Raw genomic sequence first — 72,089 nt, 5'->3', positions numbered from 1 at the left:
ATATATATATATATATATATACATATATATATATTTTTTATTTCTTTTTCAAATACCAAGTAATGGAACTGCTGACCAACAAAAATTGCAAAATATATTAGGGTAGATATAAGAAATTTCAAAACAACAGGAGTTAGTAGTGACCAAAGAATTTGTAATTATGGACTCTTTTTAAAGCATGTGTTATAGAGATTTTCCAGTGTCATTTTGCTTTCCTAATGTTACATAGAATAGTAACTGTTATGATCAATTTCATTTTAGAAAGTACAATATAGATTCTAGAAAATAATTATGACGTACTGTAAGTCTATGCAATATAGATTCTAGAAAATACTTGACATACTATAGATTTATAAATGATATGCATGTATTATTTTCCTGTTTATATTAATGTAATTCTCATAATTTCTCTCTGCATGTCCAGTATCATTCTTACCCTGAAGGGCATACACCATATCTTAGGAAACATTAATGTAATCAACTCCCCTCCAACAGGAAAGCTTTTTATTTACTTAGCTCCAACTCATTTTGTACTTTCCATTAAATTGACAAATTTAGATTCTTTAAAAGAATTATGCAATAAATTATTATCCACATGTATTGGGTACTTTGGGGTCTTCCCCATCAGATTCTGTCTTCAATGCCTATCCCCTAGCTCTCAGCTGCATCCCTCACTGGGCATTGCCATGGACCATACGTGACTGTTGCTTCCAGGATGTGAGTCTTCCCTAGGGATACTCATGGCCAGTGGCTGATGTGCAAAGACAAACGCCTGTCTCTTTTGCTTCATTTTGGGACAATGCCAAAGGGCCATCCGGAGCTCCCTGTAGGATCCAGGCTAAAGCTTTAGTTGCTGCTATATTGGAGGTCACCTTCTCCTTTTTCCTGATACTGCTTTCTAACTTCTTTACAGCAGTATTTTCCAGGGATACTCCCCATTACATATTGGCAGAACTCTTCATCTCACAGTCTGTTTCTAAGAAAGCCAATCCAAAATACCGCGTCATATTCTGGTTTCCAATGTGGAAAGAACACTCTTCATGGAGTTGTGAATGGTAGTTTTTCTCTAAAAACTTGTTAATAAACTTTATTTGTAATAAAAACCACGATGCCTTGAGTTAAAGAGGTTATAGTGAATTAGAATGTGGTATTAGTTAAAGGAGGCTGGTCTATGATAAAGAAAATAAAATGAAGCAGAACGACTCAAACACTACAGGAGATTATTTTTCTCATGAAAAAATAGATAGCGTGTCTTCTTGTGGTGCTTCAGTATTCCTTTCATGGTGTAGCACCCCCAGTGCCCATCACCTATGTCCCAGGGGCCGCAGAATGGAAAAGAGTGGGAAGAAGGCAAGAACCATCTGAAAAGCCCCCACTGAAAATTGCATAAATCACTTCAGTTCACATTCCATTGGTCTAAACTCAGTCTCCTACTCAAAAGGCACGCTGGGAAAGGAAGTCTAGATAGAAATATCCAGGAAGAAGAAAGAATGGATTTTGGGTAAGCAGCCAAAAGCCTCTGCCATGCATACCTAATTTTCTCACAAGGCAAATAAACAGACTCCCAGAAAAGATTGTCAAGTCCTCAGTCATGTTGAAACAACCACAAACAAATAAACTGTGGAGAATGAGACACATTTTAAACTGAAACTCAGGGATGGTTAAACCTTATAATAGTGTCCTGCAGCTTGACACAAAAAAAGACTTCAAGATTTAACATGCATCTCCCTAATGTAAGCAGAAAGTGAGAATATTCAAAAGCACTCACTGACAACCTTTACCTTGAGGGGATGAGATATTGGAATTCCTTTGAGTCTTGAAGGAAATTAAGAACTCTCTGAAGTCCAAATTATATTACAAGTGGGATTTTGGAAATTGACAAAATGACTCTGCATTTGGAATAATATATAGACAACTGTAGCCAATAAAATGCCAAAAACTAAACATAACTAAGGAGAATTTGTTCTTCCAGATAAATGCACTATAAAATGGTGAAAACATTTTGGTCCTGCTATAATAATTGACAGAAAGATGAACATGTACTACACCAAGAGATACATAGTAGGTGCTTGAGAAATATTTGTTCAATGAATGAATGGGTTAACAATAAAAATAAAAGAGCCAGAAGCTCATAAAATTGCTAATAAATATTAAAGAGATCATGAATATAGCATTTCAAATAAATGTAGAAAATATGAGTTCTTTATTAATCACTAAAAATGCATTAGTTATCTGGAAAAAGTAAATTCTGTGTTGAAGAAGAAGCAACCAACTCCAATGCATATGTTTTTTAAAATAATTGTTTTTCCAAATGAAAAAATTCATAAAATAATGAAAGAATGGGAAAGATTATATTGCTCATCTTCAGCATCTTATATTAGAAGAAAATAGGGAGGTTAGGTTTCTGTCAAAATACCAAATAATTAATTTAGTAGTAAGCCATAATGTGGAGATTTGCATTTAGTACTTGGTATGCTTTTGTTAGGAGGGAGTTAAATACACATGGGGGGAAGTGGATGTGGCTCAAGTGATAAGGCCTCTGCCTACCTTATGGGAGGGCCTGGTTTCTATCCCTGGGGCCTCCTGGCAAAGAAGAGAAAGCATGCCTGTGTGGTGAGCCAGTGCCCATGTGGGTGACCACGCAGTGAGCCGAGTGCCCACTCAAGTGCCCGTGTGGTGAGCCCAGTGCCTGCGTGGTGAGCCGAGTGCCTGCATGGCAAGCCAAATGCCCATGTGAGTGCCCACGTGGTGAACCAGTGCCCACATGGTGAGCCAAGTGCCCATGCAGTAAGCCCAGTGCCCTTGTGGTGATCCAGTGCTTGTGCGGCGGGTGGGTCACGCAGCAAGACGATGATGCAACAAAGGAGGGATGAGGGAGAGAGTCAAGGTGAGGCACAAAAGAGACCAGGAACTGGGAGCCTATCTCCGCATCAGAGATCCCCAGGATCTAGTCCCAGTGCATCCGAGAGGAAAAGACAAAAAGAGAAGTGGATGTAGAGGATCGCGCAACGAGTGGACATGGACAGCACAAATGGGAGGGGAAGGGGGAAGGGGGAAAAAGAAAAAAAGAAAAAAATACACATGGGGCCTGCTATATGTCTCAAGTTTAAACCCTTTACATTCCCATCCACAGAGATATAAATGGAGAGTGGAATTAAAGATCATCATGCTTGTGATCTTGGAAGTATAGCTAATAACTTTTTCGAAATCTGCAATAAAAGTTATTCCCTAACACTTCTTATCAGAGTGAGTAAGCCCTGGGATTTAATATTGCCCTTTGTTTTCCAAATATCTAAACTAAATCACATTTCCTGTAGCTTCAACCCTTTCCCTCAGATTCTTCTCGGAGTAGTTCAAGACAAATTATATAGTGATGACTTTCATAGAACTTGATTTTAATGGGAATGTAGAGATGGCACATATTTCAAGTAACAAATTAGTTTGACTCTCCATTTTATTTTCAAAAATTTCAATTGTGAGAAATGGTACTTTCAAAGGAATAACCACCATTCAGGTATTAGACTGACATAAGAAGGTTTAAATTGTTTTTTCTGATCGTTGGTATAGCCCTGAAACTTTTCTGTTTGTGGTGTTGAGGAGGGTGGTAGATGCTTTAGGTGCTCTGTTCAGTTCCCCTTCCAGGGCTGGTGCACTCATATTCCAGCTGCTCTGAGTGCTGGCTGCTAACAGCCCACAGCTTCACTCATCTGAGATTTGCTACCTGGCATGAAAATGCCAGAGAAATGATCTCTCCCCTCATATGTTAGTCTGAAATTAATGACTGACTGATACCAGAGTACAAAAGGTCAACTTCTTGCCTCCAGTTGAGACACTGTATTCCTAGTCACACTCCAGAGCTCCCCCTGAAATCAGAATGAGTCCTGGATTCAGTAAAGTCTCGTCCTTGCCAAGGAACTTCCTATCCTGCTTCCCTCATTCCCTTACACGTTTCACCTGAGAGCACTCTTGCCATAAACCAATTGCACAAGAATCCTCAGATCAAGTACTGATACTAGAGAACTCAACTTAGGAGAAGGAATAAATGTGATTCACATAGTCTACATGGAGAACCTATTTTGCTTTGAACTCAAAGAGATAAAAAGAACCCCATTATTTAAAGTTATGATGGTCCTCTGTGTATATCATGTGATAATCTGTTTAGTCCATTTAGCCCAGCCTCCTAAATAATTCCTTCTCTCTCTTCTCCTGGCTTATATGAAAATATTCTTTCTCCTTATCCCCACCTGTTTTGTTCATGCTACTTACTTTATGACATTGTCTGTTGGTTTAGCTACAGTCCTTTTACCAGTCTCTCACTGAGTCTCTATCTCATTAAGATAGAGCCATGGCATGGATTTATGACTCTCCCAAATAGCAGTAAGTAAAGAAGCAATCATAGCACCTTCCCAAGTCAATCAATGAGTGGGTTTCTGTGGTCTCCTGAAACAAGGAAACATCCATAATATAAACACCCCATAATATAAAGACCCTCATAAATGGAAATGTTGAGGCAGTCAGTCATTCATGTCCCCATTCAGTCATACATTTGTCAAGTTTGTATCAAACATTTGCTGTGTGCCAAGCACTATGTTAGGGCTAGAAATACAATGGTATCCCTATCCTAAAAGGTATAAAACTTGCCTTTATAGAACTTAAATTCTATCAGTGGAGAAAAGAGAAAATTAATTCAATGATCATAATAAATATTATAGGTTCTGTGGTGATATAAGCAGGAGATGCTCTAGTAGCACATAGAAGAATCATTTGATTCAGCATCCAGTGTGTAACTTTCTGGGGAAACCATGTCTAAACTGAAATGTGACGTTTGATTTCATATCACGTAAAATGAGAAAGTGGAGTGTGAACTCCAGACAGACAGAAGGCCATGTCCCAGAAGCAGGAGAAGCCTGGGATACTTGGGAAACTGACTGGTTTGAGGGAAGAGGAATGAGGGATGAGACATGGACTGGAAAATAAAAGATGGGGGAGATTACAAAGGGCATTGCATGCCATGCTCTAGAGTTTGGACTTAATTTGAAAGTAATAGTTAGCCACTATAGACATTTAGGTCAGGAAGGGATATGAACTGATTTATTATTTAAAAACATCCATCTGACAGAGTGTGGTGAAGAGATTTGAATCATCAGGTTAAGGAGATCAGTCTAAGTTCCATCTGTTTAATAAAGAGCATCACAACATCTCAGCTGTATTTCCAGGTGCAGATATACTTGCATGGAGAATGGCTATAAAGAGTACTGGTCCAGGGAAGGTGCTGTCACAGAGTACCAGAACATTCCATCAACTCTGAAGACTTGGCCTCGAGATCCACAATGTACTCATTAGATAAATGTGTTGTCTTTTTTGCTTAATACATAAAACTTGTTTTCCCTTGAACAGGAAAACCACAAAGTGGTTTGTTCATTTGTTTATTATTTATTTTAATATATAGGGTTATATTATTTTATATTCTTCTGTGGTAAATAATTGAACAATGGGACTATGCTTTAGTGACTTAGCAGCTTGAATTCAAGAGGATCCCAATCTGTCCTTCAATGAGTTTGTTCCTTAGACAATAAGCCCTCACAATATCTAGAATTTAACCTTTCAGTACACATATCTGAACTCAAGAGCCTCTGATCACCTTTAGAAAGCAAGGACCAGAAAGTGACTACTAGACATCCACAGACTGTGACTTCTTTGTCTGGGTCCTCTGTATGTCTCAATCTGAAACAATGTTTCGTGGAACCTCTAACTAACCTTCCCTGACTTATATAGGGTAAAGGACCTATGGAAAACAGTTATGCCTTTGGCTATAGGTTCTCTCTAAAATTTTAAGCCAAAATATAATAAATGCCTCAGAATAAACTGGTCACATGAAAGTCAGATGGGCTTGTCTTTGATCCTTCAAATGGCTGAAGACCCACATTATATGCCCTTCTTTAAAGGGTACTGCCTATTTGATCTCACTAAATGGGTCCCAATATGTTGATTATGCCTCTTTGTTCATCCACCTCTTCCAGATGTCTAAATACTCTGATGTGGTTCTTTAAGTTATGAAATTTTCAATAATTAAAACAAATTAATTTAGAATTAAAATATCATTGTAACTATGCAATTGCATAATTTGTAACAGTGTTTCACAACAATGCAAGGTGTGATGGTAGGGTGATGTATAGGACCCCAGTATGATGTTATGTGTGTTTATTTTGTAAGTTCAAAACTTTTACTATACACTTATTGTTTATGTATGTTCACGTATGAATGCCATACTTCAATAAAATTAAAAAATTAAAAAAGACATTATATTAATAAAAAATAACTAAAATTTGCCAGTTAATTTAAGCATATTTATATCTTCTTTCTGTGCTGGGTTAACTATTAACTCTTCTCAATTATGAATGAATCCCTTATTTAGTAGAGAACTGGTTGGTGTTTCTTTCCTGGTTCTAGATTGGTATTACTTCTTCTATGGTTGTTTAACCCTGAGTCATTCTCAGAGTCAACTTTTTGTTTGCTTTATTTTTAACCAGACTTGACACTTGTTCTATCAACAGTTTTTTTGAACTAGCATGCCTTCATTTCTACTTTGCTTTAGGTATTTCAACAAAGAAATACCTATGTATATAAAGTGGCTGGAGCTACTATAAGCAAGTTTCAGCTTGAATATAATTGAGTTCTGCAAATTCCTGTTGAAAAGGGAAAAAATGCCACAAAAATGTCTTTGAGTCCTCCAGTTTAAAGCATAAGACTTCATAACTTTCATAATTTTAGGTTTGGGAAGAAAACCTGCCATGCTCAGTGTCACTTGGAGGAGGGACTCATAACCATTTCTTCTATGATTGTTTCCTGTCTTCTACACTAACAAGTATGGCATCTCACTATAGTAATAAGGATTTTTTTTTAATTAAAATTATTTATTTTTACGAATTACATTCAAAAAATACGAGGTCCCAATCAACCCCACCACCCCCACCCCCCACTCCCCCCACAGCAACACTCTCTCCCATCATAGTAATAAGGATTTTAAAAGAGGTCTTTTTTATCCTTCTTTAGCCTTGAGTGTGGCTTTTCCCCCCAATATGACTGTATACATTTGCAATTGTAATACATCTTATTATTTGTAAATGAGAGAACAAGATACTACTCTCCCAACTCATGTCTGAGTCAGGCTAATGATAAACCTCTCTTCCTTCATGGTTAGGCATCTCTGAGAAGCGAATATTATGATTCATCAGAAGGTACATATTCATATTTTGGCCAATAGCAAAGCAGATTTAAAAGGCAGTAGTATTTTGAGGGTCTGGATATCTATTCCCCCAGCCCTCTGGTAGCTCAACTCAACCATCGTTAGCAAATGTGTTACCACAGTTGTGCTGCATCCTCATAAAATCTCAAATTAATATACCATACCCTTTTTAAAAAGTATATTTTTATTACAGAAGTTGTGAACTTACAAAACAATCATACATATGCAGAATTCCCATATAATATCAGCTATTAACACACCATACCATGGTGAAATATTTGTTACAGGTTATGAGATAACATCATCACACTATTACCACTAATTATTGTCCATAGTATACATCTGACACACATTTTCCATACTCCCCCACTATCAATACAGTACATCTTTGGCATAGATGCATGAATATTACAGTATTGTTGTTAACCACAGTCCATAGGTCACTCCTGCTGTATTTTTCCCATGTTTCTCCACATTCCCACCACCCTGCAACATGACATACATCTGCTCTAGCTCACAAAGGGCACTCTTATATCTGTACCATCAACCATAATTTTCATCCACCTTTGGGTTTACTGTGTTATTCAATCCTTAGATTATTCTCTAGCTTTCTTTCAATTGACATTTACATTCCTAGACTACCCCTATCCAATTATATTCCCATTTATAAACCAGCTGTTACTCACTATAATGTGTTACTATCAACTCTATACATTTCCACACTTTTACAGTAAAGTTAATTAACACTTCTACATACATTAAGAATCAGTAGTACATTTCAGTTCTCCTCTTATCTCCTTTAAGAATCCCCCAAATACCACCAGGTCTTGAAGATGTTTTCCTATATTTTCTTCTAAAGGCTTCATGGTTCTTGCTTTCATATTTAAGTTTTTTATCTATTTTGAGTTACTTTTTGTATAAGATGTGAGATTTGGGTCCTCTTTCTTTCTTTTGGCTATGGATATCCAGTTCTCATAGCACCATTTGTGGAATGGACTGTTCTGCCTGAGCTGGGTGGGTTTCATAAGCTTGTCAAAAATCACTGGATCATAGATGTGAGGGTTTGTTTTGAACCATCAATTCGGTTTCATTGGTCTATTTGTCTGTCTTTATGCCAGTACCATGCTCTTTTTACCACTGTAGCTAGGTAATATGGTTTAAAGTCCAGAAGTGAGAGTCCTCCAACTTTGCTTTTCCTTTTTAAGATGTTCTGCTTATTTGGAACCACTTACCCTTCCAAACAAATTTAATAATTGTGTTTTCCATTTATTTAAAAAATGACGATGAGGAATTTTATCAGGATTGCATTGAATCTATTTATCAATTTGGGTAAAATTGGCACCTTAATGATATTTACTCTTCCAGTCTGTGAGCATGGAATGTTCTTTCAATTATTTAGGTCTTTTTTGGATTCTTTTAACATTGCATTGTAGTTTTTCTGAATACAAGTGCTTTACATCATTGGTTAAATTTATTCCTAAATATTTGGATTCTTTTAATTGCTATTGTAAATTAAACTTTTTCCCTGAATTCCTCCTCAGAGTGCACATATTCACCACTCTTTTTAGACTTTTAGTTACTTTTATGATATAATCTTCATATCTAGACTCTTTACAAGCCTCTCTCCCCTGTTTTTTATTTTCACACTGTATCATGTCATTTAGTATTTCCTGCAAAGCTGGTCTCTTGGTTACAAACTCTCTCAGTTTCCGTTTATCTGTGAATATTTTAAACATGGCCTCAGTTTTGAACGGCAATCTTGCTGATATAAGATTCTTGGCTGGAAGTTTTTCTCTTGTAGTATCTTAAATATATCATACCACTGTCTCCTTGCCTCCATGGTTTCTGATAAGAAATCAACACTTAATCTTATTGGATATCCCTTTTATGCTATGCATTGCTTTCGCTTGCTGCTCTCAGAATTCTCTCTTTGTCTTTGGCATTTGACGTTCTGATTAGTATGTGTCTTGGAGTTGGTCTATTTGGATTTATTCAGATGTGAGTACGTTGTGTTTCTTGGAAGTGGAAATTTATGTCCTTCGATAGGGTTGGGAAATGTTCTACCATTATTTCTTCAAATATTCCTTCAGCCCCTTTTCCTTTATCTTCTTCTTGGACACCCATTACAGGTATGTTTGCATGTTTCTTGCTATCATTTAGTTCCCTGAGATCTTGTTAAATTTTTTCCATTCTTTTCTTCATCTGTTCTTTTGTATGTTTGCTTTCAGAGGCCACTTATTCAAGCTCACCAATCCTTCCTTCTGCCTCCTCAAATCTACTCTGATATGATTCCAGTATATTTTTAATTTCATTTATTACACCTTTCATTCCCAGAAGATCTATTTTTCTAAATATGCTTTCAAATTCTTCTCTGTGCTCCTCCAGTGTCTTCTTAATATTCTTAATGTCTTTAGTCATTTCATTGAATTTATTAAGGAGATTTATTTGGACATCTATGATTAGTTGTCTCAACTCCTTTACATCATCTGGAGACATATCTTTTTCTTTTAACTGGGCCATATCTTCCTTTTTCATAGTATGGATTGAAATTTTTTGTTGGTGTCTTGACATCTGCATTACTAGATGTATTTATTCTGTATGCATTTTCTCTCTTTAGTTTAGAGCTTTCTTGCCCTTTATCCCTTGCTGGTTGTGTAGTAGGAGCTGAGGATGTAGTTGGTGCTGTAAGCTGTGGAGGCTCAAGCTGCCTTCATTGCATCAGGTACTGATGAAGCATCTCCTACCATTCTCCTTTGCAGGTGGTAGGGACAGAGCCACAGCCATGTGTAATAATCCAAATCATGCAGACCCAGACTGTAGTTTTTCAGAGAGACTGATGATGCTTCATGCCCCTTCCTCTCCTGACTGGGGCATGGGTAGAGCTGCAGGTGTAGGCAGCAGTCTATGTTGTGCAGGTCCAAGATGACCACAGTTGTCCTGGTAGGCTTCAGACTATTCAGTCTGTGCCAGCTGATTGTACCTGCAGTTACCCAGAGAGGGAGGTGCAGGTTCTGCCAGCTTCTTCTTTGCCAGAGGTGGGGCTAAAGCCTGGGCTAGGGCTGCAGTCTGATCTGAATGAAAGAAGCCGGTCCCTACTGTCACTGTGATTTTCCAACAGCCCCCCTCATACTAGGGAAGGAGTCAAAATGGCATCTACCAGTCTCTGACAGATTCAAACCTTAGCTGTTCTTAGGGTTATTATTTAGCCTGCTGAATTTACTAATCAGTAGCTGAAGTTGGTGCCCAACCATCACTTCCTCCCCCATTTTTGGGAAGTGGAGCCTCCAGTTCCAGCTAAGGAATAGCTCCCAAGGAGACTTGTGCTGTCAGTGAAGGATAGGCACCAGCCTCCATGGTGTGGAGTGCTCTACTCAGGAACCTTCTCTGCAGATGGGCAGTCTTCTCCTTCTATTCTTTCAAGGATGTTGCAGTATGCTCTTCTGGTGTTCTGGAGCCCCCAGCTAAGTGCTTTATATAGTTCTGGGTGATTACTAACTGCCTTGTAGCACAAACTGACTCTAGGAGCTGCTGCCATCTTGTTCGTTGTCCATCAATATATATTTTTTAATATCCTGTGATTGCATTATCAATACCTCAGTTTCTATCTTCCTCTGGATTTTACCACAACCAGACAAGGAGAAGGTGAGGAAAGTTGGCAGGAGGAGGAGCAGCAGCAGCAGCAGCAGGCCTCCAGGTCCCACACCACTGCTGCAGGACACTTCGGACTCATTGCATTCTTGAAGAGCATCTTAACAATGCATGTATAGTTTCAGGTTTAAGGTACTGGATCTGATATTTTTCTCTTTCTTCAGGTCAGTCTTTGTGGAGTGCTTCTCCAGTCTCCACCCTCCTTCAGAAACTGGTACATTACCCTTTTGACTTTCACATAGCTTTTCACCTACATTCCTTCTCCTAGGTCTGAGCCACATTTTTGCTCTTAACTGCCTAGCAACTAGTCCTTGTTATTTCATGGGACTTGATTTTCTGTTTGGTAGGTCAGGTGGGCAATTTTACCATGTTCATTTAGGACGAAGGGCAACTGAGGCTTAAAACCTTTAAATGATATTGGCAAGTTAACAAAGAGCAGGTTGGGTCTTGAAAACCACCAAAGTCTCTCTAGATTCTATGTCAATAGCTCATTCTAAAGCACCACACCCTTCACATGTCTCTCTCAGTGGCTGCCACAGCTTCAGAACTTTACAATGTAGAGTCTGTATTAAATACTTAAAAACTAAAAACCATTAGCTTTTTGTAAACTAATGGCATGAGGCATGATATGTATGACTTGTCCTGTTAGAGAAGAATCCTTCATGGGAATATAGTCTTTTTTTGCCAAAGAAACAGAAAATAAAGGAGAGACTATCAAGATTTGAAGGTTAAATTTTGAATATTTCAATACTTCAGTCACTAGTCATATGCAAATTGCACTAAGATAAAACTCAATAAGTAGGATAATTTAAAATATAAGGATTACTTCAAATGGAAAATTGATCGTGTCTGCCATATGTGTTCAATGGAAATGATGACAAAGAGTCAGTATTCCCAAAATTGAATTATCAATAATGCATTAAAAAGACAAGAAGAAGAGTTACAATTCGATTAAATTCTTCATGTTATAGTACCTTGAAGATACCCCATTTACTAGTAGATAAAATAGTTTCTGTCTTCATTATCTTTCCTAATAGCAATAAAACCTTTTATTGTATTGCTTTGTTTTCAAAAAATATTTAAAGGCCTCAGGTCTTTCACAAATTACAGAGGATACAACGGAAAGAAAGAAAATGTTGAGTCATCTATAATATAATATATACCGCTAAGTAGCAATTTGGCAAATCGTTTTCTAATGGTGGGAGTCTACCATTTCTTCTCAGTACTCAGCTGCTTCTCTTGCTTCTTTGTTCATGCCACTCCTGCCATGTTGGCTTCCTTGCTGTCTTTTATACATAATAGCCTACACCCAGCTTAGAGCCTGTCCACTACCTCTTCCATTTTCTGGAACACTCTCCCCCCAAGATATCCATCATCTGCACCATTACCTGCATCAGCACATTATTCACATGTTACCTTTTCAATGAGACCTATCTTGGGCACCCTTCCTAAAGATGAATTCTCTACCCTTTTTTATTTTTCTCTGTAACATTATTTATTTCATTTATTTTCTGTCTTGCCTCATCAGAACTTAAACTCATGAGGCAGAGATGTTTGGTGGTTTGTTCAGTGCTGTACCTCCAGCACCTAGAACATTCTCAGGAACTTCATAAATATTTGTTAAAGGAATGGAATTCAATGACACTCTAATTCTAATAGATTTCTTTAGGATATTACTCAGAGCACCCCTTAAGAGTAGGATCCTTCAATTCTTCCCTTTTACTGTATAGCTCCACAGTGTCTAGCAAAAGTAGTCACTTAGATGTGTGTTAAATTTAGTGTCAGTCAATTTCATAAAGCCCCTTGAAGGAGGGGAAACCTTGCAGCTCACTTTAAAGAAATTTATTGTAATAGAGCAGCTTCTGGGCCCCAATTTTCTTTGATTTTATGTAATAATTCACGAAATGATATGCATTAACAACAGTGAGTGGTTTTGTAGGAAGGAAGGAATTGAGAAGAGTGTTAACTTCTTTCCTGATAAGGGAGAAATAACTAGACATACTTTCATTTCAAATAGGTACACAGTGTTTGTGCTGGGGAGCTTCAAGCCAGAGAGAAACCACAAAGGTGTCACAGAAACCACAAATATTATTCCCTTCTGAGAGGAGGCATGGTGTGTGGGAGGAAATTCTGGCAAAATGGTTACTATCTAAATTCAGCCAAAATGTTGATTGACTTAAGCAGAAAATAATAGGTATTTTAAAAAATTATGCCCCAGAATAGAACATTTGAGGGTTACTTTTGTTTAATTATAGGCAGTTAACTGATCTCCTGATTTCCTAAGCCAAGCTGGTGACCCTTGGTAGCCCTTCACTCAGAAACAGCACCGATATACCAATACTCACTAATAGAGTAATGCATTTGCTCTTAGGTAGTACTTCTACTTAAAGATTTCTCCATTCTGATGGATTATATTTTCTCATTTTTTTTTCACATTTTCCACATGCCAACCCAAACCTATAATGTAGAAAAAAAGGGCAAAATAAATTAAGAAATTTTCTTTAGACTCACAACTGCAGAGATAAAATATTAGTCCATGATCAATGGATTTTTTTCATATTTTCACACTAGTCCATCTCTCTCATCCCCTTCTCTCCAAGCATATCATAAACTATAATTCTTTTTTAAAATAGATTTTTATTACAGAAGTTGTGAATTTACAAAACAATCATGTACATGTGTAGAATTCCCATGTAACACCCCTTCAACATAACACACAATTGTGGGACATTTATTACAGATTCTGAGATAAAATCATCAGACAATTACCACATAAACCATATTTTCTTTAATTGTCATCCATTAACAAAGAGAACAATGATTCTTAAGCTTTTAAAATCGAGATTTCAAAATGAGACAGAAATGTCTTTGGGATTTTCATTAGACATCAAAATAAATTCTGGTATTCCTTTCAGATCCTCCTGAGCACATGAATAATTGTACTTTACTTTTTAATGCATCCTCCCACTGCTCAATCCAAATAACATCCCCTTTGCCCTAAATATCAAGCACAGCACTTTATTAGCAAATTTTTGAATATAAGACAGAAGAATTTGTGAAAACCCACATGGTATGACTATTGTTAAGTTCCCTTTACCCCTAGAAGACATAAGCACAAAATCATGATTAAGCATTCTCTAATGAGAATGCTTTGACAGAAAGTCTCTTTCCTGTTTCCTCTGAATACTTAAAAATAATTCTTTCTAACATTTTTCATGAATTATATTTACTGAAAACACTTTTTTAGGCTGAGGGAAATTTCTTGCCAGGAGGCTTTTTTGAAAAACTCTCAAATTGCTGCCTTATACATTTCACTGATAATGTTTATGCCACTATAAAATGTGAAAGTGCTGGCAGTGAGAAGTTCAAGGTTAAATCATAAGGCTATTTTAAAGCACAGCTATAATTTTCAGACTCAGTGAACAAGTTCATTGCCCACACATTCCTTGAGAATTTGTATCACATGAAAATCAGTTAAAATGGATTCAACAGAAAAATAGACCATACCAATCTAGATGAGAATACCTCACTTCTAATTGACAAAACAATTTGTTCATGGAGATAGACTGGGTATGAAGTTATTTGTGTATTACAAATATATCTTCATAATTTTACACTGGAGACAAATGCTTCCCCAACCAGATGATCAAGGTTAATAGCCACAGTGATAATTCATGTTAGTAAAATATATTTTTGATAGGATGTGGTTAGAATTGCACTTTAGCTCTGTAGTCATCCGCCCTAAAACTCACAACCCATGCATAATTATGAGAAAAAGGTCAGGCAATTCCATATTTAAGTACATTCTATAAAATACGTTGCCAATAATCCTAAAAACTGACAAGGCTGACAAAAGCCAAGGAAATCTGAGAAACTGCAAGAGCCATGAGGAGCCAAAGGAGAGGCGACAACTAAATATCATGTGCAGACTGAATGGGATCCTGGAAAAGAAAAAGGTCATTAGGTAAAAACTAAGCAAATTTCAATAAAATAATTAATAATAATGTATCAATATTAGTAGTTATAGCAAATGTAAGATGTAAATAATATGGGAAACTGGATATAAAGTATATAGGCATGCTCTGTGCTCTGTAAACATTTCTGTAAATCTAAGTCTATTCTAAAATTAAAAGTTCACTCAAAAATTTTAAAAAGTATTTCTAGTAGCTTTCTTGTGAATTCTTTGGGATTTGGTAGATAAAGAATCATGTCATCTGCTGTTAATATAGGTAATTTTAATTCTTCCTTTCCAATTTGAATGCATTCTAATTCTTTCTCTTGCCTGATGGTTCTTGCTAGAACATCTAGTACAATATTGAGTAACAGTGGTGATAGTGGGCATTCTTGTCTTATTTCTTATCTTAGTAGGAAAGCTTTGTATGATATTTGCTGTGGGTTTTTCATAAATGCTCTTAATCAGGTTTAGGAAGTTCTTTCTATTCCTAGTTTTCTGCATGTTTTTACCAAGCAAGTATGTTGGATTATCGAATGGCTTTTCTGCATCAGTTCATATGATCATGTGAATTTTCCTTTGTCTTGTTAATGTGGTGTATTACATTAACTGATGTTCTTATGTTGAACTATCCTTGCATTCCTGTTTGGTCATGGTGTATAATCCATGTAACAGATTGTTGGACTTTGTTTTCCAATATTTTGTTAAGGATTTTTGTACCTATATTAATAAGGCATATTTGTCTGTAATTTTATTTCTTCTGAAATCTCTGTCTGGCTTTGGAATTAGGGTTATGCTGGCAGTATAGAATGAGTTAGGGAGTGTTCCTCCTCCTCATTTTTCTGGGAGAGTTTGAACAATATTGGTGTTAACTCTTTAAATGTCTGGTAGATTTCAGCAATGACACCATCCAGTTCTAGACATTTTTTGAAACATTATTATGTTACACAAATAAAGAAGACCCGAATAAATGAAAATACATCATTTATTCATGGGCTAGAACAGTTAATATAGTTACGATGTCCATACTGCCTACAGCAATCTACAAATTCAATGCAACCCTGTCAAAATTCCTCCAGTCATTTTTTTTTTTTTGCAGAAATGGAAAACTGATCCTCAAATTCATATGGAATTGCAAAGGACCCTTCATTGCCAAAACAATCTTGAAAAAAAAAGTTTGAAGACTCACACTCCCTGACTTCAAAACTTACTATAAAGCTATAGTAATTAAAACAATGTGGTACTGGCATTTGGATAGATAATATAGACCAGTGGAATGAAATTGAGAGTCCAGAGATAAATCCACACATCTATTCCAGTTGATTTTCTACAAGGTTTCTGAACTATATTTATTGAGGTAAGAATAGGCTCCTCAACAAGTGGTTCTGGGAAACTGGAAATCCACGTGCAAAAGAATGAATGTGGATGCCTATTTCTCACCAAATACAAAAATTAATTCAAAGTGGATCAACCTAGAGTATAGAACTAACACTATAAAACTCTTACAAGAAATATATCTTCAAGAACTTGTAGTAGGAAATGGATTTTAGATTTTTCACTAAAAGCACAAGAAACAAAGTAAATAAATAAATAAAAATGGACTTTGTCAAAATTAAAAACATTTGTGCATAAAGGGACATCATCAAGAAAGTGAAAAAACTACTAACAGAATGGGAGAAAATATTTGGAAACCATATATCTGACAAAGGTTTAATATCCAAAATATACTAAAAAGCACAGAAACAAAAACAAAAAACAAAAAACAAAATGACCTCCTACAACTCAACAACAAACAACCTAATTTAAAAAATGGGAAAAATACTTCAAAAGACATTTTTCCAAAGAACATATACAAATGGCCAATAAGTATATGAAAACATACTCAACATGATTAGCTATTAAGGTAATGTAAATTAAAGCTACTATGAGATACTCCTTCATACCCACTGATGTGGTTATTATTTAAGAGAAAAACCATCTGTAAAAAGCAACTATTGGCGAGGTTTCAGAGAAATAGGCATCCCTATACTTTGTTATTGGGAGTGTAAATTGGTGAAGCTGCTGTTGAAAACAGTTTGGTGGTTCCTCAAAAAGTTAAACTTAGATTTACCATATGTGTTGGCAATCCTATTCCTAGGGATATACCCCCCAAAATTGAAAGCAGGAACTCAAACAGATATTTGTATGCTAATGTTCATTGCAGAATTCTTTCCAGTAGTCAAAAGGTGGAAACAACCCAAGTGTCCATCAACAAATGAATTAATAAACAAAATGTGGTATATCCATACAATGGAATATTATTCAGTCACACACAAAAAAGTAAATTGCTGGTATATGCTACAACATGGGATGAACCTTGAAGACAACATATTGAGTGAAATAAGCTTGGATGAATATTGTCTGATTTCTCTGGTGTGAGATACTAATAATAAACAAATCCATAGAGACAGAAAGCAGAATAGAGGTTACCAGGGATTGGAAGGGGAAAGAATGAGGAATTATTGCTAAAAGAGTATGTGTTTTCCTTTAGAATAATGTAAACTGTCTGGAAATAGATAGTTGTAAAAGTTACACAGTATCATCAATGTACTTAATGTCAAAGAATTGTCCACTTAAAATGACTAAAATTATTTTATGTCATTGTAGCAGTTTGATATGGTTATGAATTCCAAAAATAGATATTGGATTATGTTTGTAAAATGGTGTGTACCTGGGTGTAATTAAGTTATGATTAGGGCTTTGATTGGGCCACGTCATTAGAGCATTGTGTCCCCACTCCTTGGTGGTGGGGACTCACAGATAAAAGACTTGGCAAAGTACAGAATTGCGGAGTTCTTAATGTTGGAGTGTTGATGTTGGAGTTTGATGCTGAAGTCTTAAGTAAGCACACAGAGGAAAGAGAAGCAAGACCCAGGAAGAGAGGAAAATTGAGCCCAGAAAGAAGAAAGCCCTGGAAAGAGAGGAATCCAGGAAGCCTGAACCCTGACAGACATCGGCAGTCATCTTGCTCCAAAATGTGAAAATAAACTTTGGTGAGGGAAGTAACTTAAGCTTTATGGCCTGGTGTCTGTAAGCTCCTACCCCAAATAAATACCCTTTATAAAAACCACCCAATTTCTGGCATTTTGCATCAGCACCTCTTTGGCTTACTAATACAGTCATGTGTATTCCATCGCAATTTTAAATATATAAATGAATAATTTAATTAAAATACATTAAAAAAGAATGTATCTCTAAAATGTGAACATTTCTACCACATATACTGAGAATAATACTTATAATTTGGCTTTCTTTGTGTTTTTAAAGAAGCTTGATGCCGTTTTCCTTTAGAATGGCTGCTCTCTTCTGCAACCATCAATATTTAAGAACATACCACTGGCTATTTCTAAAGGATACTTATTTTTACTCTCTGATAAATGTTTTTGTTTGAATTTTCCAGATAAATATTTTTAAGGCTCAAAATGTAAATTGACCTAAAATAAAATGTATGTGAATCGTGTCTTTCTTTGCCAATTATGTTAGTGTAGAACAGGAGGTGCATGCCCATGTATTTTGTATTACTATTTCTTTTTTTTTTAAAGACAATAGTTTTAATCACCATTTCTAGATAACACAGTTAAATGAAGCCCATAGAATAAAGTCTTAAACATGCATATTAAATATCCTATAACAAGTGAGGAAGCTATTAGAAACATAAACAGAAACAAATTAAGAAATAAGAAACTCAGTGGGGACAGGCTGATCAGCACAATACAGTGAAGGAGGAGATGATATCAGAAAGCATAAGCAAAAAAAATATTAAAGCTAAGAATTAAGGATTCCAGTAGGAATGTTAACAGTAGTTAAGAGTCCTAGAAAGAGAAAAATTGTATTGAAATGAATATTTGTTTATAGAACATAATAAGTGGCAATGAAGATCACAGTTGGAATGGTATTAATTTCCTATCCAATTCTCCAGCAGAAGGAAACAGGGTCCTTGAAGAAATGGCTGATTCTGACTGGGGCAGGAAATAGACAAGATGAGCCTGGAGCATCTTGTGGTTTCATAAAATGAGGAAATACTTTTAAAAGCAAAACAAAAAAACAACTCACAATGATAAGGTATGTCAGAGGGGCACAGGAGCCAACAGAGTCCCCAATGGCCAAAAGGGGAACAATTCTTGGGCAACAAAATACAGTAGTAATAGGTGATAATCCCAAATACAAACTAAATATCCATGCCCATAATAACAGAAATAAGTAAATAAGTAAAATGGGGAAGACAAATTTGTGCAGAATAACACCATATTTAAATAGATAGTCTTCAAGAAAATGGAGCATAACTCCCCACAGGTTTAGTGACTTCCTTCACGTTAAATGTGGAAAGGTAGGCTGGAGGTAGTAACTTTACAGTAAAGAAACCTGGCAAGCATGACCTCAGCTGGTTGATCAACGTTAGCATCAGCAATGCTAAGTCATTTACCCTTGAAAGGATGTGAGGAGAATGGCACTTTACATGTCGGTTTTCCAAGCCATAACCCCAGCCTAACAAGAAAAAAAGACAAGATCTCAATTTAGACATTGTGCAAAATACCTGACCATTACTCTTCAAAACTGTCAAGATCATAAAAAACAAGGAAGTCTGAGAAATTGTCACAGCCGAGAGGAACCCAAAGAGACAGTACAAGTAAATGTAACATGGTATTTCGTATCTTGTTGTACAGGTCAGGTCTGTCCGACATCTGAGATTCTGATGGAAGCAGATTTCCTACTCAGGTCAAGGCACCTGAAAACTCCATGAGAAGACTGCCTGCCTGCCACAATTTCCTTTCTTTTGGAGGCCAAGGATACTCTACTATCGAATCATCCAGGGGTTGCATCTGCCTGAAGTCCATGGCTGATCCCTCGTACGTGTCCGGAGCTCGGCTAGGGACACCCGCACGGGCAGAGGCCGCGGTGGAAAGGGCTGTATTACTATTTCTGAATCACATTTTATTTACATATGGATGTTTTAAAGGATGATAAAGAATAAACAATCTTTGTGAGTTTTGGTAATTTTCTGAGAAACTGATGAACTAGAGTAAAGATGTCAAATTGTACATCCTGGATTGCTAAAATGTCACGTCATGGATGACTTTAACAGCTGAAAAACCATATAAAAAGATGTAGTGTTCTTGACAATTAGATTGATTATCTTCCTAAGGCAAGATAATTAAAACCAAGTTGATTCAAGATCTTTGCTTTCTTTAGGAGTCCCACTGGAATACTCAGCAAATGGCTGCATTGATATGTCAGAAAACAATGAAGAGAGACATATCAAGAAACATATGCTTATTTGCACTCTAGTTATAATATTTATGAGCACAAATGCCACTGACATGTAAATTTAAATAGGTTAAGCAGTTATTTACATTATAACAACTCAAAAGTTGCTATTGTGTCAAAGAGCAGCTCTACAGTAATTTGCAATAAAATAACACTCGGTTTTATAGTGGAGTAGAAACAATTCAGGTTAAGTAATCCTGAATTTGAACTATGTTGTGATTATGGACTTATTGTTTCTCTTTTTGAGATTCATAGTTCTTATTAAGTGGAGGAACACCCAAATTTTAGGCTCAACTAATTTTTTTAAGTGTAATTCACTTTCTTTCCCTGCTCTATTGATAATTTATAAATTCTCCTATATGGGTCAGTCAAAAGGATGTCTAAAACAATGTTTTGCAGTCGATCCAGGAAATAATAAAGGCCTCGATTAGCATTTTATATTTTAGCTAATCTCTATGCATTTGCTGTTCAGCTGAAATTACAATCTATCAAATATGAGGCATCACAAATTTGAAAACCTGAAAATATCATGTTACTAAGTGTGTTCATCGGCTGTTTTTCTGTCACCAATACTACATTATTTTGTTTTAGCTACTGTAGCTTATAATACATAGAAACATCAGCTATAGGCATCCAGAGACTCCATTATCCTAAACATTTCAACTCAATTGTATCTTCATTTTCAACAGAATTATTTTAGAGTAATGAGCACTAAGTAAAAAGAAAATGACTTCTGCTTGTCTTTCATGTCCTACTCACCCACACTCCAGGCCAGCAATATTGAAGGATGGGATTTTGTGGATTCCAGCTGTAGCACCAAGAGACAAAGTGGCCTTGAAATGATAATTTGGGCAATAATCTTCAGGGTTGATAGTTAACACACATGGATTGTAACTCAGCCATGATTGTTTTCTTGTACTATTTTACAACCCTATCAGAAGAAAGAAAATTAAGCAGAAGATAAAAGCCAATAGGTCACATAGTCAAGGAATTTATAGGAAAGTTTTTCTCCCTTGAAAAAGAACAAGTGTCAGAACACTTGCTTTTTCTCTCTGAATAAGATTGACTGGAATTTTGTTTAAGTACAGAAAAAACACTGCTTTTTCCCTCAGGTCCTAAATGTAATAGCTAATGAAACTACTTTCATCTGAGCTGTACATAGATAAGCAGTTATCATAAAATGATATAAAACTTTAATTTACTTACATGGGATTCCTGAGATGGCCTGGAAGCTCATTGTTAACAGTATTTAGCATAAATTTAGTTGGCATATATATAAGTAGTATAAACATGTTTATGAATATTTTCCATTTAAAATGACAATTTTTTTAAAAAAGATTTATTTATTTATTTCTCTCCCCTGTCCCCCCACCCCGGTTGTCTGTTCTCTGTGTCTATTTGCTGCATCTTCTTTGTCCGCTTCTGTTGTCAGTGGCACAGGAATCTGTGTTTCTTTTTGTTGCGTCATCTCGTTGTGTCAGCTCTCCGTGTGTGTGCAACACCATTCTTAGGCAGGCTGCACTTTCTTTCACGCTGGGCGGCTCTCCTTATGGGGCGCACTCTTTGTGCGTGGGGCTCCCCTACACAGGGGACACCCGTGCATGGCAGGGCACTCCTTGCATGCATCAGCACTGTGCATGGGCCAGCTCCCCATGGGTCAAGGAGGCCCTGGGTTTGAACCACGGACCTCCCATGTGGTAGGTAGACGCCCTAACCACTGGGTCAAGTCCACCACCCTGAAATGACAATATTTAATTGAACAAAGTTTTAAGTGGAAAAAGTACTGGCATATTTGAAGTGACCCAAATTTTGCAGGGATGCTGAAGGAATTTTCTCTGGTATTTCCCTCCGATATCTAGGACTGAACCTATGAATGAAAATCATTTTCTGGCTAAGATAATTGACATGGAACTTTTAGCCACTAATAATTGCGTTCAGAGTGAACACAGTGGCTTGCCCACAAAGGAAAGAAAAAGCATTCTGATTATAATAGTAAAAGAGCCTGAAGGATGACTTGAGTTGCATTTAATGAAAGGATTTTTACAATTGTATGAAAATAGCTAAAATTTGACTTTTATTTCTGTGGAATTTATTACAAGGAAAATTGAACTTATAAATTCTTTCTCTCAAATCAATTTTCTGGCACTTAGTTCCTGAGATTTTTATTACCAATGGTTTTGAATATTATTAACACTAGGAAACATATTTTCTTTAGCATTTTTTCATAAATAATACATGTATATACAGGGCAAATAGAAGCATTAAGTGTTGTGGTTAAGAACACAGGGTCTGTAGTCAGACTGAAGGAGTGAGAGGTACAGTTAATGCCTCTCTCTGCTTCAGTTTTTTATCAATAAAATGATACCAGGAGTAATATCCCATAGGGTTGTTCCAAAGACTAAACGAATTAATAGTTGTAGAGAACTCACCACAGTGCACATTATGGGTCATTGTAATTGTTTACTATGATTATTATAAATATTGATGTGTATACACACTCATATTCATATTTTTTTCTTCTGTACATACATATGTGCATATATACAAGTATGTATATACCTAATTCACCTATGCACCTATTCACAGGACTAATTATACAAATGCATTTTAAAATCAACATATTTTAGACTTACTATGTTTTACTCCTTAAGCACTTAAAGTGAAGCAATTATCACCATTCCTATATTATTCATTCTAAATTGCATTTAGATAAATTTACTGATTCTTTGATTAATATTTCTACACAGAGAGGAAATTAGCTGCATACTACTGAATCTACCATTGTTTATATGACTCTAATAGTGTCCACTTTGGGAGGTCTGAAATGGAACAATTAGAACTCAATAGATAAAATATGTTATCAAAAGCTAATAGATGTGGAAACCATCTGGGTTCTCAGTTGAATTGAAACTTCAAAGTACAGCTTTCATAAGCAATATGGCTCCATTCTGATTGAGGTGATGGATATTTCTTTCCTTAGAGCTGTCTAAATGCTGTTAACATTCCTAATGCCATCTCCGCCATGTATACATTACTTATTAGTGACAAACTTTCTATAGTCCTTCCATAGAGAATTCCTTTAGCTATTCCTTTTGTTCATAATTTGAGCAGGCACAAGAATTACTTGGGACAAAAAATGATTAGAATTTTTCCTCCTCCCAACACTGGTTCCTAAGGGAAAATACACCTTGTAAACATAAAGAAATTAACAAGAGCAGAAGAGGTCCCAAGTCTTCAGGATTATCCTTATTTCTAGAAAATTAATCTTTAGTGTCCACTTTTTACCACGATTATTACCCTCGTTGTGCTGTATCAGTGATCTCCATCACCACCCTCAGGCTTGACGATTCTTTAGAAGGATTTGTTTTTTTTACTGTTTTCATTAAAGCAGTTTTATTGAGATTTAACCACATACCATACAATCTATCCAAAGTGTACAGTCAATGGCCACCAGCAAAACCTTCACAGGACTCTTAAAAACTGTTACATTCATAGTTATGATTCATTACAGCAAAAGGATACTGATCAAGGTGCATAGGTGAAGTCCAGGAGAGATTAAGTACATCTTTCCAGGAATCCCCTCCTTGTAGATTCACACAGGGACGCAGCAATGGAAAGTGACAGTATGTGAAAAGTATTGCCTACCAGGGAAACTGACACAAGACTTAGTATCTAAGGTTTCTACTGGGGCTCAATTGTGTAGGCATCTGGTACCTGCTTGACTGATTTTGGCTATTCAGTCTCCAGTTGCTCAAAGTTCAAACTAACACAGCCTGACCCAGGGATTCAGAAACACTCTCATCAGGCAGGAGATTTAAAGAACTCAGAGGTCTTCATTTAGGAACCATCAAGGGCCAGTCCTTTTGGAAATAGCCTTTCTGCCCTGCTAAGTTAACCCTTTACTCCAAGTGCCCATTTGTCCTAGAGCTAATCCCCTGGTTATTCTTGCACTAACACTGGGCTATAACAGTGGTTCTCAAAGCACATCAGCTACACCTGAGAATTTGTTAAAAATACAAGTTCTTGGGCTCTATCCCATAACTATCAGATTATAACCTCTAAGAGTGCTACCCATCACCTGTGTTTTCATAAGCTCTCCAGGTAATTCTGATCCACATTAAAATTTTAGAACTATAGTTCCAAAAGAATTTGGAGTCAGTATTGTGTTAGGTTACACAATGACACTTTGTACCTATATAAATAGAATAATGATTAAGATCATAATAATGTTTAAATATAATTCAGTGTGTATGTATAATTTCTAATAGTAATAACAATTACCATCTGTTAAACTCTTGTTATGTTGTGTGTAGTTTATATTTTACCTCTTCACAATAACTAGACATAACTGTTATCATTAGTTCAAATTTACATATGAGAAAAATCTAAACTCAGGAATGTAAGTATCTAGATAAATCCACCTATCTAATAAGTATCTAGGGCAGGATTTGAACCAAGGTCTCTGTGGATCCACATTTTAATCTATGTTAGACTGCATCTCTTGACTTCTTAAGTTGAAAATGACCCTAAAGATTATTTGAGAGTAAACATGAGGAAACCTGAGTATCAGAAACAAATCTGAAACATAAAATCACCTTGTTAGTTTTCCTGGGTGAATCTTATGAACTGGAGAGTTGCAACTTTGCTGAGATTCAGGGCCCAATTGGCACATGGATGGACCAAAAATTCAGGGCGCAACTGGCACATGGATGGACCAAAGATTTAAATCTCTTGGACATACACCAATCATGTACAGTACTAACTATAGATGCAAATAATTTTGAATAGTTTTAACTCTTCCATTCCTGAAATTTTTCGTTTTCATATGGAGGAAGGTAACTTCTAAACAGATATTGTTATATCTATATTGGATATTATCATGTGACCAATGGAACAGCAAACTTCAAAAGTTAAAGGTGCTATAATTCAGCAAGTTAATGTTTATAGCAAAGTAAGAAACATTAATCTCTTACCATCTTTTATGCTTGTGGTTTAAAAGAGGAGAAAATACCAAAGAGGATTTCTGTGTTTGGTAATAGCACAAATTTCTAAGCTAGGAGCCTAAGGGTGTTCTTATTTTCTAACTTGAGTATAACCGTAAATAGGTAGGCCTGAAGTGGACACAATTACAGATTGTATGAAATGCAGATAGCCAAACCCTAGGCATTGTGTAAAAATCTTCAGGTTTGCTCTTAGGTCCTCTGGTGAAGGAAAAAACCAATTGATGAACACACATGACATGCTCCCTGTTATATTTTTTCATATTTGGACATGAAACTTTATCAACTCCTCCATTTTCCCCTCTTATGTCAAAATGTCAGTGACTAACAAAATAAATTTGTTTCTTTCTCATTGTATAAAATTTATCTAAAACAGCTATTCATTCTTAAACCAGTTTTAAACTATTTTAATTATTGTAGTTCTTTTTAAACATTTTATTAAGTTCTTTATCTGATTATTTTTCTTAAAAAGTGTCTTAATTCTCTAGCAATTGAAGAAATTGTATCATTGATGTGGAGACAGTCGCCATGGGAGTTGCTGAGGGCAGGGGGGGAAGAAGAAATGTGATGTGGGGTTATTTTTGGAACTTGGAGTTGTTCTAAATGATATGGCAGGGACAGATGCTGGACACTATATATCCTGCCATAACCCACTGGAAGTACTGGGGAAGAGTGTAAACTATAATGTGAACTATAATTCAAGTGGTACAGCAGTGCTCCAAAATGTATTCAGCAAATGCAAGGAGTGGGGTATATGGGAACCTCTTATATTTTTTAACATAACATTTTTTTGTGATCTATGTATCTTTAAAAAAAAAAGGCAAATAAAAAAATTTCCAAAAGAAAGAGTCTTATTCTGCTTGCACATTTAGCTAAGTGAAACTTTAAATTTTTAATTATTTATTTGAAAAGAAAAAAAACATTTGATATTTTTATAAGTAATATATGAACTCACATGAAATTTGGAGAGAACTTACATCTTACAAGTTTGACTAATTCCATGAAGAAACATGGTATATTTCTCCCATTTGTATTCGAGTATTATATTGCTTGAATAAAACTTGTACAATTCTTGTTAATCCCTGAATTATAAAATGTTGATTAATTCTGCTAAAATGAATGGGAAATTGTTTTACATTATTCATATTACTAGAATACAGAAAAATCAATTTACTTAGTATGCTTTTTAAACAAAATTCACATTTTTTGGATTGAAATATACTGTACAAAATTGACTTTCTTCACCAAATATAACAGCAATATGTATTATATTATTCCTGGATAAACCACAAAACACTTATTTTTATAGGTTTTTCAGGTTTTGCTTATAAATCAAGATGAGGCAGAAGTCATGGAATTAGAAGAAAACAGATAAATCAGTTTTCAGTATACATGGCCTCTTGATTCTGTCTTGACCATGAAACAGAAGTGTTTAACACATACTTGCTAAAAAGCTTGTGAAGATTTAGGTTCAACAAAGGAATGCAACAACCAAAAGTGGAAAAAAGCATTCAAACTTTAACTGTAACTTGTTCCTTTAGGTTCATTTATCTGATAAAGGAAAAATGTACACTGAAATCCTTGCTTGATTAGCTCAGTTTTTCTTACTGTCTGGTAATCTCCTTAACTGGCAAATACAAATTTTTAACAATTACTTAAAACTCTTATTAGTTAAAAGTTAGTCAACATATACCCAAAGCACAGGCAACAAAATAAGAAATAAATAAATGGAACCTTGTCAGAATTGGACATGTTTGAAACTCAAAGAACTATGTCAAAAGGGTGAAAAGGCAGCCAACTCACTGGGAGAAAATATTTGGAAATCACATATTCGATAAGAGTTAATATCCATGATATATAAAGAGATACTACAATGCAACAATAAAAAAATGACCCAAATGAAAAATGGGCAAAAGACTTGAATAGATATTGCCCAAAGAAGAAATATAAATGGCAATAACAACAACAACAACAAAAAAACATATGAAAAATATTCATCACTTGCAATTAGGGAAATGCAAATCAAAGCTACAATGAGATATCATTTCACACCTATTATAATGGCCACTACTAAAAAGACAGAAAACTATAAGTACTGGAGAAGATGTGGAGAGATAGGAACAATTATTCACTGTTGGTGGGAATGTAGAATGGTATAGCCACTGTGGAGGACTGTTTGGCAAGTCCTAAGGAAGATCTGCCACATGACCTGGCAATATTACTACTGGGTATATACCCAAAAGAACTGAGAGCAGTGATATGAACAGACATTTGCATACCCTTGTTCATAGTGGCATTATTCACAATTTCCAAAAGATGGAAACAACCCAGGTGTCCATCAACTGATGAATAGATAAACAAATTGTGGTATATACACACAATGGAATATTATGCAGTTGTAAAAAGAAATGAAGTGGTGACTCATATGACAACATGGATGAACCTGGAGGGCATTATATTGAGTGAAGCAATCTAGGCACAAAAGGGAAAATATAAATCCACTATTATGAATTAAATATATTGTATAAACTCAAGGAGTTAATAACTAGAATAAAGGTCACCAGAAAATAGAATGAGGATAGAGAATGGAAAGCTGAGGGTTAATCTGTGCAGAATTGGTAAAAAGGTTGTTTGTTACTATTTGGAAATCAATAGAAAAGTTAGAAATACATCATAATGTTTGTAACTGACAGTGTTATTTTATTGATATGATAGTGGTTGAAGGGGAATGTCTAAGGTCATGCATATTACTAGAAGGAAAGCTAAAAACTATAATATGGGGGACTTTTCAGGAGGGGGAGGCAAGATGGCGGCTGAGTGAACTTCCTGGTTACTAGCTCCTGGGGGGAATCGGCTGGGAGGCGTCGGAGACTCTTTGGGACCGGCTGTTTCGGGATTTTTCCTGGTCCGGAGGTGTCTGGACATCGATTTGGAGGGAAGGTAACAGAGAGGATCCATCTATGAAATATACACGGAGATCCCAGCTACGTGTGGAGGACTCCCTCCTTGGGTAGGCGGAGCCGAGGCAGCTAGCACCGCGGCGGGTGGCGGGCGGGAGAGCCGAGCCGCGCTATGCCGCGGCGGGCGGCGGGCGAAGGAGACAAGCCCAGCCGAGCCTAGCCGTGCCGCCCGGACGGCGGGCGGGAGAGCCGAGCCGTGCTGCGCCGCGGCGGCGGGCGGTGGGCGGGGAAGCCGAGTCCGGCCGAGCCCGGCTGAGCCGCAGCGGGAGGGGGGGCCGAGCCCAGCCACGCCGCGCCGGGCGGCGGGCGGGAAAGCCGAGCTCAGCCGAGCCCAGCCGAGCCGCGGGCGGCGGGCGGGGGACCGGAGCCCAGCTGAGCCCAGCCAAGCCTGGCGGCGGGGTTTCTGTTCTTTGTTTTTTTTTTTTTTTATTTTTATTTTTTTATTTTTTATTTTTTGTTGTTGTTGTTGTTCTTGTTGTTCTTTTTTTTTTTTTTCAATCCTCTCTTTCTTGTCCCCAATATTCTTCTTATACTATTTTACCTTAACAATACAATAGGTCCTATAGGAAATACCTCACATTTGCTGGGTTTCCTCACCCTCCACTGCCTCATTTCTCTGTGAATAGATTTAGCCAATCTACACTATCCCCTTTCCCCTACAACTTGATATCCTCCACCATCTGCTATCTCTCCTATATTCCATCTCCCTTTCTTTGATCCACAAAGTGTCTAACTCTTAATTTCTAATACCTTTGTTTAGTTTTCCATCTGGTATTCGTCCCTGAAACTATTACCTTTCTTTTCTCTTTCCCTCTCTCACGAAAACAATAGCCTCTTAGTACGTACCACATTCCTCCCATATTCAGTCGTCTACCTCATTATAGGTACTTTCCTACTACTATAACTCTACACAATTTACATGATCTAACCTCCATCCTCCCAGAACTCATATTGTTGCTTTGTAAACATATATCACCAATACTACTTCACACTTTTTCCTTCCTTACACAATTGACTTTCCCCAGCACTAATACTTTCCTTTAAAGTGAGCTTAACTAGCAATAAGAAATTGGAATAAGAAGAACAAAGTGACAAAGAGAAGATATAACACTTACGCAAAAACAACAGCTAATTAATCTCCAAGACTAGACAAAGAAGCTAAGGAACTGATTAAACCCGTCAAGAAAAAATGTTGACAAGACAGCAAGAAAAATCTACAAACCAAACCAGTAATCAGGAAAACATGGCTGAATCCAATCAACAAACTGAAAATCAGGAAGGGGGGCAGGACTTCGCACAAGCAATGAAAGATCTCAGAACATTTATCACCGACAAATTTGATGAAGTAATGAAAGAGGTTAACAGCGTGAAGACAACACTTGGAGGGGAAATTGCAGACATGCGCAAAAAAATAACAGATATGATGGAAATGAACACCACAATTCAAGAAATCAAAAATACACTTGCAGCAAATATCAGCAGACTAGAAGAGGCAGAGCAGAGATTTAGTGATGTGGAAGACAGTGCATTGGAAATCAAACAGATAGTAGAAGTGGTCAATAAAAAGGTAGAAAAAATCCAGATAGGACTTAGGGACCTGAATGATAATGCAAAACGCTCAAACATACGTATTATAGGCATTCCAGAAGGAGAAGAGAAGGGAAAGGGGTCAGAAGGAGTGTTGCAGGAAATAATGAATGAAAACTTCCCAAATCTACTGAAAGAGACAGATGTACATATCCAAGAAGCACAGCGCACTCCACTGGTCATAAACCCCAACAGGCCCACCCCAAGACATATACTTGTCAAATTATCCAATGCTCAAGACAAAGAAAAAATTCTAAAAGCAGCAAGAGAAAAGAAAACCATCACATACAAGGGAAACTCCATGAGATTAAGTGCTGATTTCTCATCTGAAACGATGGAGGCAAGAAGGCAGTGGTATGATATAGTCAAGGTACTAAAGGAAAAAAATCTCCAAACAAGAATACTCTATCCAGCTAAACTAGCATTCAAAAATGATGGAGAGTTCAAAATATTCACAGATAAACAGAAACTGAAAGAGTATATCAACAAGAAACCTCCCCTTCAAGAAATTCTTAAGGGAATTCTGCAGGAAGAAAGGAAAAAACAGGACAGTCAGAGATGGAGGAGAGTGTAAAAGCAACAAGAAAGACAAAAATAGAAGGGGAAAATAAAATAATACAAACAAAATATAACAAACACAAATCCAACCAAAATATGGCTACCATAAATAACTCTCTAAACGTAATAACACTGAATGTCAACGGATTAAACTCACCTATCAAAAGATTCAGACTGGGACACTGGATAAGGAAATACGACCCATCTATATGCTGCCTACAAGAGACACATCTTAGACCCAGAGACTCATGGAGGTTGAAAGTGAATGGCTGGAAAACAATCATACAAGCAAACAACAACCAAAAAAAGGCAGGAGTAGCTATATTAATATCAGACAAAATAGACTTTAAATGCGAAACAATTGTGAGAGACAAAGAAGGATACTATATTTTAGTGAAAGGGACAATTTGTCAAGAAGATCGAACAATCATAAATATTTATGCTCCTAACAAGGGCGCCTCTAAATATGTGAGGCAAACGCTGGAAAAACTAAGTGAAAGAATAGATGCATCTACAATTATAGTGGGGGATTTTAATACACCACTATCAACTCTGGACAGAACATCTCAAAAGAGAATCACTAAAGAAACAAAACATTTGAACAGTATATTAGAAGAGCTGGATCTAATAGACATATATAGATCATTACACCCAAACACAGCAGGATATACATTTTTCTCAAGCGCACATGGAACATTCTCCAAGATTGACCATATGCTAGGCCACAAAGAAAGGCTTAATGAATTCAGAAAGATCGAAATCATACAAAACAATATCTCTGACCACAGTGGAGTCAAGCTGGAAATTTGCAAGGGACAGAGACCCAGACTTCAGACGACAATTTGGAAATTAAACAGCACACTCTTAGAAAAACAGTGGGTCAAAGAGGAAATCTCAAAAGAAATCAATGACTACCTTGAAACAAATGATAATGATAACACAACATACCAAAATTTATGGGATGCAGCAAAAGCAGTACTGAGAGGGAAATTTATAGCCATAAATTCATATATCAAAAAAGAAGAAAGAGCAGAAATTGAAGAATTAACTGCACATTTGAAGGAATTAGAAAAACAACAACAAAGTAACCCAACAGGAAGAAGAAGGAAGGAAATAACAAAGATAAGAGCAGAACTAAATGAAATAGAAAATAAGAAAGCACTTGAAAAAATAAACAAGACCAAGAGCTGGTTTTTTGAGAAGATCAACAAAATTGACAAACCTTTAGCGACACTAACAAAGAAAAAAAGAGAAAATATGCAAATACACAAAATAAGAAATGAGAAAGGTGATATCATGACTGACCCCACAGAAATAAAGACTATCATAAGAGGATACTTTGAAAAACTATATTCCAACAAAAATGACAATTTAGAGGAAATGGACAAATTCCTAGAAATACATAAGCAGCCCATACTGACGAAAGAAGAAATTGATGATCTTAACAAACCAATCACAAGCAAAGAGTTAGAATCAGTCATTAAAAATCTCCCAACTAAGAGGACCCCAGGGCCAGACGGCTTCACAGGTGAATTCTACAAAACATTCCGGAAAGAACTAACACCAATCCTGTTGAAACTATTCCAAAAAATCGAAACAGAAGGAACACTGCCTAATTCCTTCTATGATGCCAACATTACCCTAATACCAAAGCCAAACAAAGACACCACAAGAAAGGAAAATTACAGACCAATTTCTCTAATGAACCTAGACGCAAAAATACTTAACAAAATACTTGCTAATCGTATTCAACAACACATTAAACGAATTATACACCATGACCAAGTGGGATTTATCCCAGGTATGCAAGGATGGTTCAACGTAAGAAAATCAATCAATGTAATACACCATATAAACAGATTGAGAGAAAAAAACCACATGATTATATCTATAGATGCAGAAAAGGCATTTGACAAAATACAGCACCTCTTCCTGATAAAAACACTCCAAAAGATCGGAATACAAGGAAACTTTTTGAACATGATAAAGAGTATATATGAAAAACCTAAAGCCAACATTGTTTACAATGGCGAAGTCCTGAAATCCTTCCCTCTAAAATCAGGAACAAGACAAGGATGCCCATTGTCTCCGCTCCTATTTAACATTGTCTTGGAAGTACTGGCTCGAGCACTGAGACAAGAACCAGATATAAAAGGCATTCAAATTGGAAGGGAAGAAGTCAAAATTTCATTATTTGCAGATGACATGATCCTATATATAGAAAACCCTGAGAGATCTTCAACAAATCTCCTAGAACTCATAAATGAGTTTAGCAAAGTCGCAGGTTATAAGATCAATGCGCAAAAATCAGTAGCATTTCTATACACCAATAATGAGCAAGATCAGGAGGAAATCAAGAAACAAATACCATTCACAATAGTAAATAAAAAAATCAAATACTTAGGAATAAATTTAACTAAAGAGGTAAAAAACTTATACATCGAGAACTATACAAGATTGTTCAAGGAAATCAAAGAAGACTTAAATAAATGGAAGAATATTCCCTGTTCATGGATAGGAAGACTGAATATTATTAAGATGTCTATCCTACCAAAACTGATCTACACATTCAATGCAATCCCAATAAAAATCAACACAGCCTTCTTTAAGGAACTAGAAAAACTAACTATGAAATTTATTTGGAATAAAAAGAGGCCCCGAATAGCCAAAGACATATTGAAAAAGAAAAACGAAATAGGAGGAATCACACTTCCTGACTTCAAAACATACTACAAAGCTACAGTAGTGAAAACAGCATGGTACTGGCATAAGGAGAGACACACAGACCAATGGAATCGAATTGAAAGTTCAGATATAGAACCTCATGTATATAGCCATATAATATTCGATAAAGCCACCAAACCCTCTCAACTGGGAGAGAATGGCCTATTCAACAAATGGTGCCTGGAGAACTGGATAGCCATATGTAGAAGAATGAAAGAGGATTACCATCTCACACCTTATACAAAGATCAACTCTAGATGGATCAAAGACCTAAATATAAGAGCCAAGACCATAAAGACCTTAGAAAGCAGTGTAGGGAAACATCTACAGGACCTTGTAATAGGAAATGGCTTCATGAATATCACACCAAAAGCACGAGCAGCAAAAGAACAAATAGATAAATGGGACTACCTCAAAATTAAAGCCTTCTGCACCTCAAAGGAGTTTGTCAAGAAAGTAAAAAGGGAACCCACACAATGGGAGAAAATATTTGGCAACCATATATCTGATAAGAGACTTATAACTTGCATATATAAAGAACTCATATATCTCGAAAACAAAAAGATAAACAACCCATTTAAAAAATGGGAAAAAGATTTAAACAGACACTTCTCCAAAGAAGAAATACAAATGGCTAAAAAGCACATGAAAAAATGCTCCAAATCCCTAGCTATCAGGGAAATGCAAATCAAAACTACAATGAGATACCATCTTACTCCCATAAGATTGGCAGCCATGAAAAAAACAGTAGAATACAAATGCTGGAGAGGATGTGAAGAAAGGGGAACACTCATCCATTGCTGGTGGGAATGCAGAAGGATCCAACCATTCTGGAGGACAGTTTGGCAGTTTCTCAAAAAATTATCCATAGATTTGCCATATGACCCAGCAATACCACTGCTGGGTATATACCCATCAGATCTGAAAACAAGGACCCAAACCGATATATGTACACCAATGTTCATAGCAGCATTGTTCACCATCGCCAAAAGTTGGAATCAATCCAAAAGTCCATCAACAGATGAGTGGATCAATAAAATGTGGTATATACACACAATGGAATACTACTCAGCTGTAAGAACCAATACACTACAATCGCACGTGATAACATGGATGAACCTTGAGAATCTTATGTTAAGTGAAGCAACCCAGGCATTGAAGGACAAATACTATATGACCTCAATGATATGAAATAAGTTAACTGCCTCAGAGAGCTAGAGTCTGGAAAAGTGGCTTACTGGAAATCGGGGGGTGGAGGAAGGATGTGAGTTAATGTCTGTAGGGGTGGAATCTGTGATGAGCTGGGGGTAAGTATGAGCACAAAGAAGGGACAAAATGGGGGCAAGGGGTTACCTTCGGGTGGGGTTTTCTGGGTTTGAGGGGGGCTGGGGATGGGAAGAGGGGTAATATGGTCCAAGAAATAGGTGGGAGGGAGGGGCAACATACAAACATGGGAGAGTGCCAGAAGTTCGTTGAGAACTAAATGTTGAGTAAAACGTATCAAAGTATAAATAGGAGGGTCACCTGGTTAGGACGCTCAGGGGGTATGGTCTGATGCGGGACGGACTCCGGAGGGAATAGCTGAAGGCTCATTTTGCCAAGGTGGGTTCTACCATTGGGTGGGGTGGACCCATATCCTGGGGAAGACTAATGCCGTCGAATAGAGAGAACTGTATCTCTCGTGAGAAAGGACGGCTCCCAGGGCATTAGATTGGCAGGCGTTGTGGGCCCTAAGGGGAGGGGAAAATGGACATGCAATGGATAGAACAAAGGTAAATAAGGGGGCAAAAGAGGAGTTATGTGAGAGTACACGAGGATGAATATAAAACAGCTAATATTACACCAAAAACATATAGGGGACGACAGACTAATAATGAAAACCATAAGACAAAACATAGGATAACTAAAAAATTTAGAAAACTGTACAACCTAAAGTATGGACCACATAGTAAGCACAAATGTTACCTTGTTTGAAAACTATAGTTTCGGAATCTGTACATCAGTTTCAGGAAATATGATATGAATAAGTTAAAAGATTATTGCTGTGGAAGGGAAAAGGTTTTATGGTGGATCTGGGGAAATACCGTATATTGTATATATGAATTTTGGTGATCTAAGACTCTTCTGAAGCTGACATTATGTTGGGATTCACTTTACGGGAAGTTTTGGATCACAGAGTGGTTCAACAATGGCAGCGGAGGAATACTGATATGGGATGTTATTAACAGGATATATATGGTTGACAGGGAGTTATACAGGGCATATGCCCAGGGTATATGGTAATGTCTATATATACTCATAGTGGAAACAATTAAAAACAACAGCTGGGGGGGTGCTGGGCTCCTGTCCGGGGGGTCACTGTTGTGGGCCCTGGGAGAGCAGCGGCAATCCTCCAGGAGCAACGGCAAGAACCAGGAAGGAAGGAGGGCCCAACAGTGGGCTCTTGATACTAATGGCTACACTTTTGAGCCTATGCACCTGCAATAAGAACAAGGCCTAGAGTAGCATTGTGCCTGGGGGTTTCCTCCTGACAGCCTTCATGTTACTCAAATGTGGCCACTCTCACAGCCAAACTCAGTGTGTAGATGTGATGCATTCCCCCCAGCGTGGGACATGACACCCGGGGATGAGCCTCCCTGGCACCGAGGGATCACTACCACATACCAGCTGAAGAAGCAACTAGAAAATGACCTTGAATTAAAGATTCAATGCGGAACAGCAGAATATACCTGTCTACATATAATAACATGACTTCGGGAAGTGGTTTGACCTAATGTAAGGGGGAAATGGAAAGGAGAAATGAGATTATAAGGCTGTGAGTCTCTAAAAAAGAGTCTGGAGGTTGTCAGAAGGAATACCCCTATGTACAACTGAACAGAGTCTAAGAGACAGATAAGGTAGATACAACCCCAGGTATTGGTTCTTTTGAGGGATAAAGAGACCCACGGGTTCTATGGTCATGGCAGAAGGGGTTCACTGCCATGACAGATGGCCCTTCTTTGGAGCTGGTGTTTCTGCATGATGGAAATGGACTCAGAGGGGATCTCTTTTCACAAGACTTGCATGCTACTTTATTGAAATTGTAGTTGGTGCTGAGTTTAAGATATATGTAGGGGATTTGAATCTCTGGACTGATAATATGACACCCAGGCCCAGAGCCTCAACAGACTTCAGCTCCTACACTTTGACTTATTGGACTTACTCCACTCAACTAACATGGAGTTGAAGAAGGTCAACCACCACAACATGGAGCCTAGAGTGTCTACAACTAGAAGGGGGAAGAGTGCATCCAGTACCCATGTGGAATCTAAGCCCTCACTTGACATAAGTGTGCAATGGACACAACCAATCCAATGTCCACAGAGGAAATGTGAAATGGGTGTGGGAACGGTAGCCATGGGGGCTGCTGCGTGTGGGGAACGGGAGGAAGAGATGAGATGTGGAGGCATTTTCGGGACGTGGAGTTGTCCTGGATAGTGCTTCACGGACAATTACGGGACACTGTAGATCCCCCCAGGGCCCACTGGATGGAACGTGAGAGAGTCTGGGCTATGATGTGGACCATTGACTATGGGGTGCAGTGATGCTCAGAGATGAACTTACCAGGTACAATGGATGTATCACGATGATGGGAGAGAGTGTTGCTGTGGGGGGAGTGGGGGGCGGGGGCGGTGGGGTTGAATGGGACCTCATATATTTTTTTAAATGTAATTAAAAAATAATAATAATAAATAAATATTTTAAAAAAATAAAATAAAATAAAATAAGCAGAGCAGGTGTAGGTCAGTGGTTGAGCACCTGTTTCACACGTATGAGGTCCTGGATCCAATTCCTGGTACCTCCAAAAAAATAAAAAAACAAACAAACAAAAACAAACAAACAAACAAAAAAAAACTATAATATGGGACTATATAACATAGTAAAACCTCATTTGAATATGAATATGGGTAATATTGCACATATAAGACTGTTTTTCTTTGAAACTGAACAAATATATGTAATATTATAAGATGTTAATATCAGGCAAAAATACAACCAAAGCAAACTATGGACGGTGGTATATAGTAATATATTAATAATCTTCCAGTACAGTTAAGAAAAGGAAATATATTAAGGGAAAGAAACTAGACACAAGGTATTTCATATTACTTGACTCCATCTATACAAATTATAAATACAAATAAATAGAGACACAGAAACAGAATAGCAGCTATGTATGGCAGGGTAAGAATAGAGAGATTGAGAGGTGATGAGTTTTGTTTGTTTTCTGTTTTTTATTATTATTATTAGAATAATAAAAATTATTTAATAATGATTAAATTGATGAATGCACAATGATGTGATTACACCAAATACCACTTGACTGTACACTTTGGATGAATAGTATGCTATATTAATATGCATCCATAAAATTGATGTTTTTAAAAAAGAGAGAGAAAGTAGAACCTGTAATCTCATAGGACTAGATGCATTAGCCCTTGGTCACAAAGTTTGAAACAGAAAGAAAACAATTGTAACTCACAAATAAATTGGGTATGACTAAAGGAAAACACTTCTCTGTTTTTGCAAGTGAGTTTAAACTTACACTTAAAATCTCACAATTTAGAGAGACCTCTCAGTATCAGAAAAAATATTTGTCTTCCATAGACTGGATATATTTTCTAAAAACCAGTTAAAAGTTATTTAGGTAATCATCAATTTGCTTTTCTGTGTATTTTATAATAAATACACCCCTGGGCATACAAAAAAGGTCAGCCATGAGCCCCATTGTAACATTTTATAAAATGTATTCTTTTTTTTCCACACCTCCTAAAAATTTATTTCTTCAAGTACTGATAACTAGTCTGATAACTTGCAATTGGATCCACAGTTACGATAAATGTTACATTTAAAATGACAACTAAAATAATTCCAGAGTGCCCCTAACAGAGATCACAAGGAAATAAAATGTGGTGCTTTCAATATTATCCTCTGGAAGAATAGATGGGTTTTCAATGTGGGAGAGTTCAAACAGGGACCCTTTGAAGAGGTAGATTATTAATGACTAATGTCTTCAATGGGAGACCTACAGGCAAAGAATTCAGGGATTAAGTGACCTACATGCATGTGGCAGTTTGATATTATTTATGAAGTCCAAAAAAGATAGAGATTATGTTTGTAAAATGTTCTTCTGGGTGGCTACCCACTGATTGTAATAAACTCAAAAGTTTTAAGTTTACTTGATTAAATCAACTTAGGGCTTTTGAAACTGTCAGTAGGGTGTGACTCTTGACTGAATCCCCATCCCTTAGTAGGCTAATCTAAGTGGACATTCACTCAAGAAGACACAGAGAAGAAGATACATGAGAAATGAGAAAGAGCTCCATAGATGCCAGAGGAGAGAACTTTTATCCTACAGCCCCAGGAAGAGAGATGAGCCCTATGCCCGCCTAGCTGAGATTGGAAGAAGCTAGGCCTATGGAGCCTTAAGAGGAAAGAGGAAGGAGAGGCCATCTGCCACCTTTTTTTTTTTTCAGGTACCAGGGCTGGGGATTGAACCCTGGACCTTGTACGTGGGAAGCCAGCACTTAACCACTGAGCCACATCAGTGCCACAAGAAAGTACCTCTTATAGTACCTTGAGGTGGACTCTTTAATGCCTTGTAACTCTAAGCTTTTACTCTAAATAAATACCTTTTATAAAAGCCAACAGAGTTCTGGTGCTTTGCATCATCACCCCTTTAGCTGACTAACACAATATACCTTACAGTTTTTTCCTCCAAATATAAGAGAATACCTATTTTAAAAATCTCTTAGGTATTTTCAGTGGTTTTTGAATTACCTATAGGAAGCTCTGACTTGGTTATATTGTACTTCACATAAGTGTCCACCATTAAATGCAGATCATGTTTTCTATCAAAATTAATATTAAAGCCAAGTTACTTGACCTTTGGTTGGTCAAGTATCCTCAGACATTCTTTGAGACACTTTCATCCATTTTCAGAGTGTTCATTCTCAACCTTCATCATAGGAAGAATATATAAAAACTTCAACAATGCATAAACAATAGTAAAAAACTTGATGTCATGCAGATGGTGTCCTTCATAAATGATAGGTGGAAGCTCTATAGCTTTCCCTCTGAGTTTCCATTTCATACCCCAACAATGAAGCTTGTCTGAGAGTGTGTCAGGATTGAATAAGTCACTTCTGTTCATGCCGGCATGGAGTTCCTCCTATGTACTGAATCTGAGAGTCCTGTGACAGAGGGCACCAGAGAAAAGCATGTAAGAACTCTGAGGTGCTGTTCTGACAATGTATCTTTAAGTTCCTGAATAACGTGCTCCACTGTTGGAACACTTAGAGTTAAAGTAACTTTCAGAAGTTGATGTATTAGTCAACCAAAGGGGTGCTGATGGAAAGTACCCGAAATCTGTTGGCTTTTATAAAGGGTAAAGGATATTTATTTGGGGTAAAAGCTTACAGTTACAAGGTCCAAAAGAGTCCAACTCAAGGTGCCATAAGAGGTATTTTCTCACTAAAGTCTGTTGCCATGTGTTAAAGCAAGATGGTTGCCAATCTCTGTGAGGGTTCAGCCTTCCTCTGTTAAAGTAATATGGCAGGCCTGGTCTCTCCCTTCTTTCTCTTAAGCCTTTGTGGGCCCAGCTTCTTTGATCTCAGCTGTAGGCTGGAGGACTCATTTCTTTCCGGCCTTCTCAGCTGCTCAGGGCTCTGGTCTCTTCAGCTGCAAACTATCAGACAAATGGCTCAGCTCACCAGACTCTAGCTGTTTGAGCCTTCTCATTTCTGTTATATGGCAGGACTGAAATGAACAAGCTCTTTCCTCTTCTGTGTCTATGGAGCTCTCTTTCTTCCTGTGCCTTCTTCTGTGTCTACTTGAGTGAATGTCCATTTATATCAGCCCACCAAGGGGTTGGAGGGTTAACCTGAGTTACATCCTACTTATGTGGTAGAATCAAAACCCTAATCTTAACATAATTTAATCAAAGACATATCAGCTGAATCTAATACAATCATACCCAGAGTAAAAGATTAGTTTACAAACAATCTCTCTTTCTGGAATTCATAAATAATCTCAAACTGCCACAGTTGGCATTCCAGTTTACCTACCACCTTGCAGAGTCCTGCAGAATTTGCCAGGGAGTTTCATTTGAATAACAAGTTTGGTTCCCAAATTTGTGGCTTCCTCAAACCAAAATGTATGATAAACTTCAATAATTTCCATCACTTCCTTGAGTGAATGCAGTACCACAGTCAAACTACTGACTGCAAAGAAGACATCAAAGGTTTGCCCCTAGAGAATTTTCCTAAAGGCTCTTATAAAAGATAGGACCGACAATGATAAAAAAATAAAATAAAATAAAAATCTGTTATTGCGCTACAGAGTACAAAAGTGAGACCAGCTATATAGTTATTCCAGTTAACATTTGTGTCAATATTTATGCTAACTAAACATAAAGCAAGGGCTTGCAGGAGTTCCACTAAAATATCAAGAGCATCATGCCTACCTGTTCACGGAGAATGGCAAATTTCCTTCAGTTCATTCCCCCTTCTTCATTATTTTGAAAAAGGACAAATTATACTGTTCAAGTTCTAAAAGCAGTTGTGGTGATCAATGGCAAAAGAAGAAACTTCCTTAATTGTTCCCAGAGCAACAGATACTCCCATCACAGGCAGTGATTTTGCTAAACACATATTTAAGGCACAGGAAGAGCAGAGTGTGTAGACAACTAGAGGATATTTCTCTAGAAGTCTAAAAGCAACAACTTTCATTTTAGAAGAAAATCCTCTAGACAGAATGTAAGCCTGTGCAGGACAGCACTGCATGTTTAGTTGCCGCTTCCCAGTTACTGTACTGTGAAATTTCACAGCCAAAATTTCTGCATCAGCTTTGCAAGGTAGGAAACCTACAGTTTACTGTGTCAGATGATGAGATTCATGGACAAACCTCACCAATATGGGCAGGTGCTCTTCCCCGCTATGTCCAGCACATCATCAGTGATAATGGAAAAGAAATGCGAGGCTCTCACTGCCCTGAGGGTTTCTTCCCGAATGCAGCTCTCGCACATCTCTAGCTACTGTTTCTCCTGTGTTTTTGAACAGAACAACATGTTAACTGCTGTTGTCTCAAAGCTCTTTCCCAGAACCCCTTTACCAGAATTTATTCAGCACTTTGAGCTGTGCATGAAAGTTATCAGGAATAAAGAGACATTCAGGGAGTGCATCAGCCTCATATCCATTTGGAGATATGTTTTGTTTTCCCATAAAAATCAAGATTTTAGGTATTTTTGTTTCCCTTCTCTTCAAGGATTAGAGGTAAAAGGTCTTCCTCCTATTCTTCACCCACGTTTTCTGCATTGGGATTCTGAGCATTGCTGTTGTTTGTTTCTTTATATTTTTATTCCTCTTCAGAAGTTTCATCAAATTTTCCGTTTCAGTGTCCTGATTTCATCTTCACTCAATTCTTTCATTAGTTTTCTGTTTCTACCTTGTGGATTGTTCAAATGACTAGCAAGATCAAGTATTGTTGGCATAGCATTATCTTGAAGAACTGTCCTTTTAGAACTAATTTTACAGACCACAGAGGGCTCAGAGTATTTGCACATAACCAATAATGTTTATTTAGCTGATGAGAAGATGTTTTATCTTCTAAGTCTGCTCTCCCTCAATTCTCCACCCACTTCTGGCATCTGGCTGGGTCCTCCGCTAATGTGGTGAAGGCCAGATCGGACTGTGCGCTCTTGGGCATGAATCTGGGAGCAGCGCAGAAGTTTGGCAGAGTGGTCCGCCCTGCCGGCAGGACCAGTCGTGCCCTCCCTGCCTCCTCAGGGCAGCCAGCCAGCTCGGCCAGGTGGTGCTGCAGGGCCGGCTTCGTCATACGTAGTATGTTTTGTAAGTATCTAATGTAATCAACTTGCTTATTATTTCTAATGGCTTTGCAGTTGATTATCTTCAGTTTCCACTTAAATCCTCATATGCTAGTCACAATTATTTTGTGCTCTTTTCACCAGTGTCTATAAATCTTTTTCACTTTACTTACTTTATTGCTTGTGATATAAATTCCACAACATTTATTAAGCAACAGTTTACACTATTATCTGATTCCTGACTTTAATCGAGGTGCCTCTACTTTTCACTCTGTAGGTATTAGTTACACACAGATATTTTTATCAGGATAAAAATAATTCTTCCAACTGCTAATATTCTAAGAATTTTCAACACTAGATTTTTATCACATGACCCCAAAACATCTATAAAGATAATTAATTTTTCCTTTGACCTGTTAATATGAAAAATATGGATTTACAAATTTCCTCTTATTGAACTATCTTTGATTTTCTTTAATTCAAAAAATCTGTATTGATTCTTTAATTTGAGCAACTAGAATTTAGAGGGTATATACTATTTCCACATCTTCCTACTTTTAATTTTCTAATATTTGATCACTGTTATTTTATTCTTATTTTAGTCACTGAATTAATATACTTAAACCTCTGTTTGTTTTTCATATCAACAGGCAACAGAATCTCTTGTTTCCATAATAAGTAAAATGAAAATTTAGCATCCCCTTACGTGTCTTCCAAATATCATACCTTTCTTTATATTCCTAAGCCTTTTATGTTTTTCAGGCTGATTTTTTTTCTAATGCTGTTCAATATGCTATTGGAAATAAAATTTGAGCAAAAACAAATATGTTCTCTCCATTTATAGAACTTATCATCTACAGCAGGGTTAGGAAACCATAAGCCATAGGCAGGCCATCTATTATCATAAATATAGTTTTTTTGGAGCACAGCCTTGCTCATATGCTTACATATATTCTACGGTTGCTTTCACATTGAAAGGGAAGAACTAAGGCATTGCAAGAGAGACTGTGCTTTAGTTTCCTGGGCTGTTGAAGAAAATATCATGAAATGGGTTGGCTTAAACAATGAGAATTTATTAGCTTACACTTTTCAGGCTAAAAGAAAGTCCAAATCAAGGCCTCAACAAGGCAATGCTTTCTCCCTGAAGACTGTAGCGCTCTGGGCTGGCTGCTGGCAATCCTTGGCTCCTCTCCCACATGGCAAGGTACATGGCAGCATCTCCTGGTCTCTTCTGGTTTCTGTCAAAGACTAGCCTCTTACATCCTTTGGCTTTCTCCCTCTCTGTCTCAATTTCACTCTGCTTATAAAGGACTCCAGTAATAAGGTTACTGAGCTGAAGTAACCTCAATACAAGGTCCTATTTACAATGGGTTCACTCCAACAAGAACGGATTAAATTTAAGAACATGATTTTCTGTGGTACATACAGCTTCATCTCCCCCAAAGACTGCATAGCCCATAAGCCCTTAATGTTCATTATCTAGCCCTTGAAGAAAAAGGTTGCCAATCACTAATTAGAAGAAAAATCTTCTAATATTTTTTCAATTTTTATAAGACATAAGTGTATACTTTCCCATTATAAACATTAAACCTGATCATCAGAGAAACTGCTAATTCCCTCCAATCGTAACCACTGTTAGTAACACAACTACCAATTCTATTCTTTGTAGCTATGAGTCCAAAGAAAATTTTTCATTTGTCAGCCTCCCTTCTCTCTTACAGCTAAATGTAACTAAATAATGAATTATGAACAGTAATGGTGGAAGTGAAATGTATTGTGTGACTCTTAGGAAATCTACTTAAAGATAGCAATATCCTTTATTTTGTTTTTGTTTTCATTTTCCTAGCATAAATAGCCCTGTTCCCCTGGGAAATAACACTAAACTGCTTTTTGCATCAAGATGCTTAATAGGACCTGAGTTAAAAGGATATAATCCATAACATTTCCTGTGACCTCTGACCTAAAGCACTATAGTAAAATTGAAGGGGACTGTGAAAATCATGCTATACTTCTCAGAAATTTAAATTATTAGACTGTGGGGGGCATTGTTAGTTGATTAACATAACAATCCACCTCAACTTCCTTCTCCTCACCTAATTTACTAGAAATATGGAGAGAACATGTTAATTTCCAAGTCTCATTTACCAGCAAGAAAGCCATTTGATACTCTGTAACGTAAGGCCTGAATTTAAGATGTAATATTAAAATGCTGCCGTGGTATTTTTAGAACCCCAAAGGCCTATCTGTGAATTCCCTGCTCTTGTCAGATATGCCCTCACTCGCTGTGAGCGGCTGCCGACCCGGCCAGGTCCCTGTTACAGGGATCAGCTGCACCCAGCTAGGTCTTCAACTTAAAGGGTTTCACCTTCCTGCCTGGCTGGGAAATCATTCAAATAGGTCAATCACATCTTCAGACAGGAATAAACAGTTTCCCCTCCCTCTGGCCACTACAAGGCCTGCCTCCCACAGCCCCTGAGGCTTCACTCTGCTTCCCAATGCAGCCCCCATGTGGCCCTGTGTATGGCTCCCTCTCAGGGTGGTGAGTGTTTGTGACAATAAACTCCTACCAATCTCTGTCCAGTGGAGCACACTCTACCTAGGTTGAGGATCGCTCCTTCATCATTGGGTAAGTAGGAAATGGTCAGAACATATACATGAGAAGCAAGTGGATGTTTGCTGGCAGGTTTTGGAAAGTTTTTTGCTTCTCTGGACAAAAGAACAAAAGTGGTTGGCATCGCCCTTGAATGTGGAGTGAATCCCATGGCTAGAGCAGATACTTGTGACCATGATGGAAAGGCCCAGACAAGAGCAAAGTTAAAGTTAACAGAAACTTGGGTTCCCAATTGTTTTCTCCTACACTTGTATTAAGTTCTGCCAGGTTCTTAACTCCTGGGTAGAGTTGTGTTCCTCTGGCTGTTGCAGCCTGTGCTGTTTCTTCCTGAAAATGGACATTGTAATTGCCTGTTCTTCAAGAGCCCAGCAGTTTAGTTACTTTTGTAAGAGTTAGAGTATATAAAAAAGTCACACTGCTGTGTCCACACTCACTGTATTTAGAGAACAAGCCAATATTAAGTCCTTGGGGCAGCTATTTTAGCCTACAGTATGATCTCAGAACCTAGTAAACAGTGTTTAATAGTCTGTGACAGAAACGTGCAGCAATACAAGGGAAGCAGTAGATGAGGGAAATATTCTTGCCTTCCTTCTCTCAAAGCAGCTAGTGCAAGAGTAAGATTGTTAAGCTTTCTTTGTCTAATAAAGAGGAAGAAGACTACTACATCCCTACCACCACCCCCTTAGGAAACCACCCCCTTAGGAAGCCATAATAGGCCTCAAAGAAGGCATGCCTTTTGATTTTACAATGTTAAGTGTTGGGCCTTTTGACTGTAAGAAATGTAAATACTTATCTCTAGAAAAGTCTCCTGGATACACAAGAGACAATTCACAAGGGAGATAAGAGATGTTTTCATTGTTCTTTCTTCTACTGTTCTGTATACATTTGCATGGGGGTCTGTCCAAAATTTGTAGAAATTTTGTACTACATTTACATGCATATAAATCTGTAGTGCTTACAGCAGTTCTCTTTCTCTTCTATATTGATACAAAGAGGTGTTTTGTTGGCAAGATTATTTTATTTTCCAACACTCTGCCAGATATTTGGAAATCATGGTCTGTGAACTTAAACTTCATTGGGAGAAATTTCCCAGGAAGAAATTGACGTTTTGTACTATGCACTTAAAAATATTTGAGAAAAAAAATCCACTCAGAAAGGCATTTGAATTGCTTCTTATTATCCTGCAAAAGATTGAATAATGTAAGGATAACAGCACTAGTCCCTAGGTCTTATTTAAACTGCTTTCTTCCCAACTGTTATATTTAAAACCTCTGAATTTCCATTTCCCTGTTGAACCTCCTGCGCTGAATTTAAAGGTAGCTTTATCTAGTGACAAAACCTGCATTTTACCCCTGTGCCAGGGATTCTACTGCTTGATGCTAGGAAATGTCTCAGATCTGGGGAAACTGACTCCTTTAGCATTCCTCCCTCATTCACCAGACCAAAGTCAACTTGAGACCAGTTGATGGGGTGCAAGAATCTGAGGTCATCCCCATCAGGTTCCCTGTTTGCTCCTGACATAGAATGGAGCTTGGGAGGCAATCTAATATTGCCTTTCCAGGCCTCAGTCAATTTAAAGGTGGAGCCTTACTACTGCCTTAGTGTGCATATGGAACACAATGGCCTTGATGTTTAACATCAGTAAATGTACTTCTACAAACTAAGGCCTGTGTTCAGAAAGACTTTTGTCAGGAGGAGCTGTGCTTTTGCCTTAGCCCTGCCTGAGCCTTGTGACCATCCTGCCTGCTGAAGGTCCTGGTAATCGTGAAGTCCGTGCAGCTTTGCTGCATCTTTCATGAAGGCTCGATGCCTCCCTTGCTGCCTCACTCCAACAATAACCTGCCTTGGCCAGTCACCACAAGCTTTAATCATCCTTCCTAAGAGGCAAAATTTCAATGAGCAGATGACTTAAAGTCTGCATGTTGGGGACATTTGTAACCATAAACAAAGGGAAGAAGAAAGGACAAATATATGTCCTGTTTCCTAGCCTAAACTCACCACCCACTTAAGTCATCAGTGGGTGGTGCAGAGGCAAAGAGGCCAAGAGTTCTATACTAATGCAGATCCATCCATGTGAAAAGACATATCAAGAGGACAAAAGCAGAGTTCTACCTTCCTTTAGTAAGTATTTCTTTACTTATTTTTCTTTCAAGGCACTTTTAAAATTAATTAAAACTCAAGAAATTGTGCTGTAAAAATATAAAATACCTCTCACTCAGCATTTAAATAATGTGGCTTTTCTTCCATGCATAGACCACTACTTCTACCTTCCTTTGGTAAAATCATGAGTCCTGAAACACATAAAAGCCTTTAGACTTTAAAAAGACTTTCATGGAAGGATCTTCCTGACTTACTGAAGTCTGTAGCATTCCGATGGTGGCTTGCTCAATCTCTGTCTCCATAGTATGACCATCTCTCTCCCCATCTGCCTCTTAACTTTTTGTTTCCAAATTTCCTCTGATAATAAGGATTTTCGTTACATCAGATTCATTTTGGCCTCACCTTAATAAGATCTTCAGAGTTTCTATTTACATGGGTTCACAGCCACATGAGTGGGTTTTAGAACTTGAACGTGTTTTATGGGTGACATAATTCAATACATAGCAAGCCTTTAAGGGGAGGTTGTATGCTGGCTCAGGTGAGGATGATCAAAGGTTAGAAGTGTAGCAGAAAGAGAAAAGCATAGCTAAAATTTGGTCAAATCAGATATTTTGTCAAGACTGATCCATGGGTATAAACAATTCAGCTAATCATTCGTGAGGCAAAGAATGGAAATTTAGACTGCTGTCTACTCTTGTCATAGGGTAAACAAAGGGGGCATCCTTTTGAACAAATGGATCTGGAACCTGGTAAGAAGTCCATGTGGACATCAATAACCCCAAGATGGCTGCTGGAAGACCCTCCCCAAGATTCTGCCATTCAGAACAAAGACTTCCTCTGGAAGCCAGGAGAAACCCTGTGTATTCCTCAAGGACTTTATCATTGGGCCCTCATGGGGGATTGATGGGTGGGGTAATCAATCAAAACAGCAAAGAGCTGGAACTCCTCCCCTGTCAACAGCAAAGGGGTGGAATAATTAACAGTTCGAAAAGCAGGCACAAGGTCTGAATTCCTTCTCTCATGGCCTGAGCACTCTCTTCTGCCTTCTGCACCCTGCTCTTGTCATTTATCCTCTGCCATGTGGCAACACAGTAAAAGCTGAGCAATTATAATCTATAATGGGAAATTGTAGTCTGTAAACCAGCCCTTTTATCATGTTTCAGCCCCTTCCTCTTCACCTGGGACCCATGGTGTCTTATATTCTCCCATTTCTCTTCCCTTCCTACCTGAACATATTACTGGCCTAACTCACCCGGCATGCTCTTGAATTCATTTCTGCAGCATAGTCAAGAACCTAGACAAAATCCAGAAATACTTTAATCTTATCTATTATGAGTAATATGAGGAAGAGTGGTTCTTTGCAGTAAGCATTTCCTCCAAACATAAAAAGTAAGGGGATTTTGTTAACCATTGCAATTTTCCAGAAACAGAAACTTAAATAAAATTTAGCATTGTCACACCATTAGAAATTCTCATATGAATTCTTAACTAAACTTACTCTGGAGTTAATGGGTATCTTTACCTTTCATCTGAAAATTACAAGATAAAATTACAAATATTTTATCTCTTCTTACCTAATTATTATTCTAGTATAAAATCTACTACATTTTGTACTCATATAAAAATCATGTGATTGGATCAGACTCCAAAACCAGTCAATATCCTCAAATTTTTGAGGGATTTCCTTTCAATATGTATGATTTTACTAGACATTTTAGTTCTTTTTTTAAAAAGGAAAACTGAAAAAATGCACTTTTCTTTGTTCCTTAAATGTATTTTCACTGCACATAAAATTCTTTGTTGATGGAATGTTTATGAGTACACTGCAATATCGAATATATTACTCCATTTTCTGGTTTCCATTTGTTTCATTTTGAAGTAGGCTATGAATTATCCTTCTTCTGAAAGTAATCTGTCTCCCACCCCCAACCCCATGGCTGCTTTTAAGATATTTTCTCTAATGTCATAAGTAAGTTCTAGGAAATGTTAACTATAGAGTTCCTAACTCAGAGAAAAAGAACTAAAAGCTGGTAAATCCTCTGTTGTATACCTCCTACTCTTCATTTAACTTAGAGAAAATTAATTAAATATATTAGAAATAACTCATTATTTTAAAACATTAAATTAAATGCATAGTCAATTTTAGTTAAACTGGCCATACTAATTTAAAATTCACAAAAATCAAACTCTCCTGGTTTATATTACTGGCATTGTTGATTTCAGTTTGTTATCCATATTTATCTAAAGTTTGTAACATCACACTATTCAAAATTTGCCAGAATAAATAACCTTCCCCTGCCTCTAAAAAAGAAGATATTTGGAATCTTCATTCAACTCTATCGTTATATGCAAAACTCTTTATGTACAAAATAAAGTGTTTTGTAAACTGCCAAAACACAATGCATCTCATGTTACAGACAAGAGATCTATATTATTGTAGGAATTCAAATTATCTTTTATTTTTCTTTTCATGCAATTATATAATAAAATATAATTTCTAATAATTCATTTGTTGCTTCATTTACTAATGATCTCCAAGGAAAAAATTATTTTCCCAAATATGCTTGATTTTTTTCCTCTTGCCGAGTCTTCATACTAGTGCTTTGTTTGGTCTTTGGTGATAACATGAAACATTCTGGGAAAAGTTGCTTACTGGAACAGTAATAAACACAGCTAAAATACATACTAATTTGAAAATTTTTAAGAAATTTTATAAGACAAGTCTTGGAAAGTTTTGAAAAATTTTGTTTCATTTTTGGATGGAACAATTCAGCATAGATGAATTTAATGGTCAAGACTGAGATCTTTAAGAAAATATATTATGAATGAGATTTTTAATAAAGTCACATTTAAATGTTATCACAATTAAGCAGGCTACCTAACTGGCGATAATATAATATATTTAAGCAAATCATATTTCCTAAAATATACAAGTTGTTAAATTGTAACCTACATTTTCTAATTGTCTTTGTATGTGTGACTAAATGCTTTTATTTTTTAAATTACCATTTATTTAAAAGTAACAATGTTAAAAAATATTCTACAGGAAATTCTGGAAAAATAGTCTCCTTTTTATTATTATAATTTTATTGTTTCATATTCATTTTATCGGCATACTCAAGTTGTGTTAGTCTTTTATGAACTAATTCTTTGCTTCATTTATTCATGAAACACTTATTATGCCTCCATCATAATTGTTTATATTCTATTACTTAAAGTAAGCATTTTTCAATTTGATGGAGTGCATATGTGATATTTTCAGTTGATTTGTATTAGAAAAAAATTATCTGAATTAGATCTTATTTGCTTAAAGTGAGATAATAAAGGAATTATCTTTTACATAAAGATTTTCTACATAATAAAATTACACTTATAATTAAAAACCTTAGAAAATTAATTTTTAAAAAGTTGGGTGTATTGACTGACTTTGCTTTGTAAAAATGTCACTTGCAAACAATTTATATAAGAATGTTTGCTTAACATGGACCAAAATGAAGCAGATATTATATTAGAACAATAATTAGGATAACCAAATAATTTATTTTCCAAGCTTGAGATACTTTGACAGTGAAAGGCAATGCTATTAATAATTCTTCCAAGGAAGCACCATAAATCAGGTCTGTACCATGCAAACCAGAATATATGATCACCTACCAATAATATGAATTCTTGGTATCTGTTTCATCATTTTCTAATGAATATAGAATATGAGTTAATTCCGTCTTTACCTGCCTGTGACAAAATCTGTGTCACTTATGACACAGTGGACAAGAAATGTGTTCTAGGTAATTTGCAGAGTAGGTGGCTTAAAGAAAGACTGTTATGAAGCCAGGTAGATTAGAGACACTTTCTGTAGGCAGATATCAATGAAGCAGTATTGATTATGAAGTTTGTACATGATGCAGGTGTTTCATTGCTCAGATTTAGACCATTGTAAAATGTATAAGCAAGAGAGGCTGCAGCTCAACCAAGTGTTTGAAGCTTTTAAAAACTCATTGGATGCAAATATCAGTCTTTCAATTAATATTGGTCAGTGCACAATGAATTTGCTTAAGCAAAAGTTCTATATATGTATTTTTAAAACTTTCCTGAGGTATTATTAACTTAAAAGTACACATATTGAATCATTCTTTAATATTTGAAAATTTGGGGAGTAATTAATCTTATAAATAATGAATCTACCAATTCATGGACAGAATATAGCTATCCATTGATGTAGATATCCTTTAATAACCTTAGAAATATGTAGTTTTCAGGAAAGGGATCTTTCATACTTTTCATTAAAATTATTCATATGCATTATATATATTTTTTGATGCTAATATGAGTAGTAATTTTTAAAAATTTCATCTTTCTATTTGCTGGTAATATACAGAAAGGCAATGGGTTTCACATATTGAACATGAATTCAGAAGTCTGCTTAAAATGTCTTAGAAATTTTAATGGTTTTCTATTCTTAGTTTTTTTTCTCTATCTAAATATGTCATCACCAAATAATGACAATTTTACATTTTTCCACTTTATATCATCTTTTTCTTCTTCTTGCTTTATTTCACTGACTAGGACCTTCTGTACAATATTGAATAAAGTTGTGGAAGTATACGTTTTTTGTTGTTTCCAGTATCAGATGGGAAATGTTTAAATATTCACCAGTAAGAGAGTCGCGCGCGGGGCGTGGGGCGGTGCTGCCGAGCCGAGGCCGCTGTGAGCTCGACGCGGGACTCTCGAGGGAAGCGCGGCGCGGCGGGAGCCGGCAGCCAGAGACGCCCCGGAGCAGCAGCGGCAGCCGGCCGCGGAGCCCAGCCGAGGCGGCCACGGCGGTGTCGATGCCACTGAACGGGCTGAAGGAGGAGGACAAAGAGCCCACCATCGAGCTCTTCGTCAAGGCTGGCAGTGATGGTGAAAGCATGGGAAACTGCCCTTCTCCCAGAGGCTCTTCATGATTCTTTGGCTAAAAGGAGTTGTATTTAGTGTCACGACTGTTGACCTGAAAAGGAAGCCTGCAGACCTGCAGAACTTGGCTCCCGGGACCCACCCACCATTATAACTTTCAACAATTAAGTCAAAACGGATGTAAATAAGATTGAAGAATTTCTTGAAGAAGTCTTGTGCCCTCCCAAGTACTTAAAGCTTTCACCAAAACATCCGGAAACAAATACTACTGGAATGGACATCTTTGCCAAATTCTCTGCATTTATAAAGAATTCAAAGCCAGAGGCTAATGAAGCACTGGAGAGGGGTCTCTTGAAAACACTTAAGAAACTGGACGAATATCTGAATTCTCCCCTCCCTGATGAAATTGATGAGAATAGTATGGAGGACATTAAATTTTCTACACGTAAATTTCTGGATGGCAATGAAATGACATTAGCTGATTGCAACCTGCTGCCCAAACTGCACATTGTCAAGGTGGTGGCCAAAAAGTATCGCAATTTTGATATCCCAAAAGAAATGACCGGCATCTGGAGATACTTAACTAATGCTTATAGCAGGGATGAGTTCACCAATACAAGTCCCAGTGATAAGGAGGTTGAAATAGCATATAGTGATGTAGCCAAAAGACTCACCAAGTAAAATGGCCCTTACGAGAGAGATGTCTTCATATCTTCCCCTAACAGAATATGCTTTTCCTAACAGACTGCTCCTCTTCCTATAAAGTAGAAATTTTATTTTGCATGAACATGCAGTTATTCAAGATTAGGATAAAGGATAGACAAGGTATAGTAGCTATCTTAAAATATACACTCCTAAGCAGTATTATTTTTAATTTCTCTTCCCCTGCTTATCTCCCCTACCCAAATTCCTCTCACCTCTAATTTGGAGCCATTCCATCACAAACTTTTCAGATTAGAGGTAGCTTGTTATCTCTCTAGACCCCTCACCACACACTGTGCATAGATGGCAGAACTTTTGAGGTGTAATGTTTAACTGCTAAAATGGTAACCATGACTTCATCAGTCTGCCCCAAACTGGTGCATAACGCATGGTACAAGGAATATTTATGTATTTTTGGAATTTTATAATATTTAGTAAAAGTATATGAAAGGATTGCTACTGTATCAGAAATATTCTGTTTCAATTTAGTCTATCCTGGATATGTACTAAAGGATATTACCACCAGAGAAGAGAGCCTTTTATGAAGAGTCACTACAGATTTTGCTCTTATGCTTTGTAGATAGATTTTTATTTTTGTCTAAAGGCATTTAACCTTTATACCAGTTATAATATCTGATACTATATAGAAGCTGAAAATTTAGACAGAGGGGATGGTATTCTCAAGATCTTACTCAAGCATTTTATCTTGATGAGAGAAACCAGTGGACACCTGATAATCTATCTAAATCAGTTATTTGTTACATGTAATTTGCCCAGTGCCATTTATTTGGAACATTATTGCTTTCTTCCATTTTGTTGTTATTTTAAAATGCTCTTTTTTTTGGGTAAACATAGACCTTTGTTGTTTGTAGATCTTTTGAGCAACCCTACATGAACTAATATTTAGTTGAGTTAGCAGTAGGAGTACAGTGATTAGTAATGTCAAAATTAACACTTGCCGAAATTAGCCTAAAGGAATGTGGGGTGGATTTGTCAAAATATTAAGTAAAATTTTGTTTCTAAAGCACATTTAATTAGACAATTTTTGTAAAGAATGAATTATCCATCCTATATTAAAAGTGAAGCTAAAACACACACACAAAATATTCACCAGTAAGTTCTTCAGAAATAATTACACTTTTGTAAATATGGATGGATTCTTTTTTCTAATACATTGCTTTCTATTTTGTGTCTAAGTTTATCATATTTGGATGGTAGTTTTCTTATAATATCCTTTTCATATCAAATTATGCTGGATTCATAAAACAATCTAGAATATGCTCCATCTTTTTGTATTATTTTAAAGAGTTTGTGTAAAGTTGGCATTGTTACCTCTGTATATATTCAGAAGAATTTACTAGAGAAGACATCTGAGTCTGAAGTTGTCTTGTGATGAGATTTATTTAAAATTATGAAAACAATTTCTTTTTTTCTCTTTATTTTAAAAATTTTTTAAATTTAAGTACTTTTTTTTTAAAGATACCTAGATCACAAAAATATTATAGGATATATTGGACTATTCATATTTCTGTTATATAAGTTACAGCTTTTTAAAGAAATTTGACCAAATTTATTTCTCAAATGTATTGGAATAGAATTTTTCATAATATATTTATTAATTAATGTTAAATAAAATTTAAAAAAAACAGAAAAAAAAACTGGTTTCTCAGCCCCATTAACCTCATTCAAAGTGTTCAATAGCCACATATAATAAGTAACATATAGGGCAGCCCTGATAATGAAACAGTTCCATCATCGTGTAAAGCTGTATCACTACAGTGCTGCTAAATAGAGCTGTCTCTCAATTCTAGATGCTGGTATTGAAGAACTCATTTGGTCTTCGTTGATTTAATATTTTGTGTCTGAATTCCATTTTCTTCATTTCTGCTCTTATCTATATTTTTTCTTTGTACTTTCTTTGGGTTTGTCATGGCATTTTTCAGTTCTTGAGAAATAAAGATAGATAAATGTTTCCCAGTAATTTTTTAAAAAATATACATGAAAAACTATACAGTTCACTGTCAGTAAACATATTTAAAACTTTAAATTTTACTTTATCTCATAATTTGTGGTGTTTTCATGATCGTTCAGTTTAGTGTATGTTCTAATCTTCAATTACTATCCGTCTGCCTTACTTAAATGTTAAATATATTTTAGTTCATCCATGTTATGTTTAACACAACATAGTTTTTATTGTTATTTGAAGAATGAATATCAATTTTTTAAAATTTTCTCACACATTTACACTTTATGGAACTCTTCATTGCTTCATGTAACTCTATGATTACATCTACATTGATTTCCATCAGTTGGTGCCTTCTTTTTTAGTGAAGATTTCTATCAGTTTTTGCTTGTTTAGAATCATCTTTATTTAATTTTCACCTTTGGAAAACATTTTCATTGAGTATAGAATTCTAGTTTGACAATCTTTTTTTTCTCTTTGAGCAGCACATCAAATATGGCCTTCCATTGCCCGCTGTGTTCCATAGTTACAGTTGAGATATCAGGTGTAAATCTTATTGCTCTTTTGAAGGTAATGTATTTTTTTTTCTTTTGGCTTCATTTAAGATTTCTACCTAACTTCAATTTCTAGAAGTTTTACTATTATGAACCTCCAGTATGGTTTTCTTAGAAGCTGCAGAGTTTCTTGAATCTATGGACCTATGTCTTTCATCAGTTGTGTTGCTCTTATCTCAATATTACTTTGACTATTGTATACCCTGTCACTTTGAGACCAATTACATGTATATTTGACTATTGACCCATGTTTTTCTTGTTTTTGTTTGTTTTTCTTCTCTTAGTTTTCCTCTGTGCTTCAGTTTGACCATTTTCTATTTACTTGTCTTCAATTTCACAATTTTTCTTGTAGTGTGCCCAATTTGATATTAAACCTATCCAATAAGTTATTAATTTCAGATATTTTATTTTGCAATTCTGGAAAGCCTACTGAATTCTTCTTTATAGATTTAAATTTTCTATTGGTATTTATCATCTTTTTCATTCTTTATGTCTATATTTTTTTCATAGTTAGTAATCACAGTTATTTTAAATACCTTGTATAGTAACACCAATAGCTGGGGCATATATTTGCTTCCTTCTCCTCTTGGTTATCCATTACATTTTCTTTCCTCATAACACATGGCAATTCTTTTCCTTTTTTATTATTTTATTTTGTACACTGTATATTAAGAAAGAGTTGTTCTATTCCTTTTCTAGAAGGATTACTCTTTTTTCTGTTAAGCAGATATATTAAGGAATTTATCTTCTCAATCCAAATGGAACTTGAGTTAGGTTAGACCTGAGCTGCTGCTTTAGGCTTGTTCCATCTCTATTTTCAACTATTTTAAAGGCAAGATTTGTTGTGTGTTGCATCCCCACCCCTATCCTGAAATATTTTGTTTCCAAGTACTCCAAGATGCAGCAGAACTCTTTTTTGTCTTTCAATGGATAAAATGATAATGCAGGGGAGTGGATGTGTGTCAAGCGGTTGAGCACCTGTTTCCCATGTGTGAGGTCCTGGGTTTGATCCCTGGTACCTCCTGAAAACAAACAAATGAAAAAATCAATTCTCATTGGGGACTGGATGTAGCTCAGTAGTTGAGTACCTGCTTCCCATGTATGAGGTCCTGTATTCATTCCCTGGTACCTCTTTTTTAAAAAAAGAGTAATGCATTTACTATTCATCACAGCAGTCTTCCTGGCATCTATAGATAGTTTTATTATGTTCTATTTCCCCAGTGGAATAATTTTGCATATCCAAGCCTAATATTTAGCCAATGCCTAAACTTAGAAAATGCCAGGAAGAAAGCAGTAGAGATATCTGCCCTAAGAAGAGCTTTTCCTCCATGGAATTTTAGTTTTAGTCTTCTGCCTCCACAACTTGCTGGTGTCTTTCAGTGGAGCAGTGATGGGCTGCCATTACCAACAACATCCTACCTGGAAGCACAAGTACAAATATGGTTATATTTGAATTTAGAAAATCATATTTTTCCAGGCATCATGTAAAGGTTTCTCCAGACTCCTGTGAATATATCCTCTCTGGAGTACTTATTTCATTATGGGAATATATTCAGAGACTCTAAATATTCTTTTTCCTCACAACATCCTGGTAAAAAATGTTTGAGATGCTTGAAAGAAATTCCTATATGGATTGAAAATTGAAAAGACATGCTATTTTAATGTGATTTTTCAGATTTACAAGTTTTTTAAATTTTGCAAATGTTTAGAAGTTTGGGAAATTTCTCTAAGCAGAATATCTGATATGAATCTCAAACATTGACTTCAGAAAATATAAAACATTCAGCTTTCAATTAGTGTATAAGTATTAATGTATATCAGTGATATATATGCAAACATTTTCATGGTATTTTCTAACTCATGGTATAGCAAACCTCATAATTATTTATTAAAACATGAATATAACAAACAAAGGCATAAGACTATTTACCAGAAATTTGCTTTTGCTCTTTCTTTTTGCTTAATATTTAAATCTTGAGTCTGTCTACTGTGAAATGTAGTGGACCATAGAGAATTTTTTATCTACTATATTATCTAATAGCCTTCAAAATAGGAAACCATAGGGAAACAAATTAAAATTATCCATTTTCCTCCAAAAATATCTAAGCTGTGCTTCAAAATCAGATTATTACATTATGTTGACAAGGAGCATTCAAGTATAACAAGAGACTAAGCAAATCTGGAAAAGTCTCATGGATTCTTGGAGAAAATGCATAATTTGACATTAAGTATTTATTTTAATGTCTTTTTAAGTCTTGATATTAATTCATATCCCTCATCATTTTATTTCCAATGCCCAGTTCAACTTAATGACAACATATTATTCACATTTTAGATGCATATTGCAGTGATCTAGTGGATTAGCATCTTCTTGGAGTATCTGCATAATTGCCAGCTATAATTGAGTTCTCCCTGTATGCATGAATTTGTACCAGGTGCAAAAGTGCCTATTTTATCCTTCAAGAATTTTAAGATTGTTTAAATAAATTAATATGGTATAATTTGCATATTAATAATAAATTATTTATATTATGAATTAATTAATATTTCAAAAGTATTTTAAATAGTTATAATTATTATTCTAGTTCTGTAGACTGGAAAAGAGATGTTCAGAGAAGTTAAGTAACTTCCCCAAAGATCTGCAACTAGAAAGTGCTGAAGCAAGGATTGGCAGTTGAGCTCTAGAATCTGGGGTTTGATCCACCCTCTTTTATTGTATACTTATGATCAGTGACAAAGACTTTTCCATGTATTTTCAATTAGTTTTTACACACACACACACACACACACCATTATTTCACATCTTAACATAAATTCCAATCCTTCAAAGAAGAAAGTTTTTTTTTTTAAATAGGAATGTATTTGGACATTATCTCCTACATGTTATCTGGGTCCAAATCATTCCATGGAAGTTATTAAGATTATATATCAAAGGCAATTAACTCTTTCAAATAACTAAAGTCTGCATTAAAATTATTCCAATGCAAGGAGTATAATTACTCTCTGTACAATGCTTGTAAAGAAACTTGAGTGCTTATGATTTTGTCTCATGTGTTCAGAAAGTTGTATACTCTTGAATACTTAATACATCCTTTCAGTGTAGAAACTGGATTTTAGTTTTGATATATTCCTCTCTCCACACAATAATTTACAAAGAATTCTGCACATGATTCTATGCCATTCCATGCTATTGGTTGGAAATTTGCTATATTGCATTTTGAGAATTTTGGTTGTGTTGAAGGAGAGATTAATTTGGAAACAGAATGAGAGGAGGCATTACTCTTGTTTTTCTTTAAATCTAAGTATGAAATAGAGATTAACCCTATAAAAGAGTTAAGATAAATTTCAATTCTAGTAATGTCCAGTTAGAGCAGGACATTGCTATTTCTTCTTTTATTATGAAAATTATATATGCATATGATAAAATAATTAAAAAAACAGATTGTAATAAATAATGAGTAGTGGTGCCCTGTGTCACCCAAGATTTTCTTCTATTTTACAGTAGAAATTCTTATAAAATACCTCTTATTTATGGTTCCAGAATTTTTTCATGCCCATAATTTCTTTACAGTATAAAAACATGTTATACACATTCTTATTTATCTTATTTTTACAAACTGAACTTTATATCCTAGAGATCTTTCTCTTTTAGCTCCAGGAGTTAAAATTCTTCCTGTTTTATGGATATCACATAATTTATTCAAGTAGTTCACTATTGATGTACATTTACATTTTTCTAGATTTTACTATGAAAATTAAAATCTCAGAAAAGTTCCTGGTAAATGCATCTTTTCATTCATATATTACTCCAGAAAAGAGAAGTTTCTTATCAAGATTAATGTCTAATTGCCTTCTGGAATAGTTTTATTTTGCCTAGGTAGCATGCTTATTCCTAGAATATGACATGAGCAGAATAGAAAAATCTGGTTCTTATGCTAAATCTTTAATATAATTTTGTATATATAATACCAAAATAGAGCAAGGAATAGAAGGATGAAAGGGGAAAACAAAGAAAGAAGAGATTTAAAAGTTTCTAAAAATCAAAGCACTAATTGAAGCCTTAGTGAGTGCTATCCTTCAAAACTATGTCACATTTTTTACAAAAGTTAAAAGGCATTAAAACACTCACTTTTAAGTGTGAATTTTTTTATTGTAAACAATCATTTCTAATCAGATTGTCTCTACTTTTGCAATACACAGCCAAGTATGTGTGAGGTCAAGTTTGCTGTGTGTAGGAATCAAAGCCATATCTTGACCTAATTTTGGCCCTTAATCCAACTCCATCATATGGTATCTAATCCAAATATATAGACACATAAAAAATAACTTCTGCCTGGTGAGGAGAATGATATTTTCAGACGTAAATGATTTTCAATCCCATGACGGCCAGTAAAATTTATATCAAAACTTTAGTTTATGTAGATTTATTTATATCAAATCTTTAAATATGTACACATATTGATGCTAAGGGTTGTACATTGTAAATATGTACAACCCTTAGCATCAATAATCAGAGATAACCTAGTGATTTAATATCCAACTCAATCTAGGAATTTCCTAAAATATACCTGTCAGTATTTTAATGTACCAACTACATGAAATCTCACTGCCTCTCAAGGCATTGCATGTCAGTATCTGACAGCTCTGATTGTTGGAAATATAATTCTTATAGTGAGTAAAATTAATTCATTCTCTCCTTAGGTTCTCTCACATATTAATTATTATGCAGACAATTCCCAAATCTATATCCCCAACTTTGTCCTCTCTAGAAGTTCTGAGCTTGAATTTCAAAAGACCAATCTATCATTAAAACTTTAATGTGGAGTAAACCCCTCTAAATCAACATGACCAAAATTGCGTTCTGAATATCCTTATCCTTTCCACACATACATTTATCTATTTCACACTTCCTAGTTATACTAGATAACATCCTTAAATTTTTCCCTTTTTATCCTTTCTCTTTTTTTATTTGAGAAGTTGTTGACTTACAGAAAAATCATGGATAAAATACAAAGTTCCCATATGCCATCTTATTATTAACACCAGGCATTAATATGGCACATTTGTTACAATTCATGAAAGAACATTTTTATAATTGTACTATTAACTATAGGCCATCAATTATAATAGGGTTCATTATGTTGAAAGTCCTATTTGTTTAGTTTTAATTTTTATTCAAGTAACATATACTACCTAAAATTTCCCCCTTTAACCACATTAAAATATCTAACACAGTGCTGTTAATTGCATTCATAATATTGTGTTACTATAACCACCATACATTAAAAACATTTCCATTAACCCTAATAGAAAATCTGTACATTTTATGAATTAACTCTCCATTCCCTATCCCCACCTTGGTGCCTGGTAATCTATTAAAATATTCCAGTTTCTGACTCTATGAATTTGCTCATTTTAACTAATTCCTATCAGTTAGATCACACAATATTTCTCCCTTTGTATCTGTATTATTTCATTCAACATGATGTCTTCAAGGTTCATCCATATTGTCTCATGTATAATAACATTATTTTTTTTACAACTGAATAATATTCCATTGTATGTATATGCCACATTGTATTTATCCATTCCTTGGTTGAAATCTACTTGGCTTGCTTCGATTTTTAAAAATTATGAATAATGTCATTATGACTATCAGAATGCAAATACCTGTTCAAGACCCACCTTACAATTCTTTTAGGTATATAACTAGATGTGGGATTGCCAGGTCATATAAAAATTCTATACTTAATTTTCTGAGGAATTTCCAAACTGTCTTCAATAGTAACTGCACCATTTTACATTCCCACTAAGAATGAATGAGTGTTCCTATTTCTTCACATGCTCTCCAACACATGTAGATTTCCTTCTTTTTAATAGTGGCCCATTAATGGGTGTGATATGGCATCTCATTGTGGTTTTGATTGGCATTTCCCTAAGAGCTAATGATATTGAACATCTTTTTATGTGCTTTTTGGTCATTTGTGTATCTTCTGTAGAGAAATGTCTATTCAAGTCTTTTGCCCATTTTTAAATTGGGTTGTTTGTCTTTTGATTTCAAATTGAAGGATTTCTTTACATATTCTGGATATAGAACTCTTATCAGATATGTAGTTTCCAAATATTTTCTCCTATTGAGTAGATTATCTTTCTACTTTCACAAAAAAGTACATTGATGCACATTTTAAAAATTTTGATGACGTCTCACTTATCTATATTTTTTCTTTTGTTGCTTGTGATTTGGATGTAAAGTTTAAGAAAGCATTGCCAAATACAAGGTATTGAAGATGCTAACCTATAATTTCCTCAAGAAGTTTTTTTATTCTCATCTTATATTTAGGTTTTTTATCTATTTTGAGTTGATTTGTGTGTATGGTGTGAGGTAGGGCTCTACCTTCATTCATTGGTGTGGGAAAGGATCATTGTTAACCACCTCCATTGCCTACCCTACCCCAGCTGTTTAATTTCTTATGCCGACCTGTGAAATTTCAAAAACTGCAATGGGCAAAGTCATTATGTGAAAGGGATAACTGTAAAGTGTTTCTCAGTAAACTTCCACCTACAGGTCTTTTAGTATCCACCATAGATATTTAAGTTCGATTATTCTCTATTTCTTAGTTGGTCTTTTACTATATGGGGTTCCCCCTACATTTATATATTTATTCATTTGTTTATACAATGATAGATTCATGGTTCATATTTTATTCCACTAGTTTTAATCCATTAGTGTATTTATTTATTCTCATGTTCAAATTGTTGAGATTTGACCAGAGGTAGCTGTTTGAACTGGCCTGTGTCCTTTTGATCTGCCCATGTAATCTCTGAGCATTGCTTTAATTTCTGACACAACAAGATGTTCCAGGCTTATGTTATATTTCTCCTTTTTCCACCATGATATCAGCTATTTCTCCTAGAAGCTGTGGTTTCTTTTAGAGAAAAAGGTATTTGGAAATCAAGATCTGGGCACTAGATGGGCCTATTGCTACTGGTTTGCTATTTGATCCTAATCACTTTCAACAGCCTAAGTAAGATCTATCTATCTATCTATCTATCTATTTATCTATCTATCTATCTATCTATCTATCTATCTATCTATCTATCTATCTCCCTATCACATTTGCAAAAATATTTGTATTAATTACTTCATTTACCTAAGTATCTATGCAGACATTAAAATATGAGTTCAGAAATAAATCCAACTTCATTCCACACACATTCTAGTCTTCTTCCTTTCTGTATTTGTAATTAATCCCCATCCCCAAGACTGAAAAAAAACTGTTTCTAATAGCATCAATAAATTTATTCATCTTAGAGCTAGGTAGCTTGAGAATTGTTAGTGCATAACACTGTAAAAGCAAGCTGACTAGATACTGTGTAACATTTATAATTCTCTTTTTTGAATTAAAAATTCACATACTCAAATTCACAAATCTTATTTGTATAATTATTTGATTTTGACAAAGACCTTTGTCATCTAAAACTCTATCAAGACAAAGAACATTTCCATCCCCTATGAAATTCCCTATGCCCTCTCCCAGTCAACAACCCCCACTTTCCAAAACCAGTATTCAAATTTTTTTCAACATATATTCATTTTGTTTAATATAGAACTTATATAAACGGAATCAAATACTATATACTCTTTTTTGCCTGTTTTCCTTTTATCATTACATCAGTGAGATTCATCCATGATTAACTCATGAGTTCCATTTCTTCTGGGTTCTATTACATTGCATGAATATAATGCAATTTATTTATCCATTCTCCTTTTGTTCCCCATTTGGATGGTTTTCATTTATTGTTTATTTTAAATAAAGTTGCTATGAACATTCTCATGCAAGTTCTTTTTTAGATATATGTTTATTTTCTTTTGAATAAATACCTAAGGTAGAATTGTTGTGGCATCATGTATGTATGTGTTTAACTTTTTATTTTTTAAATGTGTTTTATTTTTAAAGAAGCTTTAGATAACATAAACGTTATGTAAAAATATAGGGGATTTCCATGTGCCCCACTTCTTCCCCCTCACACTTGCCCACATTAACAACATCCTTCATTAGTGTGGTACATTGTTACAACTGATGAACACATATTGAAGCATTGCTACTAACTGTGGACTCTAGTTTACATTATAGTTTATACTGTGTTCCACACAATTTAGTAGGTTATGACAAAATATATATTGGTCTATATCTTTCAATGCAATGTCATACAGGACAATTCCAATGTCCCCAAAATTTTCCCATATTATACCTATTCTTCCCTCTCCCTCTACTCAGGATATTTGGTGGCCTTTATATCGAAGATAAAATTTCTTCCATTGCTAGAATAATAATAAGGCCATAAATGGAATAATAATGTTTACTTTAGTCCATTGTTCTTTCCCCAACCTTGATGATTTTGGGATGGTGATGCCCAATCTGTTTCAATTTTGAGAGGAGGCTTAGATCATATGGGGAGGATGGATGAAACTATCTTGCTTGCTGTTGTAGGTACTCTCTCTTCCTTGAGATGAGAAATTTCTTTCTTTCATCATCTCCTTGTTAGTTGCCCTGGGTTCATCCAATGAACTGGAGAGTAGGTGTTGCAACTCTACTGAGATTCAGGGCTCAACTGGCACATGAACGGATCAAAGATTTAAATCTCTGGGATGTATATTTAACAAGTATAGTGTGAATTATAGGTTCAAATAAAAGGGGCAGAAGAGTCATGTGTAGGGAAACTGGGGAGCATAAATTCCAAAGTAAGGTCACTTACAGGGTGCCGAATTCTTGAGCATGTCTGCCTTGTTTATAGTGTCTGGATATCTCTAGAGCCCTGTTTGAGGCACTGTTTACTGCAGCAGTCAATGTGATCCTGCTGAGATGTGCATAAGCATAACCTCTGGAATGACCTCCCAACTCATTTTTAAATCTCTTACCCTTAAAAAATCATTGTATTTACCCTATCCCTCTATTGGTCAAGTTCTTTTTCCAGATACATTGCTAGTTGACACTTGGTAGTAATCCCTTGGTACCAGGGAGGCTTATCCCTGGGGGTCATGTCCCATGCTGGGGGATGACAGGGAAGGTAGTGCAATTATGTGCTGAGTTTGACTTAGAGAGAGACCACATCTGAGCAACAAGGAGGCTTTTAGGAGGTAACTCTTATGAAATATATAATACTAGGCTAAGTTTCAATTTTACAAGTAAGGGTTCATAAATACCATCATCAATATCAAAGGCTTGGCATAATGATCTGTCTTCCTCCAATAGGTACTGCCCTTGTACTCAAGGGATTCTTGTTTTCCTCTTAGAGAATGTAGCAGAACTCCCCAGGATGGGAATTCAGTGTTCTTTCAGTTATTGTATAAGTTCTACCCAGCAAGACAATGCCTGATGAACTCTTGAACATATGCCTTAGAGGCATGCCTTGGTGCACTCCTCCACATACAACCCCCCATCATGGACACCCTGCACTAGTGATCCTCCTCTGCCCCTCTGTGATCCAACACATCTCCAAAAACCAAGCCAGCAAAATAACCATATGCAATTAATAAGAAAACAAAATAATAATAATTTTAAAAATAACAAAATACGAAGAAATTTAAAAATTTGAAATAATACTAAAAATTTTTTAGACATTGAGTCTTTCAGCACTGTAAAATCTGTTGTCTTGTATGTAAAGGAACATTTTCTTCTGTATATTCCCCAGTGTCTTATTTTTTTTTTTCATTTTGTCTTCAAAGGAGCTTTAGGTTACAGAAAATTCACATAGAAAATACAGGGGATTCCCATATACCCAAAGCCCTCCCCCTCTTCCACTCTCACCTATTAATAACATTTTACATATGGATGGTATATTTGTTTCGATTGATATACAAATATTGAAGCATTACTACTAACCATGATCAATAGTTTACATTATGGCTTACATTTTGGACCATACACGTTTACAAATTTTGATGAAATTTAAAATGACCTGCATCCATTATAACAAGATCATACAGAACAATTCTAAAGCCCTAAAAATGCCCTATGCTCCATCTATTCTATTCTTCCCTCTTCCTCCCCTCAGAACCTATGGTGACCACTAAAATGCAAATTTTGAAGAATGAGATTCATAGTTACTTGCAATAATATTGAGGGCTTAACACATGGGTTTGTTTTATTTTATTAGACACTGCCTATGTTCTCAAGAGTTTCTTATCCCTCTACTTGGGAACAGAGCAGGGCTCTCCAGGATAGGAGTTTAATATTTTCTTGTTTATTGTTTGAGTCTCCACCCACTGAGATAACACACTTTGACAATATGAACACTTACATATTCCACAGAAGCATGTCCCAGGTGTAACCTGTTCTGTATATTCCCTCACATCCAACACCCTACAACAGTAACCCTCTCCTGACAGATTTGAAAATAGAACATTCCCAACACTGTAGTTTTAACCCCAGACCAGCAATTCCCAAGAGTTCACCTGCTTCTTCCTCCCACACTCACACTAGTTCCATTGATAGTCCAACCCAACCATCGCATCCTACTCCCCCTCACAGGCCAGCAATGCTGAACCCAATCACATCACTGCACCACTCTCATGTCCATCCACTACCGAAACATAACCTTCCACCTTATCATAGATTTTGCCCACATGGGCATTGGCTCACCACTCTCTATTTCCCTTTCTGTCTCCTGTAAACCTATCTTGCCGACTCTAGCTCTATGAGTCTGCTCAATTTGCTTAATTCATTTCAGTGAGGTCATATAATATTTGTCCTTCAGTGCCTGACTTACTTCACTCAACATAAGGTCTTCAGTATAATGGGGGATTCTTGCCATTCTATCAGAGAATGAAGCAATATCCCACAGGATGGGAATTCAATATTCTTTTGGTTTTTCTGTCAGTCTTCACCCACTGAAACAATAAAGTCTCATCCCATGTGTTAATCCTGCATTCCTTTTTACTTTTGTCTTTTTATTTTTGAGATATATGATTTCTTTATTTATGCTGGTATTAGGCCTCCATTGGATAAATGTTTACCAAATATTTTTTCCCATTGACTAGGTTGCCTTTTCACTCTCTTGACAAACTCCTTTGAAGCACAAAAGTTTTTAGTTTTGAGGAGGTTCCATTTATCTTTTGTTCTTTTGCTGTTCATGCTTTGGGTGTAAAGTTTATGAAACCGTGTCCTGCTAAAAGATCTTGTAGTTGCTTTCCTACATTATCTTTCAGGAGATTTATGTCTTGCCTCTTATATTTAGATCTTTGCTCCATCTCGAGTTAATTTTTGTATAGGGCATGAGATGGCGAGCCTCTCCCATTATTTTGGACAGGGGTATCCAATTCTCCAAGCACCATTTGTTGAAGGGTCCATTCTCTCTCACTTGAATGGGCTTGGTGAGCTTGTCGAATATCAGATGACCGTACATGAGAGGATCTATATCAGAACTCTCAGTTCTGTTCCATTAGTTAGTATGTCTATCCTTGTGTCAATAGTGTGCCAATTTTCCACTGTAGCTTTGTAGTATGTTTTAAAGTCAGGTAGTATAATTTCTCCAATTTTGTGTTTCTTTTTCAATATGTCATTGGCTATTCAGGGCCCCTTGCCCTTCCAAATAAATTTCATAGTGAGCTTTTCCAATTCAATAAAAATGCTGTGGTAATTTTTACTGGGATTGCATTAAATCTATAAATCAATTTGGGTAGGGCCGACATCTTAATGATGCTTACTTTTCCAATCCATGAACGGGAATATTCTTTCATTTATTTAATTCTTCTTTGATTTCCTTTAACACTGCTGTGTAAATTTCTGCACACTAGTTTTTTACATCTTTAGTTAAATTTATTCCTAGGTATTGTTTCTTTTTGTTGCTATTGTAAATGGAATTTTTTTCTTGATTTCCTCCTCTGATTGGTCATTATTGGTGTACAGAAATGCTACTGATTTTTACATGTTGATCTTCTGCCATTTTACTGAACTCATTTATCAGCTCTAAAACTTTATTGTAGATTTCTCAGGACTTTCTATGTATAGGATCATGGCATCTGCAAATAGTGAAAATTTTACTTCTTCCTTTCAATTTGGATTCCTTTTATCTCCTTTCCTTGCCTAAGTGCTCAAGCAAGTACTTCTAAGACAATTTTAAATAAGAACAATGACAGTGCACAGCCTTGTTTTGATTTAGCATTTCACCATTGAATATTACTTTAGCTGTGGGCTTTTCATATATACCCTTTTTCACGTTGAGGAAGTTTCCTACTATTCCTATCTTTTGAAGTGTTTTAATCAGGAAAGGGTGCTGTATATTGTCGAATGCTTTTTCTGGATCCATAGAGACGATCATATGATTTTGTTCTTTTGATCTGTTAATGTGGTATATTACATCGTTTGATTTTCTTATGTGGAACCATTCTTGCACACCAGGGATGAAACCCACTTGGTCATGGTGTATAATTCATTTGATTTGTTGTTGAATGTGATTCACAATTTTTTTAAAAGATATTAGCATCTAGGTTCATCAGAGAGATTGGTTTGTAATTTCCCTTTCTTGTAGCATCTTTATGTGGCTTTGGTATTAGGCTGGTTTTGGTCTCAAAGAATAAGTTAGGCAATGTTCCTTCCAGCTCCTTTTTTGGCAGAGTTTATGCACGATTGGTATTAGTTCTTTCTGGAATGTTTGGTAGAACTCACCTGTGAAGCCTTCTGATTCTGGGTTCTTCTTAGTTGGGAGATTTTGATGACTGTTTTCAATCTTGTTACTTGTGATTGGTCTGTTGGGTTCATCAGTTTTTCCTTTCATTAATGTAGGCTGTTTGTGTGTTTCTAGGAATTTGTCCATTTCACCTAAATTATTCATCTTATTGGCATACAATTTTTCAAAGTATCCTCTTTATTTCTGTGTAATCAGTGGTGATACCCCCTTCATTGTTTCTTATTTTAAGTATCTGCATCTCTTTTCTTTGTTAGTTTAGCTAAGGGTTTGTCAATTTTATTAATCTTCTCAAAGAACCAGACATTGGTTTTTAAAATTTTTCCTAGTGCTTTCTTATGTTCAATTTCATTTAGCTCTGCTCTAATCTTTATTTCTTTCTTTCTACTTGCTTTGGGATTAGTTTGTTATTCTTTTTCTAATTCCTCTGGGTATGCAGTTAAGTCTTTAATTTTAGCTCCTTCTCCCTTTTTAAAATAGGCATTTATGGTTATAAATTTCCCTCTCAGCACTTCTTTTACTCCATCCTATAGGTTTTGATACATTGTGTTGTCATTTTCATTCATTTCAAGGTAATTCCTGAATCTTTTGCAATTTCCTCTTTGACCCAATGATTGTCTAAGAATTTATTTAATTTCCATTTCTTTGTGTCTAATCTGGTTCTCTGCCCCTTACTGATTTCCAGCTTCATTCCACTGTGGTCAGAGAAATTACTTTGGATAATTTCAATCTTTCTGAATTTGTTGAGAGTTGTTTTGTGGCCTAGTATGTGTTCTATCCTGGAGAATGATCCATGTGCCTTTGAGAAGAATGTATATCCTCTGTATTTGGATGTAATGTTCTATATATATCTTTTATATCCAGATCCTCTAATGTTTTACTGAAGGTTTCTCTCTCTATTGATCTTCTCTCAAGACGTTCTGTCTAATGGTGATAATGGTGTATAAAATTCCCCCACTATAATTGCAGAGGCATCTATTTCTTCACACAGTTTTCCCAATGTTTCCTCATGTATTTTGAGGTGCCCTGTTAGGTGCAAAATTGTTTATGATTGTTCCTTCTTCTTGACAGACTATCCCATATATAATGCCCTTTTTGTCTCTTACGATAATTTTGCATTTAAAGTCTTTTTTGGGAAGGAGATGTGGCTCAACTGATGGAGCGTCCACCTACCATAGGTCCTGGTACCCAGGGTCTCCTGACCCATGTGGTGAGCTGGCCTACGCACAGTGCTGCCATGCATAAGGAGTTCCGTGCCATGCAGGGTTGTCCCCTGCATTGGGGAGCCCCATGCACAAGGGGTGCACCCTGAAAGGAGAGCTGCCCTGCATGAAAAAGTGCAGCCCACCTAGGAGTGGCACTGTACTCATGGGGAGCTGATGCAGCAAGATGACACAACAAAAAAAAGACACACATTTCCAGTGCCACCTACAAGAATGCAAGTGGACACAGAAGAACACACAGTGAATGGATACAGAGAGCAGACAATGGGCAGGTGGGGGAGAGGAAAGAAATAAATAAAAAATAAACCTTTAAAAAAATGTATTGTGTCTGATATTAGTGTAGTCACTCCCACCCTTTCTTGGTTATTGCTTGTTTTCTTAGTCTTTTAAAAAATTTTAGTCATTCTAGGTTTATGTATCTTATTGCATCTCATAGTTTAATTTAAAATTTCCTGACTAATTATGTTGAAGACCTTATTATGTACAATTTTTGGCATTAGCATATGTTATTTTGTAAAGTGTGTGTTCAAGTTTTTTGCTTTATTGTATTGTTGATTTTGTTGCTTGTTTTTTATCATTGACTGTCTTCATTTGCCAGGGTGACTATGACAAATGCCACGCACTGGTTGGCTTAACGATAGGAATTGATTGACTCATTGTTTTACAGATCAGAAAACTCAAATCAAGGTGATAACAAGTCATCTTTTCTTCTAGAGTCAGTAGTGTTCTGATGATGGTAGTTCTCTCTTACATGGCAATCTCACTTTCCTCTTCGGTTTCTACAACTTCTGGCTTCTCTTTATAGAGCTTCCAGTAATACAGATTAAGTCCCATTCTGACTCAGTTTGGCCACATCTCAACAGGATCTTAGAAAAGCCTATTCACAAATTAGTCCACACCTTAAATGATAATACAACTTCAAAGGGTTTTATTTTCAAATGGGTTCACTCCCACAGTCATGTGGGTTAAGATTTAGTTCATGTTTTTTGTTGTATTATATGATTCAGTCTCCCACTCTGGTCTTTTTTGAGGATAGTTGTTTATTTTTCTATTATTGAATTATAGGATTTCTTTATATTCTGGATAAAATTTCTTTGTCGGATATATAAATTGAGAAAAATTCTGTGGTCTGGCCATTCATTTATTTAATAGGGTGTTTTGATATTCAGGTATTTCAATTTGATAAAATCTAATTGATCAGTTTTTATTTCTTTCTGTGTCTTGTCTAAAAAATCTTTGCCCATGTATTAGTCTGGATTCTCCAGGGAAAAAGAACAGACAGGAGAGTTAGATAGATTATAGATAGATAGATAGATAGATAGATAGATAGATAACATAAAAATACTATGAATTTTTTTATAGAAATCGACACATACAAACTTGGAGATTTGCAATTCTAAATTCTGTAGGGAAGGCTGTAAATTGGGAACCCCAATGAAGGTTTTGATGAATTTCCCAGGTGAAGCTGACTGACTAAAGGAGAGAGAGAAATTATTCTTTCTGCTCTGAGATCTGCTGACTTTGAGCTTCTGGTTGCTCCCTATGGCTTCACTTTCATATAAAGGACTCCGTTAATCTGGATAAAAGCACAACCTGATTCAGTTGGGTCACACCCTAACTGAAGTAACATCTTTAAGAAATCTTATTACAATGGGTCTGCACCCACCAGAATGTGAACCAAGACCAAGAATGTGTCCATAATGGGGTTGACAATTCAATCCACCAGTGTCCACTTCTACTTCATGAACATATTCTCCTAATTATTCTCTTAAAAATGTTACAATTTTACCATTGACTTTTAGGTGTATGATCCATCTAAAATTAATTTTGTTTGTTGCTTGCAATAGGGGAAGAGGTTCATTATTTTCTTTTTAATCTAATTTATTTCATTTACTTTATTTTAATTAGGTAAGTTGTAGGTTTAAAAAATAATGAACAAAATGCAACATTCACTTATATCCCGCCCCCCTCCCCCATTATTAGCACTTTGTTAGTGTGGTACTTTTATTATAATTGATGAAAGAATATCATAATTGTAATATTAACTACAGTCCATGGTTTACATTAGTGTGTATTTTGTCCAGTATACTATCTGTTATTATCACCTTGCATTAAGGTGGTATATTTGTTATAATTCATGAAAGAACATTTTTATAATTGTACTACTAACTAGAGTCCATCATATGCAATAGGGTTTACTGTGTTGCACTGTTCTATATGTTATCTTTTAATTTTTATTTTAGTAACATATACATGACAAAATTTCCTCTTTTAACTATATTCACATATATAATTCATTGTTGCCATTACAATTGACAGTGTTGTGCTGCTATCACCACTATCCGTTTCCAAAACTTTACAATCAACCCAAAATTTAATTCTGTGCAAATTAAGCATTAACTCCCCATTCCCTACCCCCAGTCCAACCCCTAATAACTTATATTCTAGGTTCTAACTCTATGAGTTTGCTTATCCTAATTCATATCAGTGAGACTATACAACATTTGGCCGTTTGTGTCTGGATTATTTCATTCAACATAATGTCTTCAAGGTCCATGTGTGTAGTTTCATGAACCAGAATTTCATTCCTTGTTAATGCTGAATAATATTCTATTACATGTATATACCACATTTTCTTTACCCATATATCTATCTATGTACACTCAGGTTGCTTCCATCTTTTCATAACTGAATAATGTTGCTATGAACATCAGTGTGAAAATCTCTGTTTGTGTTCCTGCTTTTGATTCTTATTGGCATATACTTAGGAGAGGGATTGCTGGCTCATATGGTAACTCTATATTTGACTTTCTGAGAAATTGCCAAACTCTTCCATAGAGGATGTACCACTTTACATACCCACCAGTAATGAATGAGCATTCCTATTTCTCCACATTCTCTCCAACACTTATAATTTTCTGTTTTATTAATAGCAGTCATTCTAGTAAGTGCGAAATGATATCTCATTATGTTTTTTATTTGTATTTCCCCAGTAGCTAGTGATGTTTAGCATCTTTTCATGTGCTTTTTAGCCATTTGTATATCCTCTTTAGAAAAATATCTATTCAAGTCTTTTGCCTAGCTGTTAATTGGGTTGGTTGCCTTTTCATTTTTGAGTTGTAGAATTTCTTTGTATATTCTGGATATTAAACCATTATTGGATATGTGGTTTCCAAATATTTTCTTCTATTGTGTAGGCTCTCATCTCACTTTCATGGTAAAGTTCTTTGATGTATGAAAGTTTTAATTTTGATGATGTCCCATTTATCTGTTTTTTCCTTTTGTTGCTTGTGCTTTGTGTGTCTAAGAAACCACTTACTAATACAAAGTTGTTAAGATGCTCCCCTACATTTTCTTCAAGGAATTTTATAATCCTGACTCTTATATTTATGTCTTTGATCCATTTTGAGTTGATTTTTTAGTGAGGTAAGATTCCTCCTTCATTCTTTTTCATGTGGGTATTCAGTTCTCCCAGCATCATTTTTTGAAGAGACTATTTTTTTCCCAGTTGAGA

The 72,089-nt window shown here is 35.9% G+C and overlaps 2 pseudogenes; one reads left to right on the top strand and one right to left on the bottom strand.

Moving 5' to 3' along the window:
• Positions 1-40,077: 40,077 nt before the first annotated feature.
• On the bottom strand, positions 40,078-41,853 carry LOC139436712 (52 kDa repressor of the inhibitor of the protein kinase pseudogene; annotated as a pseudogene).
• A 9,477-nt stretch (positions 41,854-51,330) lies between these two features.
• Positions 51,331-52,601, top strand: LOC101417037 (chloride intracellular channel protein 4 pseudogene; annotated as a pseudogene).
• The last annotated feature ends 19,488 nt before the right edge of the window (positions 52,602-72,089 follow it).

This window comes from Dasypus novemcinctus, chromosome 17, assembly GCF_030445035.2.
Source record: "Dasypus novemcinctus isolate mDasNov1 chromosome 17, mDasNov1.1.hap2, whole genome shotgun sequence".
Taxonomy (NCBI): domain Eukaryota; kingdom Metazoa; phylum Chordata; class Mammalia; order Cingulata; family Dasypodidae; genus Dasypus; species Dasypus novemcinctus.
The sequence above is the reverse complement of the archived record's forward strand: the minus strand, read 5'-3'. Positions and strand labels throughout refer to the sequence as shown.